Here is a 72,089-nt window from a genome sequence, read left to right as displayed (position 1 = left end):
CAAGCTTCCTAATACTCCTCTCCAAGAATTGTATCCGCCATCGGAGGAACTTGGCTCGTTTCTCCTCATCTGAGAATGCCTTTTGATACAACTCCTTGTTCTGAAATTCTCCATAGACATTATAGCAAACGGGATGCCCTTCCCTATCATAACCGTGCATGAACACCACTTTCTCCAGATCATCTCCTAGATCTTCATTGACAAGTGCGTCGATGTTGAACTCTTTCCTCCAGCTTATTGTGTTCTTAATCATGATAAACGCATCCTTCACTTTGAAATCTCGGGCTCTAAGAAACTTGAGCAGAATCACATCACTCCTGTCATCCTTCAGCAGAGGAACTCCCCATATAAAAACCTGTTCCTCGGATGTTTTCGCTACTTCCTCTGCTCCCTTCACTGGGTTTTCTTCAAGTTTGGTTTCATGCTGTGGCTGTACCTCCGTGCTGGCATCTGATTCCGAAGAGGCTCCTTCAGCTTTTGCAACTTCCTTAGCTGCTGGGGTGGTTTCAGCGGGAACCGGCGTCGTTTTGGGTGGTACCGAAGAAGTGAACTGATGAGTGTCTAGTGCCTCTCGAACCAGCTTCTTAAACTCTTCGAAAGCATTTCTCTGAGAATCCGAGAGATCAGCCACTAAATTGCTCTCTTCCTTGAACGAGACCAGATTCTGAGGCAACTTTTTCGATCTCTCATCCTGAGCGGCTACGGAATCCTCTTTAGTGTCTGAACTTTTAGCTTTTACATCGATGTCTTCAGTGGGCGGCGGCGGCGGCTGCTCTGTCTCTACCACCGTAGAAGCTTCTGCTGCAAGTGATTCCGATGGCGGCGGAGGAGGCAGGTCTGTGTTTTCAGTATTAACCGCTGCCGAGTCGGATTCAACAGCTGAGGCAGATGCTACATCGGGTGAATCAGACTCCGCCGTAACCTTCGGCGACCCTAATTCTTTCGTCTCAGTGACAGAAATGCTTGGCTTTGAATCTTCATCAGCCATTGTGAAAGACACAGCAAGAAAAAGAGACGAACCTTTCTGGCAAGGAAGAGAGAGGGTGAGAAAAAGAGCAAAGGGGGGAATGTTTTGCTTTGCCTTTGCCTGAGAATGAAAGCGACAAAACACAAACAGTGAAACACAAAAGCATCTAATCAAAGCATGGAAGAAATGCGTTGCGTGTTTAGCAAATAATAATAAGTTAATAACAACGGCTTCACGGCCCAAGAAATAGATAGGGACGACAGGGACAACGCATTGCTTCTCCAGATGTTGGGGCCAAAACAAACAGAATCCATTCATGATATTTTCAAAACTGAATCGAATATTAATCAAAAAAATTAACAATTCACAGTTTGTATAATTTAATCATATTCAATGATGAAATTAATAATATAATAATTAAATTAAAAAATTATATATATAATAATTTAAATATAAAAAATAAATATAAAGTTATTACTTAATTTAAAAATAAAATTAAATATTTTAAATTTATCATGACTTAATAAGTCGATAAAATATAACATTAAATGATTAAAAAAATTAATTATTTTTTTAAAAAATTGATAAAAAATAAAAAAAATTTAATAATTTAGTTTTTGAAAATCAAATCTAGTTCCTAGTCCGATCATCAGTCCAAAACAGCCTAACTTAACTCAATCCTCAAAACAATTTTTACATACTGACCGAGCTAAAATTCATATCAATAAATAGTTTGACCTATTCTACCATCCAATCCAATTTCATTTTTTAATCATGTGAAACTCCTATCATGAGCCTACAGTTTAACCTATTTTAGGTTTAATTTAACTTATTTATTAAATTATTAAATATATCTAATTTATATTTAGACATTTAATTATGTCTATTTAGTTAAACAAACTAAAAAAATTTTTATTTGGCCTAGCCTATGATCCTAATACGCCAATCTATTTACACATGTATATAATATGTAATATATAATATATTAGATACACATCAATTTTACCCATTTAATTTTCAATCAATCTATTTATTTTTATTTATAGTTATGTTCTTAATTAGATTAGACACATATATTGATTTTAATGTTGTTATGTTATTGTCATATTGTAGTTTGTAAGTTTTCTTAATTATTATATATTATTATTGATAATACATTATATATTGTAGACTTAATAGTTATAAAATATATTTGAGATATTTAAAATTAGTATGTAAGCCTATTTAAAATATTTACTTTTAAGTTAGGCTTTTAAATAAGCTTTTAAGTCATATCAAGTTTTAGATAACCCCAAGCCTAAGTTATTAAAAAAGCCTTAAATAGGCTTCAAGTTAGATTCAAACTCCTAATCTACCACATAAGTTTAGGCTTATTTGACTGAAATCTAACTCAATCTAATCTATTTTCACCCCTATAAGTAATAAAGCACCTATTCTTTAACTTGAAATTTTATATTTAAATTTTAAATTTTTTAAAAAATTTCAATAAATATTTAATATTTTTAGATTGCGAGTAAATACTTAACACTAATATTTCAAGGTTATTTTTAAAAAATTAAATTTTATTAAATATTATAATATTAATATTTTTTTATTTCTAATATATATTTTGTGATTTTCTTTTAAAGTCATTCATTAGATTTTCTTTAAAAAATAAGTTTTAGATATAATAAAAAGATAAATTATATTTTTCTAATTATAAAAATGTAGGAACATAATCTTTTGGCATATAAATCATAAGTAGTGAACTATTGGCAAAAATTAGGGAATAGATTAGTAGGTACAAATGGAATAAAAGTTAAAAAAAAAATCCATAACTATATCCAGGTCTACAGACTATCCTAAGCTAAAATATACAAAACTTCTATTTCATACCTTTAAAAATTTAAAATTAAATTTCCTAATTTTTTTTACCATAGACTCTACTATTATTTTTTTAGTTATTTTACTAATAAAAGTTGTCATGTTATATTAAAAAAGATATATAACAACTTATATGACATCTAATGTAAGCTAATATTAACAAAAAAATATGAATAAACTTTTATAAAGTTATTATTAACTTTTATTGGATGTCACATAAGCTACTTTGCATGATTTTTTAATATAACATGACAACTTCTATTAATAATATAACTAAAAAATAACATCAAAGAGTTTCTTTTTTTTCCTTGTTAATTTATATATAGGGAGTTATTTTAAAATATGTAACAAAAATGGTGGTGAATATGATACTTACATTAACAAAAATACTAGCATATCTCCAACAAGCAATAAAATTAGGAAAAATTACTATGAAGTCTTATACAAACATTCAAAATATCCAAAAGTCCTCTGAAATTACCAAATAACTATTAGGTCCTAAGGGACTTAAAGGTAAATAAGTTTAAAGATGCAATTACTAATTTGCCCTCTGGAATTAAAAGGAAATTTCCCCTACACATCTCGTAATTCACGATCAACAATCAATTATGAAGATTGCTGCATATCCATGATTGTTAATTAGAGTAGGGTAATTTTCACTTACAAATATCGATGATTACCACCTTTATCTTCATCTAAGCAAGCTAGGTGTCCATCATTCGCGACTAAAGGATTTCATTGAGAGAAAACATACAGCGATTGTTGAATAGGTAAATGACTCTTATGCATTAATGATTTCATTATTGTTTAAGAGTAAAATAATGACTTCATGGTTGTTCATTCATTTAGCATAGCCAATAGGTATAAAAGAATCTAGTGCAAGATTGATCTGTTAAAAAATCTCTAATATGAAATAATACTACATGTTGTCAATGGTGTGTTCGTGTGTTATCATTGTGCCATATGTAGTTGTCAACACATTGTATTGTGTAGGTTGACTTATAAGATGATAAGTTCCTCTAAAAAACATATATTATGTTTTTTTCCATATAGGGAAACATTTTATAAATGATAACTAAGGAAATATGCAATATTCGGGGGGAAGTGCAAGAACAAGAACAATAACGAAAGGGATAACATATGAAGAGTTGACAAGAATGATATCATCAATTATAAGGGATGAAAGCAATATAAGCCAATTAAAATTCATAATTAACATTGATAAAAGCACGCTTGTAGGTCTAGTTGATAATGATGGAGTAAAACATCTAATCAAGTACAATGAACAAAATGGACATGTGTGTATAGTTGTACATAGGAATGACACCATACACACATCAATAGATTGCCTAATGAAAAACCAACATGTGTAAGTTGTCTAAATCTTTTTTTATTAATGTAGATAATGTTGAAAAGTACTATTTTTAATGTTGAAATTGAATGTAAGATTGATAATTTGTTAGGAGGTTTATATGGATACTCTTTGTTTTCACCAATTATCTATCCTGAAATTGAAGATTCACAATTAGCATGTGCAATACAAATGGTGCCTACACCAATACTTGAAATGAACTATATGAAATGAAAAAATTTATTTGTAGGTAAAAGGAAAATTTTTCCTAATAGTGATGCCTTTAGACAAGCATTATACAAATATAATGTAACCCTCCCCTTATATCAATGTGATATAAGGAGAGAATTAATATAATCACCACACTTTTAAATCAAACTATATTTAAAACTTTGTTTGAAAAGTTTGGGCCCAAGATTCAATTTTCAAAATCATAAAAAATCCTTAATATCATGATCATAGCATAGTAAAAGTCTAAAGATGGCACTCATCACATTTAATGCATGCTAGAAAATAAGGAAAATATAGTCAGAAATCGAGTCATGCACTGCAACATGTGGCATAAAGCTACGAGAAGCTCCTCTTTATGTCATGCACCACGGTGCATATAACAATTTCTGCAACTGTGATATGACACTTCGCAGGGTAAAATTTTGACATGCATCGTTTTCACATATGACGTCCGATCGGAGTAGTTCAAATGTCCACACAAAACTTATTCCATAAGCTAACTAATAAGATAAGTTCAAACACGATCCAACAATTCAATCAAGACTTGAACATCTGGGTGTAAAAAGTTGTTTTTTTCTAAAAACTGTGCACACCTAAGCACTCAAATTACTCTCATTGTCTCATTAGACCATTCTAAGCCTTGAACTAAGTTCAAAAGGACTTAATACACTTGATTGACCATATTTTATAACACACATATACATATATCAAAATTCAGCTATTCAATAGCCTAGTTCCACATTTTACAACATTATACCAAACATTACTTTGGTCATATTTCCATAATTTCACTACAATTCTTATTTTTTACATTCACAACATATTCACCACAAGTTCACAATTAGATCTTAGCCTCTATTTCTCATTTCACCACATACACAAGTATAGGTTAAGACTTTCAAGATCACTATACATCTCATCAAATCACAACTCAAAACATGTATGCAAATCCTATAGCAACTTATATACATAATATACACAAGAGTCATGTTCATTACACAAAACTTAAAGATTTTATTGTAGCAGCATACTATGCCAGTCCTGACTCTTTCCCCTTACCTGGCTCACCATTATGACTTATAAAAATACAACTATGGGGGTAAGATAATAATCTCAATAACAAAATTATTCTATATTATAGACTATCATATGCAACCATAGGCAACTATGACGTAATATATAATAAAACATAGCATTTAGTATAGATTTCTCCTCAAGTTACTTTATCAATATAGTCATTTATTGTTTTTACCACTTTTATAACTCATATCACATTTCACTACTAATATAATATATAGCATGATCACTACCATCTAAACCTCTAAATCACCCCGACTCAAAATCATAGGCTTACCTTAAACTAACATACATGCTCATTGGCCTTGAACTCACATTCAGTGGTAAAATCACCCAACCAAAGGCGTTATATCTCATTTTTGGACTATAGTTTTCCCTATTACACACAATAGGGTGTCATTGACTCTAACACCTCATCACATCAATATTAAGGAGTTCGAATCTCAAATACTGTACCTTAATAGATACTAAGGAGATATGATTCTCCAATATTGCACCCTGTTGGGTACTAAAAAAAATAATGCCATATGGTCTTTATCTACTTCTCTATACGGGTGAACGCTTCAACTTGGCCACTGAAGAAGGCGAGAGAGTGGGAAAACTTTTTGTCAAATCATTCTTTTTCTCTGATGCCTTAATCCTTTTAGTGTATCGGCATTTTGGTTGTGCTTCGCTTCCTTGCTTTCACCTCTCTTTTTCATTCCATTCCCCTCTAACGGAACGGCTAGAATTCCCACTCCTATGATCATACTTTCGTATAAATCACCTCTTCATATATATAGATATAACCTTATATGTATAATCACAAAACATGCAAGTCTATAAATTCAATTTTTTAGAAATCATTTTTATGCATTAAACATTTACTTAAAAAACATGCTCAATCAAAAACATTTTCATACAATAATACTCATACTCTCAAATATTTACAATAGATAATCAAATAGAAGAAGTTATTCAATTACCTTAACTCTTCTGTTATAAAAGAGGTTACCCATTGACTTTCTATTACCACTAAATCTCACTACACGCCTCCTTCCTTAAGTTACACACGCAATATGCCAATCTACACACAATTGGCACAATTTGTCAATTGATCCGATTGACCAAAAACACTTAATTACTACTTAAAGCTACATTTAGTCATTTATTTCTTTTCACTTAACTAATCTAGGTTTATCATCCCTCAATTTTCACTTTCTATCACTTTGAATAATCCCATTTCGCTTCTATCCAATTTTCACTCCATTTCTCTTTGAATTAGGGCCAAATTTGAGCCTAAAGCTTCAAAGCTTGATTATTCAACTTTAAATCAATCACAAAGCTTCAATTTAACTCTCGAGAATCTTACTATAGGATAAGAAACTAATCCTTTAAATTTTCTCAATTCAATTTCGTTATAACCTATATTAAGAGAAATTATAGTAAAATCAAAGGTAAGAGCTATACGAGACTTAGTTGATAAGTTACCAGTTAAAAGCTCCTTCCTCATCTTTAGAAATCTATGCCCTAGCAACCAACTCTTCCTTTTCCCTCTCCCTTTCGTCCTTTCTTTCCTTTCCTTCTCAAACTCATGAGCTGATCATGTATTAATCAGCTAGAATTCTGTGTCATATGCTATAATGCAGATAGCTTGTGCCGTAGCGCGTGGCATAATAAGGAAAATCCTTACTGTATGCAAATGCTTTGGTTCTGAGACACAATTCTTCTACCCATATCTACTCATACAACATCCTCATAAGCCAAAATATTAAGAAATTATCCAAATTTCTAATCATTTATTAATTACTAATTCACCCCTGATTAATAGCTAATCACAAGATTAGAAAATCAGTGTGTTACTTATAACATCTCCCACAAGTTTCATATAAGTTTTTGAAGAATAATAAGACAAGATCATTGTGCATTGCAAGGTTAAGGGCTATCCATGGAACACTGCAACATGTTCAATAGAGAAATATACTAAGGTTTTAAAGGTTACAAAATTTAACATTGATCATGTCCATGTTTAGGACCATTAAAAGTGACAAATTTGTTAAGCCAAACCTTCTTTGAGCCACCAATGACTAGAAGGCCTTTGAGTTGGCCAAAGAGTAAAAAAAGAGAATCTCAATTTCAAAACAAAAAGGTTTATCATTGTGAAAGATGTCATGAAGCTAGTCATACCTTCAAGATTTGCAAGAATCCTAATCCATGCTAGAAAATATTACAAACAAGTGTAACTTTTTTTATTTATGCATTGGAATTTATTTGTAAATGCATATACAACCTTTTTTGTAAATGTCCATTTGCCCATATTTTTTTCTATGAAACATTGTTATTACCAATTCATATATTGTCACTACTAGCTGCTTTGTTGTCAATATCAACATTAATTAACTTGTACACTTTGGAAAGCAAATCATATACTAATAACGTTCATTATTTGTCAATGGGTAATGCCTTTCTTCTCAATAGCTACTATCCTATAACCAATTACCATTGGCAAGTTATCAACATACTATTGTAATTTGTTTATTTTTAAAGGAAATTATTGTACCTAATATATTTGCACTTGTCAATGACCAATGCCTCATTTGTCAACATCTCTTACTTCGTAATCAATGGTCTTTGGTAAGTTGTCAACATATTATTGTAACTTATTCATTTTTAAAAGGAACTATTAGACACTAGTTAATGGCCAATGCTTTATTTATCAATAATCGTTTCCCTATAGTCAATAGCGTTTGACAAGTTGTCAACATGTTATTATAACTTGGTCATTTTTAAAGGAAACTATTGCAGTTCATTTTTAAAGAAAACTATTGCACCTAATATATTAACACTTGTCAATGGCTAATAGGCATTGCCCTGTTGTCAATAACTATTGACAAGTTGTCAATAGATTCTAGTAACTTATAACATTTTGTAACCTAATAAATTAATACATGTAACTTGTCAATAACTATTGGCCACTTCTCAATCATTGTTAGCCATATGTCAGTGTGTAATTAATAAAATAAATTATTTGCCACATTTACAATCTTAGAATTAACTTTCATAATAGTATGGTTATCAATAGACTAATTATATGAAAGTACATGATTATCAATATAATTAATAAAATAAATTATTTGCCACATTTACAAACTTAGAATCAACTTTCATAATAGTATGGTTATCAATGGACTAATTATATGAAAGTACATGATTATTAATAAAGTTCTATACTAATAGCTAGTCCATGACTCAACCAGCCCTTCTATTTTCTCTTTTTTCTTTCCTGGGATCCTATTAACAAAGACATGAATTTGCGCACCTTCACGTTGTTGCAATAACAAAGTAGCAACCACAAGCATTCTATCTTCTTCCTATGGAGGTTATCCTGCGTCACAAATTAATCTTTTAAGGTACAACAACAATATGGAGTACATAAAAGAGTGAAAATGTGAAACAAAACATACATACTTGGGAGTATTTTGGCATCGTATACCTATTCTTGTCTGCAATGTTATCCCATGATTTTAACCGTATCATAACATGCACCCCACAAGAATAACTAAGAACATAATTAAGAACATAACGTAGAATTCAATTTGCACAAGTAAACATAAACTTAATGATATATAAACAGAAAACAAACTCAAATATCAGTTTGGACATGAACTTTAGCACATATAATGTCCATGTTAATGTCATCCTCAAATAATATTGGCTTGATTGTATAAAGGATATGATGAAAGCAATTCTTCTGCATAAATGTTGGTAATGGCAATTTCTCATTTCCCTTCACATTACTTCACTAAATTGAATAGGAGAGCAATGAGTATGAAATAGAACGATATACTTCTTTAGTTTTTATCTTTGTTTTCTCTTCCATATTCCTTTATCTGAAAGAAAACAAGTTCAATCATATATGTTCATTGTCAGTTGGTCAGTAGAATATATGGCACTTGTGACTCACAATGGTTTACTAGTCAATGGAGTATATTGTACTTAGTAGTCACTATTCTATGTGATTATTGTCATTGTAATAACCTATACTTGTCAATGAAAATCACTAGTCAATGGAGTGTACCATTGTTGTCAATAAAGTACAGGAGAAGCTATAAATAATGACAACAGTTTCCATAATAACTACTAATTTCTATAGGGGAGAAAAAGAAGCGAAAATATGAATATAGAGGCCTAGAGAAAAATACTTTACCATCTATTATTGTGTTTACATCACTATTATTGGTTCAAGAAGAAAATAAAAGGAACAAAGATATGTTTGTTGATACATATTGTCCAACCATGCTAAAAAGCAAAGAAAAATATCAACTCAATCTATCATCTCTTTCAAAGTTAACAATCTATAGACTAAGTTAACAACTCATGAACATGCAAGTATATTGTATATTTGTTATACTTTTAATAGAACTGTACGCTTATATTATTACCCTCTAGAATGCATAACTTTTAACAAGTCTACCTTAAATCTCTCATATAAGTCTTCCACAGGGCAAGCAACTATTGCCAAGTTCAAAGTGAGTGAAATCAATGACAGAGGCGCAACCAAATCTTCTTATTAGATATGCAAAGAGATTGCAAGAGATAAAATCCAAACATATATGGCTATGTAATATTCTTCTCCTTTGAAATTTGGAACATCTCATTGATTTCTTGGTGAGATTACACTTTTTCCCCACATTCACCCACCACAAACATGCCTCATCTATATAAATTTAAAACTAAAAATTTCAAATCCATGTAAATCAAAATCCTAGATGCAAAGAAATTTAAATTTTTTTATACATTTCAAATTTTTTTCCTTTAAATCACAACCCCAAGCATTTACAAGCACAACAATAAGGATGGGCAAGAATAAGTTACCGTTACTTTTGAGCACATACAATAGGTCTAGTTGAACAAGTTTAGTAGGTCGATTGAACAAGCTGAATGAGTTACGATCACTATTGAGCTGTCAACTAATAAACAGGACACACAAGATAGAAGCGATAAGACTAAGAAAAGGGTAGTCGATGATGAACTTTGGGAGAGGCTAGTTTCAGAATTTCATGTGTCATGGGTTTGAGGTTTTGGTGGATAAGTGGTAGGAACATAGTGGTTTTCTTGTATTTGAATAAAAGGGTATTTTGATAATTGTATCTTTAAACTTATTCTCTCTTAAGTCCCTTAAGACCTACTAACTATTCAATGATTTCAGAGGACTTTTGAGTATTTAGAATATTTGTATGGGATCTCATAGTGATTTCCTCATAAAATTACAAATTGTAAAAAGAAATATGCATACCAACCAATAGAAAAAAAATTATTTTTAAAATTTTAACTTATATGGAATGATACATACATTGGAAAAATCACTAAGATGTCCTATAAAAGGAATTAATTTCCAAAAAATCTTATGCAATGTAAAAATAAATTTGAAGTCCTATATATCTTAATTGGAAATAAGTTTTGGACTACATTTACCAAAATGACCATGAGGAGAGGCTTTTTTAATTTTTCATTTCTTGGTATTTTATGAAAATTAAATACTTCCTATGGGTCTATAGACCTCTTAACTTTCCCTAATGCATTCTAAATAAAATATTCTATTGCTTGTATAACATGTAACAATAAATAAACTGTACAATAAAATAAATTGTTGTTACCAATAGGCATTGGTTATAGTAAAATGGGCTATAGTTATTTAAACATGAGGTCTCAAGTTTAATTTCATGTGAATACTGAAAATGTTTTTAGAAGAGTTATCGTCATAAGGCTTGATAGTGTTCGAATTCAAGCCAATCATATGTACATATCAAAGGATAAATTGTTGTTTGTAGAGGGGTAACAAACTATAGAAAATAATAAATTGCATTAAAATAACTTCTAATACATATGGCTTATGGTAGAGTTAGAAAATCAATAACTTAGACTTATTCGAGGTATCTAAACTTATAAAAAATAAATATAATTAAGCTTGATCTTAAAACTTTGGGTTTTTAGATTTATTCAAGTCAATCCAAATACCTGAATAATAAAAAAAATTATTTTTACTAACAAATTTAAATTTTTACCTTAAAATTAATTATTGTTACTGTTATAAACAACACACCTTTTAGAACACTTAAAAATTATAGAAGACTTAAATTTTCTTTTAGGAATTAATATTTTAAATAGTTAAAATTATAATAATTGAATTACATTGAATCAAATTTTAGAGACTGAATTTCAATTAAATCAAAATTATGAAAATTGAATTACACTGAGTTAAAATTCAAGAATTGAATTTCAATAAGTAAAATTTTTAAGAAGCAAATAAATAATTTTCCCTATTTTCTGTTTGCATGGGTAATAAATTCTAAACTAAAACACCTTATTTAAATTTTAATTTATGTGATAATAATATATTTTGATATAAGAAATTATTCTTTATAATTTTAATATGCATGGATAACAAATTTTAAAATAATTTGCTTGGGAATAAAGCAAGTCGTTGGTTATGAAATACAAAAATATAGTTATTTATATTCTTATAATTATTTATTTATAGATACTCATCTAGTTTTATTTTTATATTACAAACAATATCATTTATTATAAAATTATTGAGTCAGTAATAACATACTCTATTTTTTTATATGATTATTTGATTGGATTAGACTCAAGCATTGTCGGGCCCAACTAAAAATAATTCTTTTAAAGATATTTTTTATATTCAGATAAACTCAAATTGAGACCTCATGCTTAAGCCGATTAAAATAATCTAGTATAAGCATCATTTTAATATTCAATTCCTAAAAATATGTATGGAAAGTATCGCTTAAGAAAAGATAATATTTTAAATAACATTCAAATTTTTCAAATGATTAATCCCATTGCTACCGGCTAGGGGATACATTAGCAAACAAGAAAAAGATAATTTCTGAGCAATTTTTTCTAATACAGCTTAACATGAATTAAAATACTCAACATCCTTTATATATATTGATACTTATGGTTTTCAAAATCTCCGCGCACCGGAAAATGTTTCCGACCCCCAACCTCATAAGCCTTTTTACATTACTTTTTTTTTTTTTCCTTTTTAGTGAATCTTTTTACATTACTATTTCTTATACATCTTTTGCGTGCACTTTAATTTTCAATCAGAAAAATTTAAATTAATATGACCCTTCTCCGCCGAAAACTTTCGGTGGATATGATCCACAAAGTGATTCTATTTTTCTTCTTTTAGCCATTAATCCCACGCTGTCCGATTCTTTATGGATAGACTTGGAAATAAAGATGACATTCATCTTATTATTATGTTAATAGATATATAATAGAATTTTTTTAATTATTTTAATAAGTATAATTTATATTAATTTTAGTTTTGGTTCTTATAATTTTTTTTAAAAAATATTATTATACTTTTCAAACATGTCAAGATTAGTGATGATAATTTTCTAACGTCGCTATCTTACTCCATACATGATTCCATATGGCATTGACAATGTTAAACTTGTCCTATTTGGTTGATGGAATCCTAAGGAAGCTCCATCATATGCATCTTAGTTTCCATGAGTAAAAACAGACAGATCGATTAATGTCTTTTTAATTCTAAATTCATAATAAAACCATAAATCAAAACCCTAGTGATCCAAGAAATAAAAATAGTAAAAAAATTAAGAAAAATTAATCATTTAATCTCTATAGTTTTAACTATTTAAAATATTGATACCTATATTTTAAAAAAAATTAGAAAGAGTAAAATTTTTTTAAAATTTTAATATTTAATAAAGATTAAAAATTTAGGTAATTTATAATATTAGTCCCTAAGTTTTAAAATAATTTTAGAATTAAGGTGCATATTTGCCCCTACAGTATTGCGCTAGGTGCGTTTGTTATCCTAAACTAAGCAAAAGGGCAATGTTGCTTGTAAAGTTTATCAACCAATGCGACCCATTTTAATGGATCTAGGATGTTGATAGTTAGAAGGCATCTTTTGATCTGAATGTGATGATATGGCAGCCATGTCACATGGCACATGTTAAGATGCATGGGTGAAAATTGCGTGGTGAAGAGGCTTGATATTTTGAAAAGTCAAAGTGGGTTCAAGGTAAATAACTTTCTCTAAAGTCAAACAAGTTTTTAAGTTAATCACTTGAGATTATGGGAAGTTGAAGAGGCTCAAAGGTGAAGAAGTGATTGAGAGTGAACGTGTTAATATTAGTTTTGACAATGGTGCATATGATAGCTTAAGTTTAGGTAAGGACATTAATAGTGAAGAAACTGAAAGTGATAGTAAAGTCATTGAAAGTAGGAGTAAGGATTCTCAAGACATGGAGTTTGTTGGAGTGGATGACGGATCTAATGAAGGTAATAGAGACCTTAAAGATAGGGATGAGGATGCCTTGGTAAATGAAGAATTGGGACTAGATGTTGATAATGGGGGTCCATTACAAGAGGAGAGAAGGCCTGGAGACTTTTATGGGCTAGACACTTGGCCTTTTTTCATTTTGGGCGTGACATTTGCTAATAAGGAGGATGTAATGACCCTAAATTTTAACCTAAATAATTTTTTCTTTTCTTTTCTCAATTGATATTTTATTTAATTGTTTTGGTTCTATAGCAAATAAAGAGTGATGGTCTAGTAAACTTATAATAATAGCGTATTTGAAGATCTAGAGTTTGAATTCTTCTAAACAAAAGGTTAATTTTATTTTTTAATTATGAGAAAATTACTAAAAATTGCCTTTGTCTTTTATGTTAAGAGAGAAGTTTGGTCTTTTCTTGTAATTTTCTCAATTATTCTTATATCAGATTTTTACTCTGCTTCTTGTGCAAAAAAACAGAGCTTCGAGAGAGTTCATTTTTTCCCTCACTTCACCGACCTTGAGTCCTCTCATTCTTCAGCGCTGAACCAATTCTCTCTTGTCCTTGTTGTTGATTTCTTTGTTACTGTCGACATGAGCTGTCCTCACTGTTGTGGTTGGCCGCTGGAAGTATGAAGACATTGGTTCTGTTGTCATCGTCCTCTACTCTTTCATATTTGTATGGGTGCGTGTTCAGCCTTTCTATTTTCTTCCCTTCAATCGCTGGACATTTGTGTGTACATAGCAAGCTCACATCATTTTCTTTTGCTAGTCTGAAATTTTTGTTTCCCCTCCTCATCGAGCAGCTGGATTAAAACTCTCCTTCTCTTTTTCAGTGTGGTTCGAAAGTTAAATAGTAGCAGCTCCACTCCATGTTAGTTGGAGGTAAGACACTGATTCTTCCTCCTACTCCTTTGGTTTCAATAGCAACGTGTATTCTCCTTCTTCCTTGGCCGAAGAGTGTGTCCCTGTTCCTCTCAGTTGTTGTCATGAATTTTTCTAAAATTGAGTGGTAGTTTTGGTTGATACTATGCTTTATCCTAAGTTGGTGGTAGGCTGAACATTGACGATAGAATGAATGTAGTTGATAATTGGGATGCACTCAAGGTGTTTGTAGAAATATTTGAGAGAAGAAATTTGTAAAAATAATGTTTCTAAATTAGTATAGTATAATTTAGAGAAGTTTATGTGTGAGAAGTGGCATGATTTATTGATTGAAATTTTAAAATACCAAATTAGGAGTAAGGATTACATAGAGTGTTTATATAATGCTTTATTAAGTTTGAAGAAAGCATAAGAATAGTTGATATGATTTATGATTGAGGATGGGTTATAAGGAGGTATGAGGATGAATTAAGATATATCAAATAGTTCCTTTGACTCAAGTATATTTTGATTGTTAAAATGATCAAAAGAATGATTTGGATGAATTAAAGTGGCTAATTTCTATATAGAAGTTTAGTGAAGTTTATGTGTGTGTTTAGGTCTATAGGTAATGTGGTGCTAAGCTTGAGATGTATGAGAGAAGAATTGGGCAGAATGTAAGGGTTCAATTTCCATATTGTTAGTTGAAGGAACATGCATCAGTAGTGATTTGAGTCATTAATTAAGCTGGAATTCTAAAGTATCTAAGGTAGATCATGTTAAAGTAAATGATGGTTGTGTCATTTCATTAAGCCTTTGAGGGTACAAAAGGAGGTGGGAATATTGTCTCTTGTTTTAATTGACTTGTTAATAAGTTAATTAATTGATAATAAATTTATAGATTGTATATTTCAGGTTGCTATATTGTTTGGAAATCAAATTTAAATGTTCATCAAGTGTTGAAAAATTACTTGATAAATAATTTTAGAATTATGATTTATTTATCATGAAATTAAGAACATCACTAGAATTAAAGAGGAAAGTTAAAAGATGCAAGTTTTAAAATTTTGGAAAATTTTCAGGTGAGTGGGTAGTGTCCCAAATAATTTCTTGCAAAGTATTTATAAAATTTCTTTATTTAAATGTTTACATTATTCCTTTATAAGTTGTATATATATTCTTGTTAATTTTTATTTTAGGATTCATACAATTCTTTTTACTTGCCTAACTCTTATATTAGCTAGTTATTACAGAATCTACTTTATATTCATTAAGAATTATACTACTGTTAAAGAATATTTGGATCTAGTATATTAGTGATACAATATTTATTTTAAAAATTTTTGTTATTTAAACTTATGATTTATATTACATATAAAAAACAGTGATTCGTGCATGGAGAAAGTTGAAAAGAAAATATGATAGTTGAACATTATATTTTGAAAAGAATGGTTTTCAATGAATATTTCAACTCCATGCATGCTTGATTTGAATTAGGGAGACTGAGTTCAGAACGCTGCATGCTAATGGCAGTTCCGTTAGCCCTTGGCATGCCATGGTACACCTAGCTAACAAGGTAGATGTAGGAGGTGCTAGCCCCGTGCACAGGCCAATGCATGTGGAATGGAGGGATGGATATTCGTGAGTATCGTACTCACGCTTGTTTCATAGGCATCATGCTTGCGCTTGTTTCATGGCTTCTAGTCATGCTTGATTATTTCATGGCCTTATATCGAGCCTATTGGTTATTTGCCTTCGTGGACTGTGTGTTCATGTTGGTTAATTGTTCTAATAAAGTTCAATTAAAAGTGAATTTTGAAAAACTTATTATTTTTAAATTTATTTTATTAAACAAACTATTGTTTGATCGTATATGATTTTATATGGTAAATTCCCTCCTAGATTGGTTTTAGAAAAAAAAATCATTGTTTTATATTATTTATTCACAAACATTTTTTTTATCATTATTTGAACTCCTTTTATACACTTTTATGAGTTGTACAATTATTGATAACCTATGAAACTCTAAAAATACTGGTTTAGTTCATGGTTACACTGTTGAGCAACTTTTTTATTTATTGTTAGTAAAATATGGGTTTTAATATTCCATTGATTTGTTGTAAACTAAATTTTATTAATTATTATTTTTACATGTTTTACTTATAATTTTCATTGGGACGCTACTCACCGAAAAATTTCTCTGGTCTTAGATAATGTAGTTGACCTTGAACCTCTTGCTAATCATCGAGGGGCTCTATTGTTTTTTAGATAATGGAGGCATACTTCAACCATTTATTTTAATGTAAATATTCATTATATTATATAATGATACTTAGTGCTCCACGTATACTATAGTTAAGTTCTAGTCCTATTTTATTATCATTTAATTTTTTGGTATGGAGCTAAGCTCCTTTTCTGGATTGGCTGACAGGTTTATTGATTATAGAAATTTTTAGAATGTCCTAATTATAGGGAAAACTCTATTGACATTTCCATTAAATGTTTAAGACTCTATGAACTTTATAATTATACATATACACATATATTATATAATTTATTGAACAGTATAATTTATTTATCGCCATTATATCTTAATAGTTGGATAGTTAAGGCTTAAGGAATATGAGTTTATCTCATATTTCGTGCCAGTCACACCCTTAGGACTAGGATGTGATAGAGCAGGTGTTGAGTGTAATAAGCATGTATGTTATACAAGCATGAGTTAAATTTACTTGTACCAAGAGTAAACCACATAGAGTACAAGCCAAGTGCAAGATAACCTGCCCATTTGAGTTGTATGTGTCCAAATATAGACCTACCCCAAGGCTAAAAGTTAAGACCTTGTGTTATGAGCATAGGTGTCTTAGGGTTTACAAGAATAATAGGGTATCTACAAAGTGGTTAGTTGGCTACTTCAGAACTAAGGTGCAAGAGAGGCTGTGTAATATCCTAGTTTTATTAGGAATTTAATTGTGAGAATTATGGGTTTGAATGAGGATTTTAAAATAGAATTTATATGTTCTTGTTAAGGTTAAATTTAGGAATTAAATTTGGGATAATTGATAAATTGAGGTTTTATTGAGTAAGTATATTGTGTTTGAGGATACTTGAGGTAAATGATAGTTTAGACACTATTATGTGTCAAAATGAGCCTAAAGACATATAAGGGTTAGATAAGGTCTAAATATAGTTATTGGGCCAGACTAAGCCTAGTTAGCTAGGCTTAATGAAATATAGTGTTTCTATGTCATACGTCATGGCACTTTGCACATCTACTGCAACGCACAACGCAAAAACTAGATATAAGCATATGTCTTCGTAGGGGTGTTCTTGGGCTATTTTTCAGAGTTTTTGCTAGGGTTTTAAAGTCTGCAAGCCTAGGACACATTTTTAAGCTCTAAATCACTAAGATAAGTTTGTTTTATCTTCATTCTACCCTATAATTTTCTCCATTTGACAGTTTAGATAGTGGATATTATTAGAATTTCATTTTTAGAGATATATAACACTTATATCCAAATTTAAAGTGTTGTTTGATGTTAAATAAAAGGTTGTTCAGGTATATTTAGTGTTGTTTATGGTTATAGGATAATTAAGTCCAAAATCTTAGGTTTGGAGTTGGCACGTTAATGAAGATTTCAAATTTTAAGGGTTAAATCTGTCTTTAAGGAATGTAATAAGGATTAATGGAACCAAGTATAATGATTTAATTGTATGGATGGTGTTAGGGTTAATGAGATTAATGAACCTAACCCTGAGATTATTATATGATTAGTGTTTAAGTAATGTGATTAGTATCTAAGCAATGTTATTAGTTATAATTAGTGTATATTAATGATGGATAGAATTATATGTTATGTAAATTATGGTCTTGACACCTTAAAGAGTGGCCCTTTATGTGTTAGGGAAACTTATCTTACAATGAGTAAAGGTAATCATTCTAACTTGTTATATCATGTGACTTGTGATTGATGGTGTGAAATTTCTATAAGAATGATTTGTGTTGTGAAAAATGTTTAATTGGAAATAAATATTGTTCTAGAAAGCTCAGTGTTGCTAAATGGCATTATAATATGTTAAAATGTGTTTTGGAATATGGTTGTGTACTTGAAAACTTAACTTATGGTGTTTTGAACATGTGTGTATGGAAATATGTTTCAAATAGCATGGCTAATAGTGTAAGGTTGGGAGTTTTGTGTGTTAGACATATAGTATACCACTATTAGGCCTAATGGGTGACATGTGTGGCTTAAGCCAGCTTACCTTTGGCTAAGTGAGTTTGAGCATTGAGCATGATATGAGGTGGTGATAAGGCGATGTCATGCATGTTTGTACTTGTGACTTGAAATATTATGTGTTGAACACATGTTTTTCTTGCCTATTTAACAATCCACATGATTAATTACATGTTCATGTATCATAGCATTTTAGTTTGGTTAGTGGGGCCCTCGTATCTCATTCCTTATGGTCAACTACTTTTTAGAGAAGAGTATAGCTTGAAGCACTCAAGGTGTAGTATTATTGTGTGGAACACCATTTAGTTGTAGGGCCTCATTTTGTATTTAATGTATACATTTGCCAACTTAAGGGTAATTATGTTGTAAAGTGAGAATATAACTCCTCTTAGAGGCAATCACATTGTCAAGTAAGATTATGACTCCTCTTTTGATACAAACTTGTTTATGTTAGTCATGAGAATTGTTTTTTACTCACACAGTACATTTAAGATATTTTAGGTCATGATGATGATTATGTGATAATATTATGATTGAAAGTTATTCTTATTCATCTCTAAATGTGTTAGGTAGTTGTAATCGAACTCTGTGTGTGTGCGTGCATGCGTGTGTGCATGCATGCTTAAGTGATTCCATGTATAAACGCATTATTATGTGTATGTGTGGTGTGGTCAAGTGTTCTACAACTTAGTTAATGGTTTTGATAGTGGATTGGAATTTTTAGAAAGTGTGATAGTGTGTTTTGAAATTATTGGATTTTTTTAGAGGATAAAATATTTATATGGTGGAATTTGTGTGCCAAACTAAAGCCATTAGCTAGATTACTTAATAAGTTTTGTGTGGACGTTTAAATCACTCAATTTGAATGTTTATGTTGAAAGTTATGTGCATTTAAAGTTTGGAGTTGAAAACTAAAATTTGAGTTGAAATACCTAATAAACTAGAAGAAATTGAATATGAGGCAGCAAAGATGGATGGAATTCTTGAAGGATTATAATTTTGATATGAAATATCATCTTGAGGAGGCAAATGTTTAGTAGATGTTATAAGAAGGAAGAGTTTACATGGCTCAATTTGAGGATGAATTTTTGATTAGTAAGAGAGAAGATGCTAAGGAAGGTTGCACAATAGATTTTGCAGTGATTGATGATGGGTATTTGGAATACTAAGGTAGAATGTGCATACTAGTTGACAATGTAATTAAGAATTTCACCTTGAGCAAGATATACTAGAGTAAGTACACCATTCATGTTGGTGCTACCAAAATATATTATGACTTGAAATAGAAATGGTGGTGGCTCGAAATGAAGAAAGAAGTGACATATATAGTATAATGCTCAATGCCTAACTTGTCAGAAGGTTAATATCAAGCACCGAAGACCTCCAAAGTTATTAAAGCCACTTAAGATTTCGAGATGAAAATGGGATAACATATTGATGGATGTTATTATAGGTTTACCTCGTATGTCATTGCATTATGTTGTAATTTGGATAGTTGTGGATAAGTTGACCAAATCAATTCATTTCTTGCTTTTGAACAAATTATTCCTTAGAGAAATTTGCTAAGGTCTACATCAAAGAAATTGTAAGGCTGCATCATATACCAAATAATATTGTGTCTGATTGTAAACTGAGGTTTACATCAAAATTTTGGGAAGCTTTGCAGAAGGCCATGGGCACTAAATTGAGAGGTGACTAGAGTGTCACATCTCTATCAAAATAGTACTAAGTTTAATCCTTGTGGAATAAATGATGCAGCCTAAGTCATCTCCCTAGAAAGTGGCTAAATCAAATAGAGGTTATTAAGGCTATAAATTATTCAAAATTGTGCAAGTTTAATCAAGCTAAACTATCCAAAATGTAAGTAAACCTAAGCTAGTGAAAATGTGTGAATTATCCTTATGAAAAATATGAAGATCTCTAGAAATCCAATATTGGAAATTTCATTACCCAACTAAAATATTTAACTAAAAACCCATTCCTTACTAGATTAAGTTCTTCTTAGATTCAATTAAATCTAATTAGATTAGCTAGTTAGCCTAAACCAAATTCCTTAGATTAAGGTGAATTAGTCATGGCTAACTAACCTATAAGATGTCCTAATGTGTTTTCTCTACTCATCCCAGGGCCAATGCATCAAAGAGACATAAGAATATTATAACATTACACAACATCCTAATGCAAATTAATGAATCAACCTACAAGATTATATAAAGGTAGATCCAAGATAAATCACATCACATTAATACAAGACTATGGATTCAAGTGACATGGCTAAAATAATAACATTGAATCAAAGCAAAAGAATATAGTCAAGCAAGCATTCTCTCATTACAAAGATGATGAACATAAATTAGAGTCAAGAGCCAATCAAGTTGCAACCTAATTACAATATGAAGTAAAATGAGAAGAAGCTAGGTTTAGAATGATCTTAGCTAAGTGTAGACTATGTGGACTCCATCTTCTTCATCTTCCTCTTAGGAATCTTCCATGATCTCTAGCCTTTCATCTCGATTGTTGAAATTTCCAAGTTCTTCCCGATTAGGCTTAATCTAGTCATCTCTTTCATAGATGATTTGAGCCTTCAATCCTTGAATAATTTTGAGGGTTGCTATGAAAATGAAGAAGGGAGAAGAATGATATAGGTTTTGTGTGATTTGGTGAAGAAATGAGAGAGATATGAGTGATTGAATGGAAAAGAAAATTTATGAACAAGTGAGATAGGAAGAGAAAATGTTGGAAGGTGGGAAAATTAGATAGAATCTGATTTGGAAGAATGAATGCATGAAATGGCTCATAGGGAAATAAGAGAAAGTATGAGAAACTTGGCAGATGGTTATAGTCTTCAAACTTTGGTCAAAGTAGTCAAAACTAACCTTACAATTTGGAGAGAAATAGTGATAATTCTTATGTAATCTTCCAATCTAATCCAATGCGCCACTTCTTAGCTTAATCTACATCTCCTAAAATCCTTGATTGTCATGCCACTTTTGAATTTTAAAGCGTCTGTGAACACGTATTTTGTCCGGACTTTTTTTTAAATTTAATAATAAAATCAAAAAATATAAAAAAAATAATACAAAAATGAAATTTAATCCCTTTTTAAGATTATATTTTCAAAAAAATAATAATAATGATAATTTAACAAAATAAAAAAAAGAAAGGTTAAATCTTGAAAAAAGAAAATCTCTCCCAAATTAGCCCAATCATTCAAGAATATTGGGAGTCTACTTTTGAGAGTTAACTTTTCTCTCCTCAAATCCTATTTTCATTTAAATACATATTATATATATATATATATGTATTAATCATAATTATTAATCAAAAAATAAAAAAAAGAAAAAAAGCTGGACAAACCGCTGATAGAGTCAGCGTTTCATCACAACTTAAGTGGACGGTCAGGCACACACGAGCAGAAACCTGCACACACACACGAGAGAGCAGAAGGAAAAAAGCACGGCAAAGAAACGTAGAAACAGCAAAGAAACACAGGCACAGAGACACAGAAATAAAAACAAGCACATACTTTCGGCCATGCAGTAGGAAAAAGGACAGAAACAGCAGAACACACGAACACATGAGCCGCAGACACTGAAAGAACTAGAGGCAACAAACACGAATCGCAGAAGAAGAAAAACAGAGCAGAAAGAACAGCAAGCAACCGGAACACATATGCTTATACTTTCGGCTGGCAGGAGAAAGGAAACAGAACCAAGGATGCATGCATGCATGAAGGAAATGGTACAGCAGAGAAAGCAGATGGGACGGCATAAAAAATAGAGACAAAAAATGCAGCAGAAGAAGAAGCAGAGCAGGAGAGTAATGATTCACGTTGTCCATTCTCTATATAAGGAGAAGACGAGGACATCGAAGAGGGAGAGGAAGCAATGTAAAAAAAATAGAGAAGACGGAAGGGGTTGAAAGATAGAGCAAGAAAGGAAGAAAAAACACGGGTTGGACCGAAAAAAAATAGAGACTGAGAGGAGGAAGAAAAGACCGACCGTGAAACAGAGAGAGGTGACGGTTTTTTTCTGAAAAGAGAGTGAAAACAAAGAGGAGCTGCTAGGGAGAGAAATGAAGAAGAAGAGGGAAATATTTGTTCTGCTAGGGAGAGAAGTCGAGAAGATGAGGGAAAGAGTTGTTCTTGTTAGAAAAAAAAGAGAGAAACGGAAAAGACGACAAGAATGAGCGTTCTTTAAGAATAAAGAAGGCTGAGAGAAAAGGAAGAAGAGGCCGAAGAAAACGCATATGATCAGAGACAAAGAGTTTTGAAAAGAGGAGGCTGAGATCAACGAAGAAAGAATTGAGAGAGGATTTGCGATTTTCAGAGAGTAAAAGGGGAAGAGACATTACACAGGTTTCATGATTTATTCACCTTTAGATCTAGAATGTTTCATAGTTGATTTCATTTTAACTTACATTTTGTGAATACCGGGGATTAGTTGCTGCACATGAACACTGTAAAGGTTTTATATGTTGTTCTTGCATGGCTTGGCTATAGCAATTATTCTTCTTCGGTCAGGAGTTTAGATGGATTAAATGGTTGAAAATATTTGAGGTTCATGTCTTATGTAAAACCTTTTAATTTAATTACCATATATGTGTCACTAGATGGCAAAAGTGATTTGAGTTTACTCTCTTTAAAAATCAAAAATGTACTTGTTTTGCAATCATCCAAGAATTGGTCTTTGTGATTAATTCCTTTTAAAAAAAATTTCACTATATCTTGTTTGATAATGTTAGCTTCAATTAATGTTGTTTATGTTGTTGATAACTTATGAGGAAGGCATTTTAAAAAAAAACTACACTTGGTTGTCTCTTAAGCTATAATTAAAAATTGCTAGGTCATTTTAACAATTGAAGTTTAAATCTGCATGAATGTGACCATGTGTGATTAATAGACATAGCTTCAATTGTCTTGAATAAAATTGATTGTGTAAAATCATATGGGTCTCCATAATCAATTAAAGTAATTTCATATCGTGTAAATCAATAAGATTTTGTAGGCATGAGGATCAATCTTGTACATATTTATTTGAGTTTTTAATGGCCCATCATTAAATTTAACTTTCTTCTTATAACCCAGATTAATAATCCATTTAAGTTCCATGTGAGATTTCAAAAATCTTCGTAGGGACTTAAATTAATCACATTATCGTGTGGGATAATAAGTCATCGCAGATACAGCGATTCTCGATTTCTTATAATAAATAAATGACTTTTGTAAATAATCATATAATGCACAATTTAGGAAATTAATTAACCAAATTAATGTATTTAAATTGTAATCACATTTACCGATTATATCTTTTAGTTGTGAGATTTTTGAATCTTCGTAGACTTATAAGATAATCGTATTATCGTATGAGTCAATAAGACCCCACAGATATAACGATTAAGTTTATCAAAATATATATAAATTATATATTAAATTAATCAAATTAAGGATGTATTTAAATGAATTTAATTCCTTTATCGCGTGAGATTTTAAAATCTCCACAGACATTTAGGATAACCATATTACCGTATATGCCAATAAAGCTTGGCAGGTATGATGATTAAGAGTCTTTAAAGCGTATATATACACAAACTTAAAATATATTATCAACACTTAAAAATGTACATAAGAATATAAATAAGTAAATTAAATTGCCAAACTCTTTTATTGTGTGAGATTTCAGAATCTCCGTGGATATTTAAAGCAATTGCATTATCGTATGAATCAATAAAGTTCTGCAGGTACTGCAATTAAAATTTTCAATCATAAAACATAAAGAAAAATAATTTTAAACCCTTTTCTTTCTTTATTCCAAAAATTCAAAAATGAAGAAAAATAATTAAAATTAAATCACCTTTTGTAATTTAAAACACACATATCAAAATTTTAAAAATTATTTTATTTGCAAAATGGTAAATTATTTCTAATTAATTTCTCTTCAAAAAAAAAACTTTTACTAACAAACTTATAAGCCCGAACTACATAGACTTTGATCCCCATCACAGGGTACGTAAGCCTCAAAGTTAGATTTTGAGTCAAGTTCGTCCTCCCTCGTAAATAAATAAATATTTCTCATCTTTTTTTATCAAACACATGAATATAAAAGGGATAATTAAAATAATTATAAAACTATATTAATAGAGCACAGCAAACTTAAGGTAACCGTTCTGACGAACAGGTGTTGTGGGGTGCCTAACACCTTCCCCATACTCAACCGACTCCCGAACCTATTATCTGATTACGCAAATCATCCTTATCCTCCATTTAATCGGTTTCTCAAGATTTACCTCAAAATCTTGATGGTGACTCCTCGTTCGATCCGGTTCCCACCACAAAGGCCGGGACCTCCACTCGCACGCCATCCGCGTCGCATTTTTCTGGGTGCGACAGCCTCTTTTTTTTTTGCTTTGAACTATGTCTTCATGTTTCACGTTAAATCCACCTATGTCACAATTTAATCAAATAATTAATTCATCATAGTATGACATTGATTTAATTGGACTAAGGTAGAACCATTTAATTCAACCTAGATAATAAAATGAGTAAAGGAATATGAATGCAAAGGCCTCACAAGATACAAGTATAGACATGCGCACACTTGAATTAAAACCTAAGGCTAAGTGAAAACCTCTTAGAGAAACAACTTTAAAGTATGTCTTTTTTTTAATAACTCTTAACTTAGGATGAATTAATAAAAACTAATTTGACCAATTATCTTAACCCATTAAAAGACATAATTCCAATACATAACGTTACATTTTGTGAAAAAGTGTATTTTATGACTAAAATACCCCTAATGTATGAAAACTAATACTTAGGCAATTTTATAATAAGAATGCAATATGAATGCTTATGAGGATTATTTAGGCATGCAAAATGGTCCTTTTAAACTAATAAATGTGTGTAAATAATGAGTATTATAAGAGGACCATCTAGACTTTAAAGGATATGCTTTAAGCTTGGGCTATTAAGTTGCAAGATAGCTGGGATGATCATTTATGTTTAGTAGAGTTTGTGTATAATAATAGCTGTCATGCTAGCATTCAGAAAGCTCTGTATGAAGCATTGTATGGAAGAAGTGTATATCATCGCTTTAATGGATCAAGTTGAGTGAGAGAAGCATTCCGAGTCTTATTGTGGTGGATTAAACCATAAAGAAGATAGAGATGATTTGAAAGAATCTCCTAGCAACTTAGAGCAAGTAGAAGAGTTATGTGGATAAGTGTAGGAGATTACTAGAGTTAATGGTTGAAAATCATGTTTTCTTAAGATCACACTATTACGAGAGATCCTTTAGAGTGAAAAAATTGACTCCTCGATTCATTATCTATATGAAATTTTGGAGAACGTTGCTATGGTTGCTTATAAAATTGCTTTGCCACCTAATTTATCAGGTGTGCATAACATTTTCCATGTTTCATAACTTAAGAAATACTAATTAGATTCGTCGCATACTATATAATATGAGGAGGTTAAGCTATGAGAGAATCTGACTTACTGAACAAAATTAGAGCTAATTGTGGACTCCAAGGATAAAAAATTGAGAAATGAGATGATTTTTCTAGTAAAGATAATCAGGAAGGAAATGACTCCCGAAGATGCTACATGGGCTACATGGGAGACATAAGAGAAGATGAAGCATTAGTACCCTAACTTGTTCCAATGAGGTACATGTTATATAGTTCAATTAAATTTTGGGGGTAAAATTCTTGGAAGGGATAGTGTGGGTCAAGCACTCATGGCATCCTAAAATTCAATTATGAGGAACTTATGGTCCAAAAGTGAGCGTAAAAGTTTTTAGCCGAGTAACCCTGCACAATTGGAGAGCAAGACTAGTTCAATAGCATGAATTAGATCTATATGAGTTAATAGCCCATGGATGCATTCAGAGGATATGAGTAGGGATATAAGGTGGATACATTAAGTATGTGTTATTTGGCTTTAAGATTAACTGTGATCAAATTGTGATTTGTTTATTGTGACCTAAATTGCCTATTTGTTTGTGATTGCCATACTTTAATATGTTTTGATTAAATTTCTTGGTTATTGAGATTTGTTTAATCTCACTCCTATTATTTAATGTTTTTCCAAGAGATGATAAGGCAAAGAGTAAAGGGAAACCTTAGAGGCCAGCGCTAGACACCCTACTTGTATTATCTCTACTACTTGATTTTGTGTAATAAAGTTTATATTTGCCAACATAAGATCATTGTAATTTGTTAACTATAAGTCCTTTGCATGTAAGCCCTAGTTGTTGACTTATTTATTTTATTTGGTGGCCTTGTGTTTTGGGAAAGGCCCAGCATGCAAATGTGTAATATGATTGAATGTTATTACTCTGGCATATAGATTAGCATCATGGCATGTTTATGCATGAGAAGCTTATATTTGTGGAATAATAGAATTATGGCTTGTGAGGGGAGATATTTAGTAGGTGTCGTTCGATTAAGACTTGGTTTATACTAAATGTTTCAAGATCCTCATTTGGTATCAAATTAAATTATAGTTTGTGCCATTAGATAGATGTTTTATTTATCTGCATGTTAGTACTTGGATCATTTTAATTAAAGGTTCGAGCAATTAATTAGGCTGATTTAAAGTCTAATTTTGCATGCTATAATTCTATGTTGATGAGGGGTTTTCTCTGTGGCCAAGCATGTGTCTATTGCAATAGATGGGTCAATTTATTGTAAGCTTTGACAGATATGGCCTTTGGCCATGGTGAAGTGGTTTGTATACCATATGTTATGATAATTGTAGATAAATCATGGTGAATGAATTTTGTAGCATTGGCCACAATGAATGAGCTTTTAACCATGATAGATGTGTACAATTTTTGTGAAAATGATGTTTTTACCCTTATATAATCCCTTTCTCAATGCTAAGCTTAATTTCCAAGTTTCCACGATCTTTTCTACTATGATCCTCAAAGCATTCTAGTATTATTACTTTAAATATTTATTTTTACATGCTTTGGGATCCCATGGTTATTTCCAAAGATGTTCGAGGGTTTAGTTAACTATTGGTGACCACGATTGATCTATAATTTAAGTATTGAGTTTTGTTGGGTTAATGTCAAAAGTCATTACAAGCGTCAACTCACATGGTGTGCTAAATGAGCAGGATCTAGTCAAAATGAAGCATCTAATGGTCAATGTTTTATATTTGTTAAAATAGGTTGACATTGCACTAGTTGAGAAACTTTGCAGGTGACATTTCCCTTTTGCTTAGTTTAGGATGATAATTGCAGCTGGCACAATACTTTTGAGGCAAATATGCACTTTAACCAATAATTTTAATTTTTAAAAATATAGAGACCAATATTTTAAATAGCTAAAACTATAGGAACTAAGTTGCTTCCAATCAAAATTTAAGAATTGAGTTACAATTGAGTCAAAACTATAACGATTGAGTTATAACAAGTTAACATTCAGGGATTAAATTATAATTGAGTCAAAATTACATGATTAGATGATTAATTTCCTAAAAAAATTAACGAATATTTTTGCCCTCAACTATTCATGCAAAAGCATTTAATATCCTTTTTTTTCTGTGTGGTGCAATATCTCCTTTTAACATTTGAGAACAAAGCACTGCTGCCCTTACTATTAATAAAGACTGACTTTGATCCTTAGTTGACAGAAATTTACATAAAAGTACTTAAGCATTCATTACACTTTTTCAAGTGAGAAACACTTAGGTAGTGTTTGGATGAATTGATTTAAATTTAAAATATTGAATTTTTAATCTCACATTTCAAATCCATGTTTTTAAAATTCTTTGATTGGGTAATTTAAAATATTTTAACTAAAAAGCTAAGTTGAAATTCAAAATAAAAATGAAAAATTAAAAAGTAATGAATTTACCTCTATTTTTGAATCAATGAAAGACGATAACAAGAGACAAAAAAAAAATACAAGAGTTATAAAGGTATCAATAATGAAAACATGAAGAGCATATAAAATTTGAAAATATTAGAGGGTATAAAAGGAATTTAAAATTATAAAGAAATTATAATAAGAAATAAATTTGATTCAAATTCATAAATTTTGTAATAAGGGATTTTGTTCAAATTTAAATTCAAATATCCATTAATCCAAACACACCATTAAGGTATAGTTTCCTTAAGTTAGTTAACTATTAAAGAAGAACAACACCCAAAGAGAAGGCAATTGAGTGTTGAAATTTTTTTCTCAGCTTCAAACCTTTTCTTAATAAATCAGAATATGAAGGTATAATTGAGTTAAATTCAATTATGAAATTTCTTTAAAAGAAAGCTGCAACAATTTTTACAAAGAAAGTGAGCAAACAAAGCTTGAAATAGTTTTCTTAAGGTCTTTCTTCATTTTATTCTTAATTTTTGTCTTAAATGTCTCATTTACTTTTTAAAACATTTGAAAAAAAAATACAATATTCATACATATGAATAAATGTGTTAAGGTTCATTTTTATTTTTGAACCTTTTTTTTTAAAGAGCATTAGGTATCATATGCTAATAAGTGGAATAATTTTCACCCTAAACCTTTTTTTTTTGAAGATAAAAAAACTATTTTCGTTAGTCACCCATTAACTTTGCTTTATTTTTGTTGACATGGCATATGCACCGAGCCTATGTATAGTGACAAGTATTACTCTAACCATATCTTTAGAGTTAATTTGTCCTTGAATTCTTTTTCCAAGAGTGTGTGGCACCTTAAAGTTTTATTAAAATAAAATTAAATAAATATTATTAAAATGTTAAATATTTTAATATTTAATAATTTAAATATTATTATTTATAAATATTCATCCAAAATTCATAAATTATTTTTTAAACATCAACAATTCAAACCAATTTTTCAAAAAATTATAAATGACATGTGATTTTTTATATATCAATCATACTTTTAATATTGATTAAGTTTTCTAAATTCTTTAGATCATTCTCTATAATATTTTTAGTCAACTAACGATTTTCCTCCAAAATATTGCATCACTTGAATTTACTATTTTGAAATTTTTTAACTTTGTATTAAAATAGAAGGAATGAAATTCCAAATTAACAAATAAAATGAACCTCCAAATTAATGGAGGGATTTTTTCCCTTATCTCTTCATTATTCTCTTATTAAGTTACTCTTTTTGTAGCACATTAATCCCCCAATATTGCAGTATACAAAGTAAATTAAATTTGGGTGGTTAAATATTTTAGAAGAAGACTGGTAATTGACCAAAAAATTATAGAGAATTACTTAAAAAATTTAAGGACAAACTTAATGCACCATAGCTTGTAGTTTAAGATATTAAGTGCTCCTCAAAGAATAACTTAGAGATGAAAATTTATTTTAACTTGAATTTACTTGGCATGATAGATAACATTTTCGGTTAAACTTAAATTTTAATTATCATTTTTAATGGTTAATGTTGGAGTATTTAACATTAGATGAAAATATACTACGTTTTAAGTACTTTAAGAATAGAATTGCTATGATAAATAGTTTATGACACTGGGTATTCTTTAAAGAATAGCTTAGAGGTAAAAATGTATCTTAATTGCATAAAAAATTACAAATCATCTATAAATTTATTAAAAAACTAATTTGATATGTTAATATTTAAAAAATAATTTATAGATTTTGGATGAATATTTATAAATAATAATATTTAAATTATTAAATATCAAAATATTTAATATTTTAATAAAAGTTAAGAAATATTATTTTAACAATATTTTAGAGTGCTTATCACTTTTGAAGAGTTTAGGGATAAATTAATACAAAAAAAATAATCACAGTCATATTTGTTATTGAGTGTGGGCCTCAAATACATGTCATGTTAATAAAAATGATAAAATTAATGTGTGACTAATAAAAAATTTTTTGTTCCTAAAAAATTGGTTTAGGAGAAAAATTATCCCATTTATGAATAAAAATAAACTTTAACTCTTAGTAGATTCTTTGTTATATCTTACAGGGTAATATCTTTAATGAAGCTCTATTATATGTGTGTGTTGCCAGCTCTATTATATTTGAAGGATAAAAAATACGCTGTAAAAAAAAATGGATGAAAAATATTTTTTTAAAAACAGAAAAAAAAGGTTCGGGTAATAAAAGAGAAAAAGAAAAAGGAAAATATACATACTAAGGTCGGCTTAAATCTTAATTTAAATATTTTCTAATTTTTTATATAATTATTTTTTAAAAATAAAATAAAAAATATCTAGGATTTTAAAAAATGGAAAATATTCAAAATTATTCTAATTCTTTTATATTTTTTAAATAGAAACATATTAGAAATATTTTCATTTTATTTTGTAAAGCACACTACCTTTTTTTTTTTTTTTTTATAGTACAAGAAGTAGGCTTTGCAGTGATCATCTTATCAAGAGCAAATGGTGTACCTCACTCAACTAAATTTGTACATATATATTCAACCATTAATTTAAATGATGAGAAAAAACATACTACTAGCAAATGTAAGAAGGACATTCAACCAAAAACATACCATTTAGCGAAGTACTTTTGATTGTTTTAAATTATTTTCTACTATAGTAAATCACTATCATAGGTTATTATTATTAACTACGAGCAATCATCCCTATTAATTAATTTTTTAATTTTAAAATTATTTTTAAATTAATATAATCAAACAGAGTTTTATTATGCTTTGTTTTGAAATACAATATTTTAAAATTAATTTATAAAATAGTTTTAAAAACAAAAAATAGAACAATACCATACAGGCATAGACGACACGATACACGGGCTAACGCAAGAAAAGATTGTGTACACTTGGGGCCTCATTTATTGCAGCCCAAATCGAAAACGCACAACCCTTTGTGAGTCTGTTCCAGGAAAAAGAAACAAGAGCGGCCAAGCGTGTCTGAGGCGATAGTCAAGAGAGATTCGTTTCTCAGCATCGCGACTCGCGGAGAACGAAGGAAGCGAAGAAAGCTGAACAAGTTGCGAGAGAAGAAGGAAAGCTAACGCTGCTTCTCCTCCAATGGCAGATAACAGTGGAACCATTCCTCCGCCATACGACCTCAATGCCAAATGGGATGCTTGCCTTGATCTCACCATTCGCCGTTTTGTCTATTCTTCATTAAGCGGTGCATTTGGTGGTCTCCTTTTTTTCAGTCAGTTCCTCTCCTTATCTCTGACTTGATTCTTCTTCTTCTTGTTTTTTTTCCCCTTCATTTTCTTTCGGGTAATCTGTTGTGAAGATTAACCAGAACCCATTGTTATTGGTTATTCTGAACCCGCCTGTGGCTGTCGGATCGGTCTAATCGAAATTAACCATGTTTCGCGATTTTGGCAGATGAGTTCGGGTGTACTTAGGCGATGAAATGTGGCGGCTTTATATTTGAAATTTGCCTTCTCTCCTAATTACTGTTAGGTTATTTTCCTTCTGAATTGTCAATGTGCTTTCTCTTACATTTCAAGTAGGATTTTGGACTTTGTTTTCTTTGCTTTTTGGAGTGTTATTTTCGTTGTTTTAGTTTCATTTCGTTCAGTTGTAAAGCTAGCTGGTAGAAGCTGAGAAGAAAACAGTAACTTGGTTCTTTAATGCCTCCCTTAATGATTATTAAGCATGATTATCTTGTGTGAAAGTATTAATTTTTTTAATTTTTCGTGACATGAAAATTGAAAGTACATACACAAATACAAAATGATTAGTAGGTATCTTTGTGTCATGCATTTTGTGTGTGTGTGTGTGATAAGTTCAATAGTTTGTGAAAGAATAATAACTGAAAGAAGTTTATGTTTGGTCTGGCTTGAAGGTGGTGAAAAACTGCACATCATGAATAAAGGAAAGACATGTCAGATAGGAAGGTAGTTCATGTGTGCTATCATATTCGGAACATGTACCCCAGCATTCGAAGATGATGAAATTTCTTCCATGAAAGTTATTATCTTATATAATGACGCAACTGTGGTGCCATTAGTTAGCAGTATTTTGTACATGGCGATGTATTTTTTTGGTGAAACTGATACTAGAACACAAAAATGGGGACTATGCTGATGCTACAGAGAAACCTGGACTAAATCAAAACCTGCAATGAAACATACAGAATAGATTAGGATTTTGGTTCTGCTGTTTTTTTGTTAACTCTTCTCATCCTAATTAGCTAGTTAGCATTGTTTGTTGAGTGTAATGCAAGATAATGCAAGCAAGCTGCCATATCTCTCCATAGACACATGCACACCCGCAAAAATGTAAGAAGATTTGAATAAATTAAAGAGCAAAAATTTCCACCAGCATCCCTCTTCAATATCAACAATCAAATTTTACCCTTATCAAAAATAATCACCTGTACAGCCATGTTAGGGATTATTGGCTTTCTATGATAAGGGATTAGATGGGCATGCATGCAGAATATAACCATCCCTAATTGATGCATGTTGCTGCCTCTTAAACTATAAAAGCATGGGTCTATTTATCATAAAATATTTTTCTTGATAGTGATTCAAATTGATCTTTATGTTATGATAATTTCCAAGGCTCTTAATGTTTTAAAATAATTTTCTTTCTAGCAAAATGAGCCAATTTTGCATGGGTTACAACTGAAGGCATGGTTGCACTGGATTGACCACAACAAACTATGGAAATTGATTTCATCTGTTTTCTCTAATCATTGGACCAGGGAGTCCAGTGACACGTTGGGCTTCAGTAGCTTTTGGTGCTGGAGTGGGAATTGGATCTGCATACACAGAGTGTTCTCGTCTATTTGATGGATCATCAACAACATCAGCATCACCTAAGATATCAGCGACTCCTACACAGGTAGGATTTTTCTGTTTTTTTGTAATTATCTGTTTCTGAGTGTGCTTTGGCGAACTTATTTAAAAATTCAGCAGCAGTGACCATTTTGACATTTTTTTGTAAAATTGTGGATTTGATGTTTCTTCTTATCTCCTGTCTTTTCCTTTTGTCAGTGCTAGTAATTGTACAATGTTGACTGTTTATTCAATGTTGCATCTTTGGAAGATATTCCTAAAAAATGTTATATGAGAAGCCTAATTCCAGCAGCTCACATAATTTTCAGATGTTTTTAGAAATTTGTAAGATTGCTTTAACTTCAAATTCTAGCATTTAGCATTGATGGCTGATAAAACTAGTAGTAGAGCTTTGTGGTGAAAGAAAGTTATGGGTAAATGATGTCCATGAAAATTCTTAGTTGGCATGTTGGAGGGTTTGTTAGCCAGAGGAAAGGGAAGGCAATAAAAAGGTTATTTAGAGATCAGAGAATGGATTGTTGGGGATTTTGATTATGTGAGAAAAAGTGCTTTAGAGATCAGAGAATGGATTGTTCTTCGGTAAAATCTGTAGGATTCTAGATTTAAGGGTTAGGAGCTTTTCAATGGTATTCTGGTTATTTGGGACATAATAGTGGTTACTAGGATAGATTCTCAATTTTAGTCTTGCATGTTATTAAGTGTATGAGTTTGAATATTTTATGAGGAAAAAATGCTTGACATTGTGGATAATTTTCCGATCAAATTTATTTGGGATTCTAGATTTAAGGATTTGGAGTGTTTTCCTTCCTAGTGGGGGCCTGATTCCATGATTCTATTCCTGGTATTCAATTTCAGTCTTGCTTGCTATCAAGGGTAAGGGCATTGTGTGATTTACATATTTTTATCAGCCAACTTGCGTTAAGACTGCGTTCTTTGCATAGCAAGGGGTTGAGATTTTTTATGGGTTATATGCTTGCTCCTTGATGTATGGAGGGAACTTTAATATGGTTGGGTTTCAAAATGAGAGACTAAGGGTTAGTTAAGTTCTGTAGAAACATGTTGGACAAGCACTGCCTCTATCTAAGCACATCACTCCCAGCTCTTGCCACTTGGACATTTGCGTCATAACCCAAGGAAATATTATGGAGGAAGGTTGTTAAAAGGGAGAAATTGCCTATGACACTACACCTTGTCAAAAGGAAGCATAATAATGCACAAAATGCCACATGAGAAGACACACCATGCCAGTAGCAGCTCCATCATTATCCACAATAACTGCTAAAGTTGCCAGAAATTATGAAATCATTATGGACAGAGGCCTTCCACCCAAAAAATAAAAATAAAAATTCAAGAGGTTGTAATTGATACAAGAAAGTGGTTATAGTGGATGTAGTTAGTTAATCAAGAAATAGAGCTGGTTTGATGAGATGAAGTTAGTGGAGAATAACTAATTGATCTAGTTTTTGATAGCCTATGTATGAAAATGTTGCAATAAGGATAGATTGATGAATTTGTGATAGCTTTTTACATTTCTTTGTATGTTTGGTATCACAGATGTTACAACAATAGCAACAACATGCTTTATCCCATTAGGCAGGACTGGCTATATAGATTACATGATATCATTGTGCTCTATTAACAATCAATCCTTTAGGTATATTGTTAACAAAAAAGTCTCATTTAACAACTCTCTTGAGTGTTCTCTTTGCTCTTCCTCTACCCTCTTTACAAGGATCAAGATTATTTATTCCACTTTTTTCACCGATGCCTCCCACGTCTTTCTTTGTAAATGTTGGAACCATCTCAAACAATTTTTTACTATTTTCTCCTCAATTTTGTATCTTATGTGTAGTATTCCCATCAATTTCACCATCAATTTGAATAATTGCTTCCAAACATCCAAATTTTTCCCAAATATCCCGAATATCATAGATGTTAGAATAGTATTATATTGTGATGATGAAAATGGAAAATGTAGTGAGTTCTGATTTACATGAGCTTCTCTTAATTATATTAATGGTTCATGGCAATGCTATTGTGAATAATAACTACCGAATAACTGCAGAATAATATCACTTAGCTATTACATAAAAATATAGCCTAATCTACTTAATACGGCAATCATATTTACTATCAATCACAATAATCAACATAACCAATCTTAGTCAACACTCCCCTTAAACTGGAAAATATATGTCATATGTGCCAAACTTCTTGTAAGTGTGGGAAATGTGGGGTGCTCTTAATACTTTTATGTTAGCATTATCTTTCTTATCCTTGGAGTTGATATGGCTTGTGATGATGGTTTCAGATAGGATGTTCGCTGTAATTATATTTAGAGGGTTTGGGAGGAAAAAGGAAGCTGGTGGTGATAGAGTTGAACCCTTGGTCCTCCATGGCATTTACTCACTATAGCAGCTCTTTCAACTCATTCTTCTATTTGGGATAGGTCAAAAAAAATATTCCATTAAATCTAAAATCCAGAGAAAATATTTTAAATGTTTAAGTTGAATTGATTATGAACATAAAAAATGTTCAGATCAGATTAAAATACAAGGGATTTTGTCATATAACAGATAAAAAAAGAAAATAGCAATTTATACACTGGCTCTTTATCTCCCATCGTTCCAAATGAAACCATTTGGAAATCAAAAGCTCCCTCTTAGATCAAGTCATTTATTTAGTCTGCAGGATTAATACCAATATATTTCAAAGTTTGCGGCCATAAAACGGCCTTTCTATCACATTTGCACCAGAAGTTTAAATAATTCAGAATCAGCTGTGCACCTTTTTATGCCGTCAAGCTTTTTTTTCCCTTTTTTATTTTTGTAGTGAAGCTTCTAGGGAAAGTGGATATATTCTTGTTCACTGATGCCTGTACTTCTGATAAGATTTAGAGGGCTTGCGAGGAAACAGGAGGCTTATGTCATGATGTTTTTGGCTGGAGCAGAATGATAGTATTATTCAAGGATTTTTTTTCTGTCTCCGGAGATGAAAGTCTTCATGGAACAAAGTATTTTTATTGATCGTATGCTTTGCATTGTATTGCATAGGAGAAGAATAAATAAACAACTGGAGCAAGAAGGGGAAACACTGGTCATTCTCCAAGAAAGGAAGGAAACACGACCAAATCAGTTAGTTTGGACAATAAATGTCCAACGACTAGAAAATAAAGAAAGGAAAATATGGAAAGAAAATTCTGGGGAGCTCTAGTATGCCTTTGCTATAAATCTGGGAACCTTGCAGGAACAACAGAACCCGTTCCTGGAAATCAGGGATTATAGAGGAAAGTAATTGCTCTCCTTGATCTAGTTCACCCTCATAAATTCTTATTAATGACACTATCAGCGTCCAAAACCCTTGCTATCAACGCATATTAATGACGACTTCCGGATCTGGAAATGTTCCGCATCTGGATGTCCTCATTTTTCTCCCAAGAAAATTCCGTTTACTTACAAAGAGATATGTGAAAGAATAGTGTTCTTGTCTTGAATGTACAGTTCTGCTTAAGTTTTATTCAAAAGGATTGCTATCTTGCTTTTTCAACAAGATTGACCGCTATACTTCATTTTTACGTGATTAATTTCTTGTATATGAAGCCTTATCTTTTTCGAGTCTGCTTCTGGATCGTGTCATATTCTTGTCTTTTGTGTTTCTTTTTTTAACTTTATGAAAATTTCTTCCTTTATCAGAAAGTGAAAAAGTTTGGGTGCAGTAGGAAGGTTCATGGTGAAAGTGATTGGCTCTGTTTTGTCATCTTAAATATTAGAGATAGAATAATACCCTGTGGGCTTTTGCTTAATTTTAACTCTTTCGGAAAGAAGTTTTTTTGGGTAAAATAATTTAGCAGTTTGTGCCTGGTTTAATTATTCCATTTGTGCTTCTCTCAATATTATTGTTTTTGGCAATTATTTTTAAAAATTTATTTTCTTTGTCAAATTACTAAAAGAATACAAATAGATAGAGTATTAATTAAAGATAATTTTTTTATCAAATTTTTAAATTATAATATAATAAAAACGTCAGAGTCAACTTTTAAAAGAATTTTAATCCAAATAAACATATTATATACAATGGCTTCTCTGTTTTGTTTGATAGAGCTAGGTTACATAAATAAGATACTCCAAAGCTTTATTCTACCTCTAGGAGTCGGCAAAAAACTAGGGTAAATCTTTTTCATAATTCTAGATCTTATCTAAAACAGAAGCACTTACCAAATAAATATTACTTTTATTCTCAGTAATTTTGTCCTCTTTTCTATGACATCCTCTAGTCTCCACTTTGAAACTTCTTAGCTATTGTTTGCTGATAACTGGGGATGTGTCACGAGTAATTTTGTAGTAATTGTTCCTTTTTCTTCCCCTTCGGGTTCATTAAACGTGCGAAAAGGTATTTGCCCATGCCTTGAAGTGGAAGACCGCTAGTTCATTATGGTCGTCCTAAGTGTATTTGCGGTACACTTCAAAGCTGAAGGTTCAATTTGGAATACTAGGAACAAAACAACGAAATTCTTCTGGATCTAGTGATTTATGTTCTTATTTAAGGTTGATCAAGTTGGTGTATCCATTGCCTTGTCGTGACATAAATTTGTAAAGTTATGTTTATTGTCAATGTTTTAGGTATTTCAATTGTGCTTGTGCATGCTTTTCCTCCTCGCAAGTTATTTTGTTTATTGCTTCTATGTTCTCAACCGTACAAGATGTGGTTGTTTTTGCTATATTAGAGTGAAATAGAGCAGCCAATGAGCTTATAGTCTAGTGGCATCTAAGCTGCCACCTGGGTTCAATCCTACCTGCAACTTTAGGCCGTTAATGCCTACCCATTAGTTCAAAAGAGAGAGTGAGATAGAGCAAGAATTTTTGTTAACATTTAATAAAAGGCTAGATTTCATTTCATTTTTTTAAATCAGGCTAGGGACTTGGATTCAGTGACTGGCATAAGTCCACTCACTTAATGAGTGTCTTAATTATAATTATTAAATTTTATTAATACTTGAAAATTATGAAGATATATTTTCCTTCAAAAATTCAAAACAATTCTCACTCCTCATCCCCTCTAAAAATTTGACATTTGGTATCTTTTGAATATTATATCAATTTTTGATTGTCGTTTAATCAAATCAAATGGTTATTATCATATTATATGAGACAATCATTGAGTGAGCAGGCTTAAACTACTCACTGGATTTTCTTATTGTTTAGCTTGGTTGTTTATCTTGCAGCAAACATTTATTGATGAATAGGTTCAGGAATTTATTTTGTTTTTTGTTTCTAGGATGTGCAGGACTCTTGAATAATTGCTTTGATGTTGGATCCTCGTTTCCTAGCTGTTGAAACAGAATTTTCTGGAGATTGATGGTGGTGGGTTTACCCCAATTTGTAATATGTAGTTCTTTCATGATTTCATAAATGAAAACCTGACGTCATACTCACAAGCATACGTGAAAGGGGATGTAAACATTGTCATTCACAAACCTTGATTTTTTTTTTTCCCAAATTTTTGGTGCTCTGCTTTATTGAACGTGTCCGTTTCTCAAGATATTTATTAATAATGTTGAAAAAAAAAGATATTTCTTAAAAATTTTAGTTCTGCTGCAAAATTAATTTATCGGCCAGCAACTTCATTCTTTTTTTCCCCCAGTATCTTTTTATCAAAATAATGAAATAAAGTCCTAGTATATTATGCCAGCAAAAGTGATGGTGAACTTTCCCGTGGTGGGGATGAAATTTCATTCAAATTCTGTGTGTTTTTTGAAGACTAGCATTTGACCCCATACAAGATGGTATATGAAGAAGTATTACTCCGTCTGTTTCTTTTTACAGAGTGACATTTAGAAGGTGTTGGCGTTTTTATTTACTTGCCAATTTGCAGAATCTATGGAGTATTTACTATTTTTATTTGAAAGATGGGTCCTGAAAATAGTGCATGAAAAGAGTAAAGAATAAGGGCTAATTTTGGGTTAAAATTTAAATGGCAAAATTATTTAAGAATTTTTTCATCATATTTAGTATTTTTAAGTCAATAAAGATGCATGAGTTTCTATTAACTCTTTTCAATGAGCATCTTTCTTTGAGTCATTAAGATAGCTTAATGCTCCTTTACGTGGATTCAAGATGTTGGGTTATACAGCAAAAATACTTAAAAATTTTTTCTCTAGAAGCAAAATTATCTAGATTCAAAGATATTAGAAATTAACGGGGAAAAAAATTTGAGTATATTTGCATCTTATGTTTACTTTGCTTTGCCTTTTTTTTTTTTTTTAAGTAATGTTAATGGGTGCCAGGCAAATTTAATTGGATGTGAAAGGATGCTTTCACTAAAAGATGTTCATGAATATTTATATATTATTGTTGATTTAAGGATATTGGAGACTACCGGCAAAAAATATTTTATGATGGAAAGGTAATTAGAAGTCTTAACTTGACCTAATTTATTTAATAAATATGTTAAATTAGGTTTGAAATAAGTCAAGTTGTAGGCTCTTAATAAAAACTTGATCTACTTTCACTCTTAGTTTTAGTAAGATAATTAAAAATGTCTTATAATAAAAATTAAGCAATTGGGGCTTTACCTACTTCAATCTTGCCCCTACTTTCTGATGTGGGGTTTCTCCTTTTTCCTCCTCTCCTTTTTGCCCTCCATTTTCTCATGCTCACAATTGAATCATTGTCACTTCAGTCTACTTGTACAATTGGAGTAACTATTTTGTTTGATTGAAAATGTGATTTATATATAACAAAAGATTACAGACTCAAAATACATTCAATAGATCACTTCTCTCCCTCTCCCTGGTTAAATGAAAGAGGATGATTAAAGAAATGATCCTTTGAGATTAAAGTCTGAGCAAACTTAGCAAGAGTATCAACATGTTTAACAAAATCTCTTGGCAAACAGTTAATGCTGACAAGCCAATCTCTACCTAAAAATTAAAGTGACTTCCAAAAACTGTTTTCATCAAGGAGAATTTTTACGCTTATCAAAATTTTAAATCAGTTGTGGTTCCTCTTGGAGTAAAATCAGTTTGGATAAAAGTTATTAAAATAATACACATACACATTTTGATAGAAAGCAATATGTAAATATTTTATAAGCAAATATTTATACACACACTTATTTTAATATTTTTATTCATAAATAATTAATAATTTTAATTTAAATAGTTTGGAAAAATATAATAACATTTATTTTTACACATAATGCCATGTTTATTTAAATAAAAAAAATTCAAATGGTCATTTGCTGTAATTTTTAGGTTCCTTTTGGTAATTTTAAAGGACTTTTTGTTAAGTAATAGTTAAAATTAACTTTTATTAAGACAAGGATCATATTATTACATTTTCAAAAGTTAAAAACAAATATTACACAAAAATGAGTTTAAAATCTAAATAATTTTGGACCGATAGTTTAGGAATCAATTAGCTCATTGACCTAAGTTCAAAAGCCATTTGAGAGTAAATTGTCCAGGCAATAGAATAGACACATTGGATGGGAATTGGTGCTATGGAGAGTCAGATAAAAATGACACTACAAAATATATGTCATTACATTTTTTCAAACTATTTAAACTAAAATTTTATTACAGTGTTTTAAACTAAAAATACTACATATGTATGTATATGTGTGTGTATATATACTCTCTCTGATATTATTTACAAGTTATTTTTAAAATTTTTCATCAGAATAAAAAAAAAAGCCTTAAACCTCCTTGTCTTAAAATTTAATAAATTTTTACCTTTACCCTCTAATAAGGACAAAAAAAACTATTTTAGTAATTTTTTTCTAGCAATTAATAAGGGCAGCGAGCTAAAGTTGAACATAAAAAGTAATAAAGCACCTTGTAAATAAAATCAAAATTAATCTCGTCTCCATTTCCTGTAAACGTAAATAGAACCAGTGAGGAGTATATATTTGTTTATAAAGTATTTAAATATTTGTTTATATCAAAATATGTGCGTGCATGTGTGTGTGTGTATTATTTTAATAATTTTTACCCAATTTTTGTTTACTCAAACAGTGATGTCAACTTATTTAAAATTTTTAAAAGCCTAAAAATTGTCTCTTCATAAAACCATGTTTTTCAAAGTCACACTCTGATCATACGATCAGCTTAGAGTGACAATGGTTCAACGGTGATGATAAGGAAATGAAGGATAAAAGGAGAGGAGAAAAATGAAGAGAGCCACACCACCTTCTTCCAGACCAGCCTTCACGGGCACGTGCGTTTCTTCCTAAATCTATCCTTGGAAGGTAAGGGGCTTTAGTTTTTAAAGCATTTAGGTATAAATTAAATGGTTGTATTTTTGAAAAATTGTCATTAATGTTAGATATATAAGAAAATTTAGAGAGCCTTCTCTTGGTCCTAACTATGACAAACCAACTATCTATCCATGTCAACCTCATTAAAAGGTTTGCTTCATGCCCTTCATTAAATGTTAATTGACTTTATAAGTGCCATTAAATATTTGGTAAATGTTCAAAATTAATTTCAGCATTTTTGAAAAAAGAAAACATTTTCACGTACTTGTGAAGGGTAATTGATTTCAACTAATTTTTTTCAATGGATAATGAAATATCCTAAAAGATTTAATAAATAACAGTTAAGTTTCTACAATGTTTTTTTTTTGGAAAAATAAGTTACAGATATTAATTTATACAATTGCAAACATGAATTCAAATTACAATATGAGAATTACATATAAAATTTGAATGTCTTGTATACAATTGTGTAAATCAATTTTATCAACTTATTTTATAAAAAAGTTTATCCAATACTTTACTATCATTAAGTCAATCTTTTAATGTCCTAATCTAAAATGGGTACTATATTTAGGATTATTTAAAATGGTCATATATTAAATTGGACGGAGTAATAAATATATACCATAGTTGAAGTTGAGTGATGACATCTAAGTTGAATAATACAGGACGGCTAACAATCCCAAACGTGAGAAGCATAGCTTGAATTGAAATATAAAACATAACCCACGATAAAAGAAGGAAAAATAATAATAAAATTCTTTTAAATTATATAAATAATAATATAATCCTTTAAAATTTTATAATTTCACTAAAGTTTTTAAAAATTTCTGTGTTAATAAATTTTAAACTGAAAAAATTATTTTACCATTATTCAAATAATAAGCCTTAATCACAACTTTTGTTTGAAGAATAACAACTTTTGTTGTTGAAAACAAAAGTTTTCAAAATAACAAACCTCATGCACAGTTTTTGTTTAAGGAGTAACAACTTTCATTCAAATAATCATAATAATTAAACAAGAAATTATAATTTATTAATAAGAGTGAAATAATTTTTTCAATTTAAAATTTATTGACACAGAGATTTTTAAGAATTTCAGTAAAATTATAATATTTTGATGGATTATATTATCATTTATATAATTTTAAAAAATTTATTATCATTTTTTCATAAGAAAATATTTATTCAACGTATGGTAAAAGCCATTATAAATGAGTGTGGTGTTTAAGGGACATGAGTCAAACTTGGTGGGATCAATGGTTGAAACTTTCATTATGATATATAACAGGAAAATAATTGTACTGTACATAGATTATTGTGTTAAAACCTATTTGCTCCTAAACTATAACCGCAGGACACCCGATGTTGTAAACTAAACTTTGATACTATCTTTTCCTTAAACATTTAAAATAGTCCAATTTAACTCTCTCAACTAAATTGAGTAGACGTAATCATTGAGTAGTACCCCTCCTGCCCTTTTTATATAAATTATTTCTATCAATTTCATTAATAGTAATACAAAAAATATATAAGGAATAAAAATACATAAAATTTTAAATATATCCTTATACCATAAATTTTTTAAAAAATAATGATATGTTAATTTTTTTTATTAAAAGTAATTTTAAAAATATTTTTTAAATATTATTTATAAAATTGTACCGTAACTTATAAATGAGATCAAATAAACTTTTTAAAATATGATTTATAAATACAACTGAATGGAGTGTATTAGAAAGGGTTGTTGACATTTCTTTTCCTACGTGTAATGCCATGTAAATGTTTGAAACAACACCACCGCAGAGAATGAAAGGTGGGAAATCTCGTTGAAACCCTAATTACATCCAAGCCCTCGTTACTCGACTTGTCATAAGAGAACGAAGAAAGAAGAGAAAATTGTCAAAATGAGAACAAGGGACGCATTCAAGGTTGAAGGACGCACAATGGGGTGCATGTGATTTCTAAACTTGTCGTAGATAAAGCCTGGAGTTTCCATGGAAGTCGAGGTGAGGAATCTCGTATCCCCACAATTCTTCCACAGTGAAGTCACACAAAAGTCCTTGATTCCGTCACGTTGTGTTTTTCTTCGTATGTGTAGATGTACGATAGTGGATCTAGCTGTGGCACCATGTTAATAGTGGTGGACGCAGCACTCGAGGCTGTTGGGGGCAAAATTATTGTTGATAAGACACGATGTATATTTTACCGATAATAAAATTTAAGATAAAAAAATAAAAATATTTATAAAATAATCAGTCATAGCCGGTCAGAATTTTAAAGTGATAAAAAGGATAAAAATATCTATAACGTTACATGAATTGATGTAAAAATAACTAGATCGTTAACTTTAACCTAATATCATTAATTTTTTTCACTGATGTAGACAAAAAATATTCCTAGATGAAATTCTCTGAAAGTTGATCGGTTATTGTATGAATATCATGTGAGAAAATATCATTTTGACTGAATATCAAATTAAATTGCTTGTTTCTTTGTAGCAGCGGCGAAAATCATTTGAATTTTGAATATATCATGAATGCAATTGCTTAAGGTTGTGACAATGTTTTTAAACTAGATGTGCTCAGTCTCGATCTTCAATTTTGAACAATCTATCTCAATATGTTAAATCTCAAGTTTTGTAGACAAGAAAAATGAGTGGAGAGGGAGAAAGAAAGGGGGCGAGATATGTTGTGATGGAAAAAAATTATATGGCATTGATTTTGATGGATTGATCACTATTGCACATACTAAAGTAATATTATAGGTACTTATATAATGATCGATTAACATCCATAAAAATTTATTTAGAAATATTTTTTGTCTACATTGATGAAAAAAATCAACTTTTGCTTAGGTGTTAGCTAAATAATCAACATTTAAGGGATTGGATGAATTGATCACTTTTGTGCCAACTTTAGTAATATTATGGGTATTTTTGCTCCTAGCCTACAACTTCATGAGTATTTTTGCCTCTTTTTTAGTCCACATCAGTAAAGATTGACACATGATATGTACATTCAGTATTTAACGGTATTAGGTCAAAGTTAATGATTTGATTATTTTTGTACCCATTTATATAACGTTATGAATATTTTTGTCTTTTTTGTCACTTTAGGATACTGAATGCCTATGGCTAACTATTTTGTGAGTATTTTTACCCTTTTATCATAAAATTTAATTTATTAGTGTATAAAATCATAAAATAGGTTTTATTACATGTATGTACTTGTGCAAGAATTGAGATTCAAACTCCAACAAATTATTTAAATAATAATAAATCCCCATCACATATAACAATTTGATTTGCTAAAAAATTAAATAACAAATTGAACATATGAAGATCAAAATTATTTTAAACTATACAAATGATTTTAATAAAAATCTAGAATAAAATTGAAAATAAAATAAATTATTCCACTAAAAATATAAGAATAAAAAAGTTTCAAATAAAAGTCTAAAAGAAAATTGTTCATAATAATTAAATTATTCTATCATCTCTATGACTGACTGCGCCAAACTTTTATAATTTTATTGTCAACTTCACTTTTTTAATATTTTAAATCTAAAGTTCTAAATTCAATTATACTCCCTTATCCTCCTAACCAATTTTGCACTCTAACATTTTACTTAAATCTAGGTGATTAACACTTTTTCTCACTCTTTTTTCGTCTTTCCCTATTTTTCACACTCAATTAGTGAGTTCAAAACTACATATTAATGGGGACAAATTAAAACCCAATTTATATTCATATGAGATATCACAAAATTGCCCCCCTCAAATATATGTGCGTCCGCCACTGATGTTGACCCACAGGTGGTGATTTTGGAGTATGTTACGAAAATAGAAGCTGTTATGAAATGGTTCAGGAACATAAGGAGAGATTTGCTAAAGAAGAAGCAAATCAGAGTATAGAAAGCTGGGCAAGGAATGAAAGTGAGGGAGAAGCATTCTGCTCATTAGATTGATGAGCATGGCATGCTCATTAGATTGATGAGCATGGCATGCTCATCACCCCCAAGGGGTGATCTTGGTCCTTCATTTTATCCCAAAATAATATCTGCCATTGATTTTAAATTAATTTTTAAATATTTTAAATATTATATTTGTGAAAATAAAAATTATAAAAATTTTTAATGTTAAACCTGGACTGCTTTTGGTGCTCATTATGTGAAGAGCACTATCATACACATCACTTCTAACAAAATCTAGACAATTTAGATTTTAATTTTATATTTATCAAAATAAAAATGCACAAAAAAGATTAATTTTTTTAATAAATCTGTTGACTTATTAGTACAAATTTAATCTGAATAATCTAATTTAATATAAATTTTTTTACGCCTTTTCTAAATGGACCATACAAATATAGTCTCCATAGTCCATATATAGTCTAGATAATCCATTTTGATATTAAAATTTTTTATAATTTTTATAAATTGACTATTTAGATATATTTTAGACACTCAAGATTTTTTTATAATTTTTATTTTCACAAATATACTATTTAAAATATTTAAAAATTAATTTAAAATTAATGGCAAAAATTATTTTGGGATAAAATGAAGGGCCAAGATCACCTTGGGGGTGATGAGCATGGAATGTGGATCCACGAAAGTGAGGGAGAAGAGTAGGATGGTGGGGATCAGACATTAGAAGGGGACGGAAGCGACGCAGAAGACGATGATTGTGTGGGGATAAGACATTAGAGGGGGATGGATGTGAGGGAGAAGACAATGTTGACGTAGAAGAGGGTGGGATCCAAATTACAAATCTTGACGAAGAGGTGATAGAAGTAGACAAGTGGTTGCTTGATTCCTTCATTCACTAGGATCGATTAGGAGTCAAGTGAATCAGTTGATGCGGATTATGATAGTTGGCTGTGTCGGGCACACAATGAGATTGAGCAAGTTTGTGGAGAGTCAATTCATGATTCTGATGTAGTTGGGCATGACACTGGGATTGGTCACGATGATGCACACAAAAGTTTGTACACAATGCAAATGTACAGACCAAATGTAGTAAATTGAATCAAGGTCATCCTACAAGAAACTAAAGTAAAACTAAAGTAAAAGGGATTGGGCAAAAATGAAATTCATTTTCATCTTAGTTAAGTTAACCAATAAAAGAGTGAATTTAACACACTAAAAGTTAAATTTAAATAAAAGCAATAAAAATGACTCTACAATAAGATAAGCAATCAAGGTACATCCTAAGAATTCTAGTCCCCTTTTATATGTTACAATTTAATTTCTCCTATTTATCAAGTTCAATTTCAATTTTAAAATCAAAGCTCTAATTTAGATTTAAATGTCTTTCAATTATAAAAACTTGTAATCTAACTAATCCTATGATGTCTCATGCAAATCAATATTCAATTACGCACATGCCTTACAAAGATTACTTAAGGCTCTTGAATATATGTCTATATTTAAGTGCAAATTAAATAAATTCTAATCCTAAGTTTCTTAATTAATGATCTAAACACAATTTCCTTCTTTCAAAGGCAAATTTCAAAACCCAAATACATGCTAGAGATGGCCGTCCAACAGTATGAGAATAATAAATTCATATTAAGCACCAAAATATCCATTAACCATCAATAATCAAGAAAAAATATGGCTATAAAGCAAAAAGATACATAAAATCCTTAAGGTTTAAACAAAATCAGCCACGCATATATATCTCTAACTGTATAGAAAAATTTAAAATCAACACAAGAATGAAAGGCATACAGTACAAGAGAAGAGTTTTCACAAAATATACTCAAAAATTGCTCAAATCGCTCTCCACTCTTAATAACGACTCTAAGACCTTGGTTGAAACTCCCAAATCACCTCTCTAACCTCAAAACCTGTCCAAAATGTTCAAAACGTCAAAACCCTAGCCTCCAACAAATTAAAACCAAGAAAAAATGATGTTGAGTTTTGATGTCTTGTAAGATTAGGAAACTACACCCAATTGGGGTGAAGTGAGCATTTAGCAAATTTTTGACTAAATAGAAACTTTTACAAAGTTTAACATAAATGAAGGTGCAACAAGAAGTTTAACAAAATAAATTTATGCAAATTTTGAATACTTTTGTTGCAAAGTGTTTGAAAATAACTTATAAATCTTTTCTTTTCATGAAAACAGTTTTTGAAAGCTACTCTAATTATAAGGTCAGATTAAAGTGACAATGATTCAATAAATAGAGGGAAAAAAGTGAAAAGAGAGAAGACGAGAGACCCATGCCCCTCCTTTCCTTCCTACTTCCACCTCCACTTTTGTTGTAAGATTTTTTTTTTTTTTTCATGTCATCTTCAAAAACGATCCATGACTTTCCAATCTTCCTTAAAGAGTAAGGGGGCTTAGTTTTTAGGGGGAGTCACATTAAGATCTTTAAAAGGATAGATTATTATACTTTGGATTTGAAAAATTTTGATATTACACTATAGGCCTAAGGGCCCTTGTTGCAATTTTTCTTAAGACCAAAAGTATAATTTTATCCTTATGATTGGACAACACAACTTGGGCAACAATGTACAACTTAATGTCTACTGTACACAACATAATATTCATATATTTTCAACTAAAAGTCTATGTAATGTCCACTTTGATATTATCAAAATTTACCACACAATCACAACAAACGATTATAATTAGGAGCAAGGATTTGCTCCTAATCTCACATTATTTATATAAGGGTTAAAACTAATAATTTTTTAAAAATAATTGAGGAATATTTGGAATTCCATAAAAACCCTTAAAATTAATAGTTTGAGCTCAAACTTAATGATTTATATAGGCATTGGAAGCATAAAAAAGTTTTGAAAAGTAAATCAATTCAAAACAGGGCCAAAAATATCATTTTTGAGTGTTTTGATCTATGCGCCGCAGCTTGTGGTCCGTGCGCTACAGCATGTGGTACAGAATGCCAAATTTTATCATTGTATCGTGCACCGCGGCATACCTGTCTATAACAGCAATGCTGTCATAATAGCTTTTTTGGATGAACTTCAAACGCGCGCCATTTTCACATCTGATGTCTAATTGGAGTGATTCAAGTGCCCACGCGAAGCTTATTCAATAAGCTAACTAATGGTACAAGTTTCATTTTGATCTGAAACCGTATGAGAATTTTAAACATTCTGATATAAAAGTTAGTTTTTTAAAGAAATTTTCAACCATCCAAGTACCCAAAACTCATAACTAATACCATTAATCTATTGTGAGTCTTGAACCAAGTCCAATGGACCAAAATACACTTGAGTGACCAATCAAACACACAAAAACATACCAAACACAAAATTTAGCCACTCAATGGCCATTTTGCCTAATATGGCCAAAATACCAAATCAACATCATATATGTTATTTGGCCTCTATTGCCACATAATACACTACAAATACATTGTTACCATATAGATAAAACATTCCTTGCACTTGTAGTAGCATTTTAGCCCATCACTATAAAAATTACCACATATTCACTTCATATACAATATTGGGCTAAAATACACAACAACATAGTATGAAACAAGTGCAACCAATCAAAATGATATGCATTCCTAGTTAGCAACATATAATATCATATAACAAGTTTATGTACACCACTCAAACCAAAATCAGGTTTTATAAAGAGTGTAGCAGATATGCTAGCCCCTGCTTGATTCCCTCCCTAGCTCAGTCTCACTGGTAGCACCTGTAAAATGATAGTCTACGGGGTGAGATAAAAATCTCAATAACTAAGATAATCTACATTATTGATTAACAAGCCAAGTTATAAACAAGCATTAAAATAAGTAACATGATCACATCATATAAGATCACCATAAATTTGCATGCATGATCCCTAACCATCCGGTCCTCCAATACTCTCGACCGAACTAGTAGGCTATTTCACAAAACCAAACCACATGTATGGCTCCCAAGCTCACCATCCATGGTAGGACTACTCGGCCAAGGTGTCCTAAACCACCTCTGGACTACTGGTTCCCCCTATTATAAGTAATTGGGGTGTTATTACTCCAACATCGCATCCTACGGATGCTAAGGAGCATAGTCTCCAACTCCGCACCCTTTTGGGTATTAAGGAGAGTAAGTCTCCAACACCGCACCTATATTCAAGCACTAAGGAGAGTAAGTGCTGCACCTAGCGTCCCAAGGTGCCAGTAATGCCATATAAACTTAATCTTCACTATCTCCACTAGAGTGACCTCCCACCATCTACTATGCCACATTTCATTACATATCTCCACTTGAACATGCATAAACAACTTTCTAAATAAATATAACAAAACCTTACCATTTACTTCAAAAATATAAAATTTCAGAAAGCAATACTCCACTCATTTTCTAAAATAGCTAACCTTTAAAGAATTTATGCATATATACTCAACAAATTATAGAAAAGCAACTTGAGAATAACTTATACAAGGTAATAAACAATGCAAATTATCTAGTTACCTTAACCTTTTGTTACTAGAAGGGTTACCCATGGTACTAATTCTCTTCTTGTGTCAAGGTAAGTTTTTCCACACCCAATCTACAATAACAAGTACTATATGTTAATTTTCAATTAACACAAGCACCATTAGCTAATAATAACCTCCCAATTCTCCCACTTCTCACTCAAATTCTCAACAAATAAACTTGTCAAGATTAGAATTTGTTCATATCATCCCTTCAAGTCTCTTTCTAACTCTATCACAATATAAAACTCAATGTCTCAACTTATCACACTTCAACACCCTATGATCAAATTAAGACTTGATCCAAAATTCACCAAACAAGAAAGTAGCTTCCTATTACTACATATCCAAGATCAATAAACCTAAATTAAACCTTTAGAGTCAATAGAAACCTTCAAAACATTGACTCATGGTTTAATCCAATCAGACTAAATTCTTACTCTTCCAAATCCCATGGAAAATGAGATAAAATGGTAGAGGAGAAGGGTAGGAAACTTACCCAAGAGTTTGAAGACTCAAATAATCTTCAAAATCCTTTCAAATTGATACCTTAGTAGTACCTAAAGTTACCCCCTTCGTGCTCTAAGTTTTTCACCCCAAAATCTGTCAATTTTTGATGATTCCTGAAAATTTAAGTTGCCTGCTGTGCCGTGCGCCATGGCACACACCACGCAAGCCGCGGCTCATGATGCAATGAGAAACAACTTGATTTTGCTCCCCCCGATGCCTCCCGACTTGATTCAACTTTCATCCTATCTCAATTTAAAGCCAAATATGATCCAAAAATCCAATTAGCCACCCAAAAATATAATTAAATAAATTAATCATATTTTTAAATAATTTATTCATTTATTAATTCATTTTTTCAGATTTAAAGTTTTAGGATGTTACAGTCTATACGTGTCTAGTTTATTAGTAGACTTAATACAAGTTAGGCAAATAATGTACAACACAATATTTATTATGTACGATATAATGTTTATATATTTTCAATTGAAAGTCCATGTGTATCTAGTTTATCAATGGGCTAGGCTTAATAAAATGTATAAGTTAGATAAACAATGTACAACATAAAATCTCCTATGCACAATACAATCTTCATATATTCTCAAGTGAAAATCCATGCGTGTCTAGTTTATCAGTAGGTTAGGTTTAACAAAATATACAAGTTAGGCAGACAATGTATAACACAATATCCATTATGCACAACACAATCTTCATATATTCTTAAATGAAAGTCCATGCGTGTCTAGTTTATCAGTAAACTAGGCTTAAAAAAATATACAAGTTATGCGGATAATATACAACATAATATCAACTATGCACAATACAATGTTCATATATTCTTAATTGAAAGTTTATACATGTCTAGTTTATTAGTAGACTAGGCTTAACAAAATATACAAATTAAGCAAATAATGTAAAATACAATATCCACTATGCACAATACAATCTTCATATATTCTCAACTAAAAGTTCATGCGTGTCTAGTTTATTAATTAGCCAAGCTTAACAAAAAGTTTTTCAAGTTTATGAACAATAAAAAGTTTGTATATAACATGACAAGGTTCATTTATTAACAATATAATGTCCATTTATTCTATATGGTTTGTGTGATTAAGCTGAACATTTGAAAAAGTTTTTTAAGTTTATAAACAAGAGAAAGTTTGTATATGACATGAAAGTATTCATTTGCTAATGATACAATATCCATATATTTACAATATAAGGTTTGTCGATATGATACACATAAATATTTGCACAAGTTAATTGCAAAGTTTGCATAATATAAACTCCATAAATAACAACATAAATTTCATAAATAATATCTAAACCAAAACATGTATATCTGCTGTAGAAAAATCTGTATCAAAAACAATAAAATGTCCATAAATAACAATTTATTTTCATTAAATGAACGTGAACATGTATATTATGACTGGATAAAAATGATATGGCTTAAACTCTCTTTATATCCTCTTTTGGCAAAATAAAACTGATAATAGATCAACCGAAGCTTATGAAATTTTGACCAAGATGAATGGATGAAGTAAGCTTAAAGACAAAACCTAAGAGCAATAAAAAAAGTTGCTTTTGCAATTGCTAATGCCGCAGGTTAATCCATTCTTTCCACACTATGGTGAATCATTCCAAGAAGATGGTTGGCGTGAGAGGAATGTAATCAATTGAACACCTAATTGTCTTCTCCATAGCCATTTGGATAAAAGTGGATTGCCCACTTTAGCTGTTAAACAAAAATGCTTCAAATGAGAGATAGAAGGAAGAGGGAGGAAGAGAAAGAGAGGGAACAAAGAAGCATAATGAGGAGGAAGATGAATTTGGTTATTGTATCAATGTTGGAAGAGGAAGAGAGAGAAGGAAGAGGGAGGAAGAAGAGAGGAAGAAGAAGAAAGTTGTTGTTCAGCAGTTGGTTATGAGAGGGACAAATTGGTCATTTATCAAAAAATATAATTGCAAATGAGGCCTTTGGATCCTTAGAATAATTTCAGATTCTATTAAACATTGTCTGCAAAATTCTTTCTTTTAAGGGCCCTTAGTGCGATTCTCCCTAGTTTTTAAAACATTTAGGTAAAAATTAAATGGTTGTATTTTTGAAAAAGCATCATTAGTGTCAATCCCTCCCGTCGCTAGATATATAAGAAAATTTAGAGAGCTTTCTCTTGGTCCTAACTATAAAAAACTAACTATTCATGTCAACCTCGTTAAAAAGTTTCCTTCATGCTCTTCATAAATGTTAATTGACTTAATAAGTGTCATCAAATATTTGGCAAATGTTCAAAATTAACTTTCAGCATTTTTGAAAAAAAAAATACATTTTCACATTTATAAAGGGTAATTGATTTCAACTAATTTTTTTAATGGATAATGACATGTCTAAAAGATTGAATAAATAACATTTAAGTTTCTACAATTCTTTTTAAAAAATGAGCTACAAATATTGATTTATATAATTATAAAAAGGAATTCAAATTACAATATGACAGTTACAAGTAAAATTTAAATGTCTAAATCGATTTTATCAACTTACTTTACCATAAAAATTTTATCGAATTCTTTATTATCATAGTTCAATCTTTTAAGATCCTAATTTAAAAGGGTACTATATTTAGGACTATTTAAAATGGTCATATATTAAATTGGACGGAATACTAAATATATACCATAGTTGAAGTTGAGTCATGACATCTAAGTTGAATAGTTACATAAACCTAATTATCAAATGAGGATGCAACTACAGGTCAAAAAAAAAAAGAGAGGATGTAACTCTAGACGGCTAACAATCCCAAACATGAGAAGCATAGCTTGAATTGAAATATAAAACACGACCCACATGAAAAGAATATTTATTCAACACATCGTAAAAGCCATTCTAACTGAGTGTGTGGTTTAAGAGACGTGAGTTAAACTTGGTGGGATCAATGGTTGAACTTTCGATATGATAGGACTGGAAAATAACAGTGTTGTACATAGATTATGGGTTAAAACCAATTTGCTCCTAAACTGTATCACTAGGATAACCAATGTTCTAAGCTAAACTTTGGTACAATCTTTCCCTTAAATGTTTAAAAATAGTCCAATTTAACTCCCACAGTTAAATTGATTGGACGCTTGAGCAGTAGACTAGAAGGGGTTGTTGACCTTTCTTTTCCTACGTACAATGACATGTAAATGTTTGAACTGCCAGATGGCACTTGCTGTTGGGGAGAACGAAACATCGCCACCTTAGAGAATGAAAGGCGGCGAATCTCACTGAAACGCTAATTACCTCCAAGCTAAGTCCTCGTTACTCAACTTGTCATGAGAGAATGGAGATAGGAGAGGAATTTGTCAAAATGAAAACGAGGGACGCATTCAAAAACGATGGATGCACAATGGGGTGCATGTTGAATCCTGATTTAAATTATTACAAAATAAAGAAGTTGTTATTTCATAGATGATTATTTTTGGCATATTTATGGAATTAAGGTTTATATGTTTAAAATCTTTGACTTTCCTTATCCTTAATTCTTCTTTCTTTATTTAGAGATAATTTTTTCAATTATTTTTTATCCTTAAATTGATTACAGCTTGAATTAAACTGGATTAAAATTGTGTGCTGAAATCATTCTTGGACATGCTAGTAGAACCCACTCCAATAGGTATGACCATTTCCTACTACCTAAAGGTGTGACTTCCTACTCAAAAGTCTTTCTTTATTCTTAGCCTCCTGTGCCCATAACTTTCCTATAGGTATATCTCAATTCTATCCATAGATATATTTCTTACCTAGATGAACAAGTTAATTCTACCCAAATTTCTCCTTCTATTCTTAGCCTTCCAAGTTCATGATTTTTCTACCTGTATAATAGAGTTCTACCAAATATCTATTTCCTACTCAAATGTCTTTTATCATTTCAATAAAAATCTTCTTCAATTATCATCTTTTACGATAAATCATTTCGATATGTCTCTCATCTACTCATATGAAGCTCTTTATTGTCAATCATAATACTTTCATACTCATATGATATATCTCACTTTCTACTGATATATCTTTAAAGATATTTCCTCTATTTTTTGTTTCCAAAGCAAAGCATCTCGAAACTTATCTAATTTAATTCTTTTTTAGCTTCTAAGTGTTGTGTTTATTCCCTTAACCTTATAAATGTCTTTTAAACACAACTATAGGTGAAATTACTCTCTTATTCATTCTTTGGATTATTTTTTTTTTACTTGTATGTTTTTGCTCTACTAATATTACTTTCTTTTACCTTCTGTCAGAGTATTTAATGCATATAGTTGTTGCTTGTTACTTTCCTCAAGGTGGCAACAACAAGCAAACCCATCGAAAAGCATTGTTTTATTGCCTTAAACAATTGAAAACTCATAAGAAATAAAGATGAAGCCTCTAATGGCTAATTTATGAGTGTAACTAATTTATTTTAAGGATCAACTATAAATGGGACTTATTTATGAAGCAAAAGACAAGAGAAGTGATTAAGACAACTATACGCATTCATTTCTAACAACTTTTTGCTAATACATTCATTGATTGTACATTCAGTCTAAGAGAGAGTTTTATGATAGTAGTGATTCATTATTGAACTCACTCTGTTTATATCTATATTTTACACTTGAAACAAAGTAAATTAAGCTCAAGAAACTTAAAGGGATTTGTTATCATCTTTGTAAGGGAAGAGTTTCAGACTTAATAAGAAGTTTGCATTGTACTATGACGACTAAGAGTCTAGTTTAATCTTAATGAAAATAGTGAGAAATCTCAAGGGTACTTTAGGGACTAAATATAGGCTCAAGTGGATAGATTTAAATAAGGATAAATTCTCTATGTAAAGCTTCTCTTCCCTTCTCTCACTTTTAATTGGTGATATCATTCCTTACTTATCTTTATTTTTGCATTACTTGTTTTAAATTTTAATTAGCTTAATTCACCTCTTCTTGGGTGTTTTTTACCATTGGTATCAAAGAAAACTTGCCAAAACTTGTCTTAACAGACAAAGTCAAAGATCCTAATTATGGATAACTTTGTAAATAATAATCTTGGTGAAGGATTGTCCACAACTAGACCACCTGCCTTCAAAGGCAAGAACTACCTATTATAGAAAAGCATAATGATGATGTATTTAGAAGCCCTGCATATTGAAATGTTAGACATTGTCACAAGAGAACCATACGTCTCAATGATAGTTGGTGATGATGGTCTTATGAGATAAAAAAGAAAAGAAGAGTAGAAGATAAGTGACTCATCAACCTCAATACTAATGCTAAGCTTACAATAAGTTTTTTTCTCAATCGTGTGAAATACTATTGAGTTACACATTGTGCAATAGCTAAGGAGATGTGGAATGCCTTAAAACAAGCCCACAAAGGAACAAATGAAATAAAAGAGAATCGAAAGAGTAGTCTCATTCAATTTGAGACTTCCAAAATTAAGGGAGGTGAATTAATCAAAGATTTGCAAATCTGATTCACTCACATCATCAACCACTTGATAAATCTAAATAAGATTTAAACTCAAGCAGAGCAAGTAAGGAAAATTCTAAAATATAAATAGAAGAATCGGGAGAATTACAACCAAGAGGGTAATCAAGTTGCTAAGGAGTATTTCCATTAAAGTGTGAGAAGTTGGTTTGGAGATAATCCCAAGCAGCTTTTCAAAGAAAATATTTGATTTTATCATAAGTAGGTTATTTTCAAATCTTGGATCAAATATCTGAATAGTTGTGGGTTTGATAAATCTCCATAGATTTATAAGTGGATTTAATGGAGAAATTCCCATTAGAGGAGGGCCTCCAAAAAATGGCATTATCTTTATTTTGTTGATTAGAAGGTTGGACATACATGATATGCCTAGTCACATCAAGGTGAAGCTAGCATCTTAAATATCAAAGTTTCATCCACCAGCAAGATTGTGAAAATCAGAGACTTTTGCATGTAAAATAGATTTGGCATTGTGGAAAGCATGTTTGACAAGTGGATCAAGTAGGGAAGTTTATTTGTCATACCAAAATGATATTTGATCACCTTTGCCAACTTTTCAACCAATATGAGACATGAATTTATCCCAGCCTTTGCAAATGCTATCCTAAGTATAGGAACAAGAATTCGATTTAACAACCATAGGGATTATGGGTATGCTGCAATTGTATTTGTCATGTAAGACCTACACCTGCACTCAAAGATAGTTTGATTTAGTAATTATCCCCCAACATAGCTTTATGATAAAAGCAATGTTTTGATTTTTGAGGTTCTTGAGGCCCAAACCTCCAAACTTTTTTATCTAAAGTAATGCAATCCCAAAAGAGAAGGTGGGATTTTTTTCTGTCAGGAGAATCCTAAAGAAAATTTTTAGAGATTTTATCCAATTAAGCCAAAACATTATCAAGTAAGAGCATAATTTACATGGTATAATTAGAAAAAGCCAAGAGAACAGACTTTATGAGGACAAATTTTCCAACAATGTTTAGATTGAGACTCCTCCAGTTGACTAAGGATAGTAGTATTTTAGTTTGTGATAACACGTTAGCCTTTTTGGGTTTAGAGAACATATATATTATATCATGTTGTTTCTAATGCGACTACATGTTGGTCTTTTTTGCTTATGATGTATTGACAAGTTGGCCTTGGTATTTATAATATTTCATGATCAATGTGTTGGAGAATTTGTTTCTATATGTACCATGTTAATTATAGTATTAGTAACATTGTCCTTTTATTTTAATTGTATTGGAGATTTTGCTTACATAAGTACTATGATAACGTAATATAGATATATATCTTTACGTTATTAAATTTAATTTTAAAAAAATTCCCACTTTTGATTGTTTAAATGTAAAAATATCATGTTTTACAAAAGTATTTGATTTTAAAATTTAATAATATGAAAATACATTTTTTAACAACTAGTTTGATTATGTTAATTTGAATATAATTTCTACTTTCATTTTATTTTTACAAAGAAATCATGAAACATGATATACTTTGACATAAGAGTATCATAGTCATTATGATATTTACTATTTTTTTTTTTGTTTTCTTCTATCCATCCAAACACAATAAGTGATCATTTTCTTTCTAGTTTCTCTTATCTCCTTTCATTTTCTATCTTCTCAATTTTTCTTCCCATCTAAGTAGAGGGTTTATTTTTTTTCTAATTTCGAAGCCATTAGTTTTGTTTTTTTGGTTAATAATGTTAATGTTAATGTTTATTTTGTCTTCGTTTAGTTGAGCATAGTCTTTTGTTTCTTCCTGTTGATCTTCGTTACTTCATATTTTGTGATTACTCGTTTTCTTTCTTTCTTATTTTAACATTCAGCATAAGATTTAAATAGCATTAGTCGCACTTTAAATAATTTAACACATTTAGTGTCACATCCAATGCTTTAAGACTTGGATGATCGGACTGCTTAGACTGCTACTCGGATACAAAAGCAGTTTTATTCAATTTATTACTTTGAAACCTTTTGGGAGTTGCACCATTTGGACCTCTTTGAATAAGGCAGTTTTGACATAACCAAATTTAACTTTGAAACCTAAACGGTTGAATCGCTTTGAAACCTTTTCAATTTTTACTCTTATTTTAATAATAATTATTCAATTTAAAAATATTAATGCAAATTTAGATTGTTAAAATTAAATTTAAGTGCATAATTTGTCTATTTACATTATATTAATTAAATTGTAGAAAAAAATTAGCATGTGTTCACTTTAGAATATAAGTAAACAAAAAAGGGGAAAATCACAGTGACCTTTGAAGCATTTAATTTATAGAAAAGGATCAAATAATTCTAAATTCACTCTGTAGGACTAAGGGACCAAAAGTTAATTAAATTTTAGTTTGAAAAGACTAAACTACCTTTCATTTTTTTTTAAAAAAAAATCTCCTCAGTGTTACTGGCCAATTATCGAAGCTTCAACAACGGTGGTTGGACCGACCACTGGAGCACCAATGTCAGTGGTCGGACTTCCTGCCAAAGCTCTAACACTAGTTTGAGGGAGAAAAATTAATTCTTTTAAGGAGGCTGGGGGGTTTTGAACCCACATCCCCTTAGTCACCAAAAAGATAGTTAGTCATAAGGTTAATAATTTCTTTCAATTATATAATGTAAATATATATATATATATATATTTAACTTTGTTTTCACTTTCTCTGCCAATATTTATCAGGAGCTTAATGATTATTTATTATTTTATAAATAGTTACTTGTTAAATTACTAATGAGACTTGTTAAAAATTTTAATATGCACTAGTTTTTATAAATGTTTACTTGTTTTTATTATTAGGAATGATAAATTTTCATTGGTAATTTAACAAGTAACCATTTATGAAATGACAAGTCTCGTTATTAGTTTTAAAAATTTCTCTTGAAAATTTGACAAGTAAATTTTAGTAAAATAACAAGTTCATATATGCTTTTTGTAATGCCCTTACTATCAACTCCAAGGCAATCAAAGGTCTAAATCCAGCAAAGATTACCAAGTTTTCACAACTTACAAATGGAGGAAACACTTTCAAACAATTGCATTGGGAACCCAAGGTTTTCAATATTGAAAACGCTCCCATAAGCTTTCAATAGTCCCCAAATCAGAGTTTTAAAACATTGCAAAAGCATGGGAAACAAGAAAAATTAAAGCATTTGCATAAAATCCCAAAATAGTAAAACAGTGATGAAAATTGCACATGTGTTGCAATGTGCACGTTTCTGTGCCATGCGTCATGGTGGGAGGTGCCATGCGCCACGGCACATTGGACAAAATTTGATAGCAAACTATTGCTGTCATTTGACAACACAAGGATGAACTTTTGACACATCCCAAATCTCCATCCGCCATCTGATTGAGGTGATTTCAGTATTTTACGGAGCTTTCTCCTAGCTTTATTAATGACACAAGTTTCACACTCAAATTCATTTTTTACCAAGAGTTGAATAGCCAAACCCATTGTCACTACTTTTTTTTTAAAAAACTGACAACAATAGTGTTCAAACTCACATAGAAGTGCCAAAAGCCTATACCAACTATTCAACCACAGTTAATAGACCCTATAAAACTCATGCAACACACCACAATCACAAATATGCAATTTCACTCAACTCCAAATTTCATAAAACATAAGGGGAGGAAATCTTTTCACTAACCAATCATTTTCTTTTCAAATCATTTCAAAATACACATAACACTACTTGCACAAGTATTTCAGCTCTATACAAGGTTGACAACCAAAACTCACTAACCCAGGGAACAAAATACACAAGTTTTACACAGTTAATAATACAAGAAGTTCAAAACAATGACATGTGACCTAGTTGGTAAATTAACAATGTTAATACAGATAAAACAACATAATGAGGCATACTAAAGGATTTACTCCACAATCCTAAGCGTCAGCACATTTTCCCCAATCTTGGTCTGATGAGTTAGGCCTTAAAAATATTGAGAATTGAGGGGTGAGTATAACCATTCAGTAACCAAGTTTCACTTAATATATACAATTGCACATCAATTAAAAAGATATGCAAATGGCAATAAACACACATGTGATAATTATAGCCACGGTCACAATAATAACAATCATGTAACTGGGTATAAACACATATCATTAACATATTATCAATAATGCACATCATAAGGTCACAATAATACCAACCATCCGCCCCTATCACATGCCGGATAATAATTGGAAGGTCTCCCTCACTAATCCACAATTAACCCTCAACTTTAGGTGATTATAGGAATAACCCAAATGAATTACCAAATTTGTAAAATTTTCATAAATGGAATCCTAAGTTTTCAAAACTTAAAATACTATAAAATCTAAACAAAACATGTATATGGAAGCATGGGCACCATACAAGGTAAGATACAATCAAATTAGGGTCAAAATAGCAAAAAATTAATTCTCGCACAATTACGCTGTAGCACAAAATTTTATGTTGTGTCATAAACAACAAATCCTATGATAGCATGTTGCTATCATGGTAGATTTTTTGGCTAAACTTCCAATGCTAGATCTCCATCTAACGTCCATTTAAGGTGATCTAGGTGTCTACAGAAAGCTTTCTCCAAGCTCTAACTAATGACATTGGTTTCACATTCAAATTATTTCTTAATCAAAAGTTGGATACCAAAATGAAAACCTACTCATTTATGCTTTCAAAACACAACTAGGGTGTTCAAAACTCAATTCAAGTACTAAAAGCTCATACTAACCATTAGACCACACCCAATAGACTTAGGATAACCTATGTAACATACCACAACAACCAAATAGCACATATTTTACAATTTCAACCTTTAACCCCTTGATTTAAGAAATAACAGGGGGAAGCATTTTGACTTCAAAACTCAATATAATCCAGTACAACCATGCATATAGTCAAATTTATACTTGTACTAATATTTTAATCTTGCTCATATACCTCAACTAAAAAGATACCATACGCACTAGGCTTAAAATACACCTTTTAATACTCAATATTTAATAGTGCAATTAATAACAAAATATGAACATCCTAGTTGGCAATATCAATTAATTACACATATGCAACTAAAATTATGAGAGGTCTATAGTAGGAAATAGAGTTTCCAAGCCCCTGGTGCTTTCCCTTTATCTTGCTCAGAACTAGTGCCTGTATAATGTTAAATAGAGGGGTAAGTACAATCACTCAGTAACCAAGTTTCACCTAATCTATACAGTTGCATATCAATCAAAAATGGATGCAATTGGAAATAAAGACACATATAAAGTATGTAAGACAATGTATAGCCTCGACCACAACAATAACAACTTTGTGACCTGGCTTCAAACACATAATCATATATATATATATATATATATATCAATAATGTACAACTTGAGGTTGCAATAATACCAACCATGCGCCCCTAACCACACCAGACCATAATACTAACAATCATGTGGCTGGGCCAAATATATGATCATATGCCAACCTTATACTCTCCTAATTACCTCCCACATGAAATGGTGGCCATTCGGTGGCTTGCCCTTCATGGACTAACCCAGCCTTTTACTTGTGAAAAGCTACTAGGCTAGGGTCAACTCACTTACTTGTGTAATCTGATTTTTCCCAATACTAATAACAATGAGATATCGTACCCCTAATCTAGTCTCCTCATAAATAGGTAGAGATTAGTTAGATTCAAGTTCCTCATAAAATAAGTAAGACAGTGCCTAATCAATCATGGGACAAGGGCTATCTCTCGATTCTAGCAGTTGGTGCCAAGGCAAGCTCCTAAATCCAACGGTCACTGCCAATACCATGTAAATATAACCATCTACTTTTTTTCTTAGGCAAACTCCCACCAATGGTCATGATATGCATAACTTACACATATTATGCATTCTATTCAATCATTCATCTTATATGAATTCAAATTCTCACTCCAATCTACTCCACATATCATGTATCACATATATCACATTCTTATCAAATCATATCCTATTTACACATCCTCATCATCAGTAATAGGAATAACATGTGTCTTATTATTCTAGGTAACAAGACAATTTCAACATGCACAATTATCATTACCTTGCCAAATTTACATCAAGAGTTTAAAACACTAACCACATTTCAAATCTACCATTTCAAACAATTAATTAATTAACATTCAACTATACAAACTAAGTTTTCCTGATTACCTTAGATCTTTAAGAGATCAAAGGTTTAGCCCTCATATTAAACACTTCTAAAACTTCTTTCCAAGCTTGAATAGTGCCAATTGATTTACTCTACAATCATATCACAAGGATAATATCATTATCCCATTTTAGGCAATTACTAACATCAACTCCATATATCCATTTTTCATCAAAACTATAAATTCACTCCTAATCATACCCAATGGATTTACTAAGTTCCTTTGACTTACATTTTCATCAATGAGTCACTAAATCATCTTTAATGATCCACATACACTCTCAACCACCTCATTAATTGCAAAATTCACATATCAATGGCTCCTCCTAACTAACCATTCACAAAATCATTAACGTAGGGTTCAAATATCCTAAACAACTTTCATTGTATCCATTTTAACCAATAGGTTTGAACCCATAGTTCATATAGACCAAAAATCAATCTCTCAACTCAAACCCTAACTTTACTTCTTATAATAATGGAAGTAGAGGGAAGAAGAAAGCACATTATACTTATCTTAGGTGTTAGGAAGCTCCAAGGTAGCAACAATGGTTCCAATATGCATGCCCTAACAGAGCAATTTCGTGTTCTTTGTTTTCTCTTTTTCTCCTCTTCTATTTTCACACGCAGACATAAACCAGTTGAAGCAAAATTTTAGCCATGCGTTGCGATACAAGGCACGGAGAGGCCCTTCCTCGTGAATATGTCTTTCTGTGTCGCAACAAATCATCCATACATCGCAGCATGTGGTACAGAGAACTTTTCTTCACTTTTTCCTCTTCTTTCCTTACCTGGATGGCCTAACTTCACTTCAAATCCACATTTTGGGCCAAAATCACAATCAAATACACTTATTAAACTCCTCTGGCCACATACCTCATCAACTCATTAATCATCCTCATTAAGCTTAGTTAATCATGCTTAGATTTGTAAGATGTTACACTTTTGACATACTAATACGAACTTGTTAAATGAACAATGAAAATCTCTATATATATTTTACTTTGTTTTAACTTTTCATACTAATATTTGTTACGAGTTTAATGATGACTTGTCATTTCATAAATAGATACTTGTTAAATTACTAATGGGATGTGTTGAACATTGTAATATGCACTGGTCTTTATAAATGTTTACTCCCTCCATTAAAAAATATAAGGCATTATTAATCAAATCTCACCTCCAATAAAATAGTTACTTATCTTTAAACTACGCATATTTTTTATATTTATCTCTATTTAATAGTGTTTCATCCTTAAAAAAATAAAGTAATATATTCAATAGGGAAACTTTTTGAAAAAAGGTTATGATTACACCTTAAAAGACTTAAAATACTTTATATTTGTTAACATCCAATCCCTAAAAAATGCCTTATATTTTTTAATGGATGGAATATTTATTTTTATTACTAGAAATGACAAGTCTCCATTAGTAATTTAATAAGTAATCACTTGTAAACTGACAAGTCTCGTTACTAGCTTTGAAATTTTTTTTAAAAAATTTGATGAGTAAATTTTAGTAAAATAATAAGTTCATGTAAGCTTTTGATATAAAAATGTGAATTTGTTAAATGAACAATGCAAAACTTTATATATATTTTACTTTGTTTTCACTTTCTATTCCGATATTTGTCAGGAGTTTAATGGTTACTTGTCATTTTATAAATAGATACTTGTTAAATTACTAATTAAATTTGTTAAAAATTTTAATATGCACTATTTTTTATAAAGATTTATTTGTTTTTATTACTAGGAATGATGAGTCACTATTGGTAATTTAACAAGTAATAATTTATAAAATAAAAAGTCTCGTTACTAGTTTTGAAAATTTCTCTTGATAATTTGATAAGAAGATTTTAGTAAAATAACAAGATCATATAAGCTTTGGACATGTAAGGTTTTGGTAGTAAAAACAAGTTAACATTCATAAAAATTACTCCATATTAAATTTCTTTAACAAGTCCCCTTTGTTAATTTAACAAGCAATTATTTGTGAAATAACAAGTCCCATTACTAGCTTTGAAAATTTCTCTTGATAATTTGACAAGTAAATTTTAGCAAAATAACAAGTTCATATAAGATTTTGACATGTAAGCTTTTGGTAATAAAAACAAGTAAACATTTATAAAAAATCATTGTATATTAAATTTTTTTTTAACAAGTTTCATTAGTAATTTAACAAGTAATTATTTGTAAAATGACAAGTACCTATTAAGCTTATGATAAATATTGATATGGAAAGTGAAAACAAACTAAAATGTATATAAAGATTTGCATTGTTCATTTAACAAGTTCATATTGGTATGTCAAAAACTTATATGAACTTGTTATTTTACTAAAATTTATTATCAAATTATTAAAAGAAATTTTCAAAGTTAGTAACAAGATTTGTCATTTCAAAAATAGTTACTTGTTAAATTATCAATGGGGACTTATCATTCCTAGTAATAAAAATAAGTAAATATTTATAAAAATCAATGCATATCAAAATTTTTAATAAGTCCCATTAGTAATTTAATAAATAATCATTTGTAAAATGATAAGTAATTATTAAACTCCTAATGAGTTATGAGTATTGACATGAAAAATGGAAAAAGAGTTAAAAATATAGATACAAATTTGTATCATATAATTGAAAGAAATTGTTAGCCTAGTGGTAACTATTTTTTTGATAGCTAAGGGGGTGTGAGTTCAAACTCCTCTGGCCACCTTAAAAAAAAATTAATTTGCCTCTCTTGCTAGTTTGATGATCGACATTGGAGCTCCTGGTGATAGTGAGAAGATTTTTTTTAAATAAGGGGTAGTTTTATCTTTTCACATTAAAATTTAATTACATTTTGGTCCTTTAGTCCTGCAAAGTTAATTTGGTCCTTTTCTGTAAATAACATGCTCCAAAGGTCATTCATTGTGATTTTCCCATTAAAAAAACTACACATGAAAAAAAAAATTAAAAAATAAAACTCAATATATTATGACTACAACTCTAAATTGGGAATGATAATGTTACTATTATTTTTTAAAATTTTATTCATATATATACACATAAATATTATTTTTATTCAATCAAGATGTCACCAGTTGGATTGCTAGTCCAACTATTAATTTCATGGAATGAAGAACCGAACTGAATTGGCTGATTCAACTAATGAACCAGTGAACTGCCCTCTTTTTTGTTTTGATTTTCCACTTAAACTAGTATGAGATTGGCCAAGTGTAATTCAACCAACTCAGGATTAACCCAAGATAACCCAACTAACCCAACGAGTTGGGTGGGTTGGTTTGGTTACATTTTTGCTGGAAAAATTTCTCCCAAACCCACGTCGCAACTTTACTCTAGCTCATTAGGTTGGTTGAAAATTTTAAAAACAAAACAAAAGGAAGAAGCCGATGGCTGGAAGAAGTAATGGAAAGAGATGAAGGAAGAAAAAAAAAAGGATACAATGATGAAGGAAGACAAGGAGAGAAACAACGATCAAGAAGTGAAAAGAGAAGAACTAGATATAAAAAAGTGAAAAACCTTACTTTTTTGAAATCCACATCTTTCTTCCATTTTTGATACAAATCTACAAATGAAAAGGACCATGGAGGGTGAAAAAACTGCAACCCCAGTAGAAGAAATCGAGAGAGAACGTTTTAGGCTTGATTCTTTAGATCGTAAAAAATAAGAGATACGTTTCCTACCTTGCTCTCAGGATTTTTCATTTTTTATATAACCAAGAAAAAATGTAAGTTCAATTGCAGATAAGTGAAAAGCTGGACAAGATAATAATAAAATATTGTTATTTACACCAAGATTATCTTGAAAGTTGGGAACATATTTCGGTGAGTGTGTATCTTCTGAGTTGAATTTTTCTTCAAAGAATTATTGCTGCACTTAATTTAATTAATTTTAATGCATAACATTAATATTATATTTTCTAAATGATAAGATATTGGTTTCTAAAAATGAAAATACTTTATTTTTAAAATTTCAGGATTTTTTATTTATTTAGTCCATATCAATAGAAAATGAGGAAGATAAATGGAATATGTTAAATTATTCTTTTAAAAAAACCGCCAAATTATTAATTTTAAAAAATTAAAAGAAAATTTATAAATTTTGTGTCTTTAAATGAATATTTTTATTTATTTAAATATTCATTTTTTCACTTTTAACTTCATATTTTTATGTATATAAATTAAATTAAATTATTTTAATTAAGATCGATTTGACTCTGAATTAACTCCTGATTGAATCACTAATCTTTAACCCATTATCTTAATAGGTTCAATAACTGATTTAATTATCAGTATCTTAATTAATTCATAAGAACCAAGGGTATTGATCACATTATCATCCCTCTATACATATGAAAAAATAGATGTACCAATAACAAAACATAACAAAATCATATGAACCAATAATTATGTTTTTTCATAATTTCAGTATATTTTGATGTAACTAATATTTTGAAAATCGGACCGACCCGACGGGTCAAACTAGCTCAACTGCCAACCAGATATAAAGACGGTTCATTTAAGCTTATTGAACCGTTTAAAGAGTTAGCTAGCTTTGAACCGTTTTAGACCGGATAACAGGTGAATAACGAGTGTAGCGGGTCATAGACATATGAATAAAACTCCATCCAAAAGATTGCCCATCCCCCCCCCCCAAAAAAAAAAAAAAACCTTCTTCTTCGACTTCACAGAACTTAAGTGCCCGTTTGGATACGTCTTTAATCAATTTTATTTTCAAAAAAATTAATTATTTAGTTTATTAGCCAAACACCTGAAAAAGCAAAAAATCGATTCCAACCTTTAAAATCGATTTTTTTCAAAAGCTAATATTTTGAGCTTTTCCAGAAATGCTAATAAAAAAATACTGGAGAAATTACATGAAAAGGTCCAAAAAAATTATAAAAAAGCACAAAATTTTATAAAAAAAAAATCAAACTCCCTTCTCTTCTCTTTTTTTTTCTTAGTAAAATTTAAATTTTAAATCTTTAAAAAAGTTGTTAACATATATTAAGTTAAAATCAATTTTAAAAAAACAATATCCAAATAAATTACGTTATAACATAATCAATTATGATTAAAATCTATCACTTAATTAATTATTTTCATAATCTATTATACCCAACTGAAATCTAAACGGATCCTAAATCTACAGCTATAGGGTCTTGTGTGCGTTCCGATTTGACTCCACCACTACGTCGCGTTCTCGTTTTTGCGTCTCTTATCATCTGTCGTCTAGATTTTGTTGTGTATCTATGTGGTGGTCGAATGAAGTAACTCCGTCGTTTGAAAAAAAGCTCAAGCTTGCTTCTTTTTCACCCAAAAATAGAGAGAAAGTGGAGATAATTTTGAACAGATAAAAAAGGAAAGCGTGGGACATTGAAATGAATAAATAAATATTTAAAGTTTAAAATTAATAAATAAAAATTTAAAATTAATAGATAGGATTAATGGATTATAAAGGGGTGATGATCAAGGGACGTCCCATCAGTCTTTTTCCCGCTTTCTTGTGCATTGTGCTCGTTTTTAGAAAATGGCTATTATAATTTTCTTTTTATTTTATTTTTTTAACTTTTATTGATAATTTATTCTACCAACCTATTTTATATAAAATGAAGTAAATGTTACTAACTTTAAATGTTAAGCATGTGTTTAGTTTTTGTAACTTTTAATATTTAAAAAGTATTTTATTATTTTTCCAAAATCAAATATTATTTGGATATTTATTGTTATAGAAATTAACTTTGAAAATGCACGTTAAAATGAGATTCAAATGCAGATTCGGTGAACTTTGCTTGATGGAGTTTTCCAAAATTTGAAAGCATATTCCCAACTTCAATACTTTTCCAACATTTATTATTCTACCCTTTTTACCTTTCGTTCCATCATTACCCTCCCTTACAAATTAAATTATACATAAAATGTATGATGAAGACATTGCATTATACTCTTTGATTAAGTAAGTGATTTTCAATAACTTTGACTAAAAATAAAAAAATTCAACATTTTCAATATTTAAACATATGTTCCAATGAAAACATTAGCTAAATAAAAAACAAACATTAAAGATATAATATTAAAAAACTAATAAATAATTAAATACTTTTGTATTTAAACACATCCTAATGAACAATTTGCGATCAAGACCATATTTGCGATTAATTAAATACCAAATTGTATATTATATATTAAATAATTAATCATATTAATTTTTAATATTAATATATACTAAACTATTTATTATATAATTTTTTTAATATATTAAATTTTATATTATTTAAAATTTTTATCATATTTATAGACATTTCTAATATATTACATTTATATAATAAATTATAAAATATCATAAATAAATATGTCTCTTGATAATAAGACATTTAAAAACATATTTCATTATATATAATTTAAACAACTTTTAATTTATCAATTACCTTTTGAAAAAATTACATCCAAACATAAATTTAATTATAAATTTTATTAAATTAATTTTTATTAAATAAATTTTTAACAAACTAACTTTTCATAAATAAAAACCAAACGAGCACCAAGTAAAATCAATTATAATTAAAAAAATTAAATAAGACCAATCAAATAAAAATCATGCAATATAAAATATAAATTATTTGTAAACATTAACTATTATATTTTATTTTATTATGTTTGTAAACATATGTCATTTCAAATTATAAATGCACTTCAATTTGAATCTTTATATTCTATTAATTTTTTAATTATTTTATTACCGGTTGAACCCGCCCATCAAACCGGTTCAACTATCAAACCGTGACATGCTGATTTTTCCACTTATTTAAAACATTGGATGCAACAAGCGGCATCAAACCGTCAAGTGGCCCCACTATTCTATTCCTCAGACAAAAGGAGATTCGCATGTGGTTTGACAAATGCGAATCAAGAAACTATGGGCAAAAGCAGATCCTTCTAATACCATCACACTCATCAACAAAGACGCTTCTACACGTTTCAATTACAGAATAGTCTGTGGAAAACAGTACTTACATATAACAGTGCCATAATTTTTAACAAATTCGTATAACCGAAAAGACCAACAGGAACCTTACCTACCAAGGCTCGAACAAAAGAGACCAGAAACAATTAACTTAAAATCTGATACCCACTAGGTGAATAAGCAATACTAATACATCATCACAATCAAAGTCAGAACCAGAATCAATGAACTTAAATATTTACCAAGTGAATAAGTAATCCATCATCACAATCATACAAACTTTACAGGCAGGCATTGGAGTTGTATATCATATTACAAATATAGACTTTCTTCCTCACTCCACAGAGACAAATACATACAAATAAACCCCAATTGGGTATAGAAGAGTAAATTGTTATCTTTACCCTTGAAAAACGACTGATTTTTCAATTCAATCCTCTAGAATGTAACCCCTGTGAGTTTCAATCTATCAAATTATTTTCCAGTCATCTTATTATCTTCTGGGAGACTGGATTGAAAGCCTAGTCTCCCAAGGTTACATAGTAGGGGACCAAATTGAAAAGTTAGAAATTTTTGAGGGGCAAAAACAAGAAGTTACTCTGAATAAAATCTCCCAACCACTGACACAAAACAAATTAATTTCAGCCAAACGAACAAATATGACCCTGTATAAAAAGAAAAAGAATAAATCCCTTTCCCCCCACCCACCCCATTTTCATGTTAACAAATGAAATATGAAATACCAAGTAGAGCCCTTATTCTTCTTCCTCCCTTTAACATAGTCTATAATAATCAATAGTAATTCACAGACCTTACAAGTTCTCCTTCTTCCAATGAAGGCTTTTTACTCACTCAGAGAGGGGTTTGGTCTTGGACCTGTACAGCAACTTCTTCTTCTTCGATGTCTGATTATCAATGGTGAGCACGACCTTACCGGCTTCCCCGATTTTAAAGTCATTAGAGATTATAGTTTCATCTGCAACTCCAATTTTCCGGCTCTTCTGTACGATCACAGTGTATCTATCTTCAGCACTCGGCACGAATTCAGCACCATAGCTCACATCCCAACCCACAACTCTCAGTTCCCAAAACAGATGGGTCGGCTGCAAATCCAACAATTACAAAATCATAAACCAAATATGGGCACAATAGGAAACTAAAATTTACTTTTCCAATACAACTATATTGAGACTAAATTATATTTTATCTGATTTAGTTTGGGATTGAATTCAGTTAGTCTTCCTATGATTTGAAGTATCTCATTCAAGTTGTTCCATGGTCTGTTGTGTTCCACATAACTATTTATGCATTTAAATATATTAGAAGTTTACTTAAACTACAGCCAAATTCAAAGACTTTTTTACCTATCACCGCTTGACTTTTAAAACTTAAGAGTGACCCCTAAAATATATATATATATATATATATGAAATGACAAGTTAATGGTAATGTGTGTGTGTGTGTGTGTGTGTGTGTGTGTTTTTTTTTTTTTTTTTTTTTTTGCATACATTCAAAAGTGTAACAGGATTTATTGTCAAAATTTAAAGTAGGGGGAGGATGTATGTGCCTAATCCAAAGTTCAAGTCATGTACCATTTAGCCTAAAATATACTATTATTTTTAACATGCACATTTAAAATTTTAATTTAAAATAATAATAATTTCATAAGCTATATAGAATGTGACTTACCCCACAATTAATCAAGTTATATGTAAAATGCCCTAGGATGATGAAATGACAATTGAACAAACCAAAACATGAAAAACTAAAAGTAACCTAGGGAAAATTGTAATTTATAATCTTGTGCGTGTGTGCGTGTGTGTGTAATAAAGCACTCTACTTCTCCTCACCTCAGAAGCGGGGAATTCAATAATATGTTTTGTTGATGGTTTAATAGTAAACTCAGTAACAGAGTCAGCAGTTGTGAATTCATAGTCACCCTCCCTGCTCAATCCACCATACTGAACAGGCACATGCTCAGGAGCTATGTATCTATTTTAACAGAAAAGATCAAACAGCCATCAAATTATGGAACATTTCAATTTAAGTGATAAACCAAAGAAAATAATATTCCTGATAACAGTGATAAAAAGGGAAAGAGAGAGCAGAAATACATAGACCCATCAATTGCAGACCAAAAAAAGATAAATAGTGGCCAAGCATCATAAGAAAGATCCAATAAATGAGCACATAGTGAAAAGACAAGGAAAACAAAAGGAAGTAACCACATACTTGAAAAGGGTTTCAGCAGATTTCGATGGACCAGCAAATACAAATTTGCTTTTGGTCCTCTGAGTCAGGAATGGACTGATCATCCTTGCAAAGGCCAGGTACCACCATGGGACATTGATAAACACCTAAAGAAATCAAAACCCATCAATCAGACGTACATCAAATAAAGTCAAAGCTACCAAATTCCCTACATCTACTTAAATTAAGTCAAAACCCAGATATCCAAACATCAAGTGAATAGATACACACACACGTTTGTGTATGCGTGTGCTTGAAAAATTAAATGAAACAGCATGAAGTAGGGATTTTATAAGTACCTGCTTGGCTAAGAACTCAGGATAGTTATCCTGAAGCAAATGAAGGGCCTGATTAGTGGCTTGCCTGAG

General features: G+C 30.4%; 3 protein-coding genes across 5 annotated transcripts in view; 1 reads left to right on the top strand and 2 right to left on the bottom strand.

Annotated features, from left to right (window-relative positions):
• Positions 1–1,116, bottom strand: part of LOC129314252 (patellin-3) — a 2,524-nt gene extending 1,408 nt beyond the window's left edge. Inside the window, exon 1 of the mRNA XM_054957627.1 lies at positions 1–1,116. This exon is cut by the window's left edge and continues 146 nt beyond it. Coding sequence (XP_054813602.1) covers positions 1–988 — 988 coding nt within the window. The 5' untranslated portion in view covers positions 989–1,116.
• A 30,594-nt stretch (positions 1,117–31,710) lies between these two features.
• On the top strand, positions 31,711–39,119 carry LOC129312571 (MICOS complex subunit MIC10). 3 transcript variants are annotated; one of them, XM_054955233.1, is made up of 3 exons: positions 31,711–32,020; positions 32,666–32,717; positions 33,530–33,668. In XM_054955233.1, exons 1-3 carry the CDS (start codon positions 31,888–31,890, stop codon positions 33,615–33,617), a joined length of 273 nt encoding a protein of 90 aa, XP_054811208.1. In that variant the 5' UTR covers positions 31,711–31,887; the 3' UTR covers positions 33,618–33,668. The 3 variants fall into 3 exon arrangements, with proteins under 3 accessions (XP_054811208.1, XP_054811207.1, XP_054811206.1); XM_054955232.1 differs by lacking the exon at positions 32,666–32,717 and adding an exon at positions 38,907–39,119 and having other exon boundaries at positions 31,718–32,020; positions 33,530–33,669; XM_054955231.1 differs by lacking the exon at positions 32,666–32,717 and adding an exon at positions 38,898–39,119 and having other exon boundaries at positions 31,722–32,020; positions 33,530–33,669.
• A 30,564-nt stretch (positions 39,120–69,683) lies between these two features.
• The window catches only part of LOC129313484 (patellin-3-like), a 3,889-nt gene continuing 1,483 nt past the window's right edge, over positions 69,684–72,089 (bottom strand). Inside the window, exons 1-4 of the mRNA XM_054956640.1 lie at positions 72,021–72,089; positions 71,704–71,828; positions 71,322–71,463; positions 69,684–70,574 (exon numbers count right to left, since the gene is read on the bottom strand). The exon at positions 72,021–72,089 is cut by the window's right edge and continues 1,483 nt beyond it. Of these exons, the coding sequence (XP_054812615.1) occupies positions 70,320–70,574; positions 71,322–71,463; positions 71,704–71,828; positions 72,021–72,089 (591 nt within the window). The 3' untranslated portion in view covers positions 69,684–70,319. The remainder of the gene's footprint in view (positions 70,575–71,321; positions 71,464–71,703; positions 71,829–72,020) is intronic.

This window comes from Prosopis cineraria, unplaced genomic scaffold, assembly GCF_029017545.1.
Source record: "Prosopis cineraria cultivar Desert tree isolate PC_DT_omini unplaced genomic scaffold, ASM2901754v1 PC6, whole genome shotgun sequence".
In the NCBI taxonomy this organism is placed as follows: Eukaryota; Viridiplantae; Streptophyta; class Magnoliopsida; order Fabales; family Fabaceae; genus Prosopis; species Prosopis cineraria.
Note: the sequence above shows the minus strand (reverse complement) of the source record. Positions and strands in the feature narration are given on the sequence as shown.

What these genes read in the sequence shown, in the direction of transcription:
- LOC129312571 (XM_054955231.1), top strand. Translation starts at nt 31,888, where the DNA reads ATGGCAGATAACAGTGGAACCATTCCTCCGCCATACGACCTCAATGCC. An exon ending in TGGTGGTCTCCTTTTTTTCA is followed by an intron (nt 32,021 to 33,529) that starts GTCAGTTCCTCT and finishes TCATTGGACCAG; the next exon opens with GGAGTCCAGTGACACGTTGG.